Source organism: Lactuca sativa, chromosome 3 (genome assembly GCF_002870075.4).
Source record: "Lactuca sativa cultivar Salinas chromosome 3, Lsat_Salinas_v11, whole genome shotgun sequence".
In the NCBI taxonomy this organism is placed as follows: domain Eukaryota; kingdom Viridiplantae; phylum Streptophyta; class Magnoliopsida; order Asterales; family Asteraceae; genus Lactuca; species Lactuca sativa.
In genome coordinates, this window is record NC_056625.2 from 107,781,242 (window position 1) to 107,853,330 (window position 72,089).

The 72,089-nt window shown below is 40.0% G+C and overlaps 4 protein-coding genes across 5 annotated transcripts; 3 read left to right on the top strand and 1 right to left on the bottom strand.

Moving 5' to 3' along the window:
* The first annotated feature begins 16,349 nt into the window (after positions 1-16,349).
* LOC111898035 (uncharacterized) lies at positions 16,350-17,324 on the top strand. The gene has a single exon (XM_023893980.1). The coding sequence runs from the start codon at positions 16,350-16,352 to the stop codon at positions 17,322-17,324; it is 975 nt and encodes a 324-aa protein (XP_023749748.1).
* Positions 17,325-20,499: 3,175 nt separating this feature from the next.
* Positions 20,500-29,345, top strand: LOC111897478 (zinc finger CCCH domain-containing protein 44). The gene is made up of 10 exons (XM_023893439.3): positions 20,500-21,085; positions 21,257-21,336; positions 22,903-23,090; positions 23,414-24,440; positions 24,519-24,646; positions 25,541-25,600; positions 25,693-25,743; positions 26,204-26,274; positions 26,385-26,536; positions 26,809-29,345. The coding sequence occupies exons 1-10, from the start codon at positions 20,784-20,786 to the stop codon at positions 29,082-29,084; spliced, it is 4,335 nt and encodes a 1,444-aa protein (XP_023749207.1). The 5' UTR covers positions 20,500-20,783; the 3' UTR covers positions 29,085-29,345.
* A 1,229-nt stretch (positions 29,346-30,574) lies between these two features.
* LOC111898015 (uncharacterized) lies at positions 30,575-33,179 on the bottom strand. The gene is made up of 3 exons (XM_023893966.2): positions 32,351-33,179; positions 32,038-32,211; positions 30,575-31,941 (listed from the first exon to the last, which is right to left on the bottom strand). Exons 1-3 carry the CDS (start codon positions 33,177-33,179, stop codon positions 30,575-30,577), a joined length of 2,370 nt encoding a protein of 789 aa, XP_023749734.2.
* Positions 33,180-34,768: 1,589 nt separating this feature from the next.
* Positions 34,769-41,765, top strand: LOC111897468 (uncharacterized). Of its 2 annotated transcripts, XM_023893431.2 has the most exons (15): positions 34,769-35,047; positions 35,485-35,566; positions 35,697-36,188; positions 37,548-37,713; positions 37,827-37,979; positions 38,120-38,217; positions 38,291-38,382; positions 38,942-39,012; positions 39,100-39,235; positions 39,497-39,556; positions 39,654-39,733; positions 40,426-40,502; positions 40,591-40,661; positions 41,359-41,416; positions 41,523-41,765. In XM_023893431.2, exons 1-15 carry the CDS (start codon positions 34,866-34,868, stop codon positions 41,652-41,654), a joined length of 1,950 nt encoding a protein of 649 aa, XP_023749199.1. In that variant the 5' UTR covers positions 34,769-34,865; the 3' UTR covers positions 41,655-41,765. The 2 variants fall into 2 exon arrangements, with proteins under 2 accessions (XP_023749199.1, XP_042756199.1); XM_042900265.1 differs by lacking the exons at positions 38,942-39,012; positions 39,100-39,235.
* Positions 41,766-72,089: the final 30,324 nt, after the last annotated feature.

Consider the following 72,089-nt stretch of genomic DNA (forward strand, 5'->3'; position numbering starts at 1 on the left):
TTCACCTTGCCATGATCTCCGGAAGTACCTGAAACAATAAACTGAAACCGTAAGCCCGAGGGCTTAGTGAGCTACCCAAAAATACCAATACCACACCGATAATACCATATCAATAACAGATAATCAACAACACGTATATTAGGCCTTCGGCCTGACTGGACCGCCCTGTAGAGCCTACAGTGTATCTGGATCTACCTCGAGCCTTCGGTACGTCTGGACCGCCATACATGCCTACAGTTTATCCGGACCGCTCATAGGGTATGTTGGCCTTCAGCACAAAGCAGGACCACCTCAACCCAAACATCAAACAAATAACCATGTGCGCATAACTAACATATACTGTCATAACATATATCAGTTATAACTATATCACATATCATCGATCATGGTAATTTCTCATAACCTGAGCACCGACCTAACCAGGTCACTAACATACCAATTCTAATGGATCATAATAGCATAACAACATACTGTCTATCCTGATACCGATCTAACTGATCATAACCACATGTAGCATACTATAACCAAAATAACAACTAAAAGGGTCGGCCTTGGTGCCGTAGACCCTATTGATATAGTGAGGATAACTCACCTTGCTAGTAGCTCGGAATGATACTGCTTACACCTCCAGATATAGCTCCACCCACCTCACCTGTACCCATAAGTGGTCCACTCAAATCACTTAAAATACCAAAATGCCATTGGGAGGTACATGACATCCCACAATCAAGTCAAGTCATTGGTCAATGGTCAACAGTCCATGTTGACCTATTTGCTGAATATATAACTCTCTCTGCCTGGAGTCCCTCCTGATTCCAGAATTTCTCAGCTCGACTTGTCGAGTCTCTAACAGACTCGCCGAGTCGATACGCGACCTAGTGCATGGAATCTAAACTGACTCGTCAGGTCATCTCCCAGACCTCGCCGAGTCCATGCAGGACTAATTTGGACAAAACCCTACTCGACTCTCCGAGTCATCTCCCAGACACGCCGAATCCATATGCATACTCTCATGATCACGCGATTCTGAACTACCCCTTTGCTCCAATTAGTAGATCTAGGTCCCTAGAGTGCATTAGCAATGTAAAGCTGCTACCTTTACGTATTTGCATGACTAAATTTCCACATCTAATCTTGAAATGGGACTTTACACATAAACAAGGGTTCCTTCATGACCCTATTAAGAACTTTATGAACTTAGGGCTCAAAAGAGATTCAGATCTGAAGTTTTAACTTTAGATCTAGCTCCCATACCATAATCCCTTCATGAATAGCTAAAGAAAGCCCCAAACTTCACATATGAAAGATTCTAGAAGAAAAAAGGTCAAGGTAACAGCTTGTTACCTCCAAAACGTGCCCAAACTGAAATAGACTCTGGATCCACACGAAAACCTTGATGCTAGCCTCTTGATCTACAAGTTTCCTTCACAAAAATCCCTTTCTAAAGCTCCAAAACACTCTCTAAGCTCACACTCACGAAAATTAGGGTTTCTGGCTCTCAAGGGGTGATAGAGGACAGTGGGAGGCGCTAATGGTCCAATATATAAGGTGCAAAAACCCTAAAATATAGGGTTTCCACTGCCAGCTCCTACTCATCAAGTCCCCCATGCCGACTCGTCGAGTCACTCATTAAATGATGTGTCCTGACCCGCTGCTACTCGACGAGTCACAACGTCAACTCGTCGAATAGGCCTTAAAACATGAAATCTAATGGAATAATAATGATACCTGACGGTTGGGATGTTACACCTTCGTGGGCCATTTGGGTCAGGATTATTAACTAAGGAGAATATTGGGTTTTAGTATAAGGTCCACTAGAAAGGTCTGGGCCTAATTTGGAAAACTGGGCCATTGATGGTTTATGGACATTATAATGTTGGGCATTTTGTTTTGTGTTTGGGCCTTTGTTTTGAATCATATTAGGGCAGGGGTAAAATGGTCATTTTTCCCGATGCATGGATTAAGGAATATGGTATGGGAACCAATTGCTAATTGGGTAGATTGATTGGTAGTGGCAGCTCGGGAGACTGGCGGGGCAGCAGCTAAGGAATTCTTCAGGAAGCTTCTGCATTCGAGGTGAGTCTCCACTGCCAGCTCTTACTCGTCGAGTCACTCATTAAATGACATGTCCTGACCCGCTGCTACTCGACAAGTCACAACGTCAACTCGTCGAATAGGCCTTAAAACATGAAATCTAATGGAATAATAATGATACCTGATGGTTGGGATGTTACATTCCCCCCCCCCCCCACTTAACTTAGACTTCGTCCTCGAAGTCTGTTGTAGTGAATAACTCCGAGTAATTCTACTGCATCTCAGCCTATGGCTCCCATGTCCACTCGGATCCCCTCCGGTGCTCCCATTGAACCTTCACCAACGGAACCTCTTTGTTGTGCATGACTTTAACTTTCCTCTCAAAAATGACAATCAGCCTATTAATATAGTTCAGGCGCTCATCAACCTGAGTGTCATCTAGTGGCACCATTGCCTCTGGGTCCATAATGCACTTCCGCAATTGTGAAACGTGAAAGGTGTTGTGAATCCGGCTGAGCTCATCCGACAATTCCAACCTGTACGCCACCTTACCAATCCTGGCGATGACCTTGAACGACCCAATATAGTGGGGACCTAACTTTCTCCTTTTTCTGAAGTGAATCATGCCCTTCCAGGGTGAGACCTTCAAGAGTACCGTGTCATCAACCTGAAACACCAAATTTGATCGGCGTTTATCAACGTAATTCTTTTGTCGACTCTGGGCGGTCTGAAGTCGCTGCCTGATCTGCTGAATCTGTTCGGTAGTCTGGAAAACTACCTTCGTCCAACCCATCACCCTATGTCCAACCTCTCCCCAACAGACTGGGGTTCTACATCTCCGACCATACAACAGCTCAAAAGGCGGGGTGCCAATACTGGAATGATAGTTGTTGTTGTAAGCAAACTCTGCAAGAAGCAGATGGGAATCCCAACTCCCTCCAAAGTCAATAGCACATGCCCTCAACATATCCTCGAGGGTATGAATGGTCCGCTCGCTCTGCCCGTCGGTCTGAGGATGAAACGTTGTACTAAAGTGCAGCTGCATACCCAGTTCCTCATGGAACTTCTTCCATAAACGGGAGGTAAACCTGATGTCCCGGTCAGAAACGATGGAGACCGAAACTCCATGGTGAGAGACAATCTCGCGGACGTATATGTCGGCCAATTTCTCGGCCAACAAACTCTCTCGAATAGCCAAGAAATGGGCACTCTTGGTCAACTGATCCATGATGACCTATATAGCATCAAACCCCTTCGCCGTCCTCGGCAGCTTCGTAATGAAGTCCATAGTGATTTGCTCCCATTTCCACATGGGAATTTCTAGAGGCTGCAGCTTACCATGCGGCCTTTGATGCTCTGCCTTGACCATCCTACAGGTTAAGCACCTCTCGACATACCAAGCGATTTCTTGCTTCATACATGGCCACCAGTAACTCAAACTCAGATCACAGTACATATTGGTGGCCCCCGAGTGTATAGAAAAATGAGACTTATGAGCCTCTTCCATTATGGTCTGCCTTACCCCACCAGTCATTGGAACCCAAACCCGACCGTATCGGGTCAATAATCCACGGCTATCCTGAACAAACCGGGCACTCTCACCCTTGACCCTTTCCAACTTCCAGTTCTCTGGCCGCATGCCCTCAACTTGCGCATCTCTAATCAAGCTCACAAGCGGGGAATCCACCGCTATCCTCATACACATTGTTGAGGTAGAAGACCCAGCTGACTTGCGACTCAAAGCGTCCGCAACCATATTCGCTTTACCGGGGTGGTAAAGGATCTCGCAGTCACAGTCCTTAACTACATCCAGCCACCTGCGCTGCCTCATATTCAGGTTCGACTCATCCATGATGAGCCTCAAACTCTTGTGATCTGTGTATATGGTACAACGAACCCCATATAGGTAATGTCTCCAAATCTTGAGAGTGAAAACCACCGCTCCCAACTCCAGATCGTGCGTAGGGTATCTCGCCTCATGCGGCTTCAGCTACCGCGATGCATAGGCTATCACTCATCCTCCCTGCACGAGGACTACCTCCAAACATTTGATGGATGCATCACAAAATACTACAAAATCCTTAACTCCCTCGGGGAGTGTCAACACTTGTGCCTCGCATAAACACTGCAGAAGGGTCTCAAACGCCCTCTGCTGCTCACGACCCCACCGGAAGTCCACCCCCTTCCTCGTTAGATGGGTGAGGGGTACTGCAATCTTGGAGAAATCCCGAATGAATCTCCGATAGTACCCTGCTAATCCCAAGAAACTCCTGATGTCGGAGGGAGATTTCGGAATCTCCTACGGCATAACCGCCTCAACTTTGGCCGGATCGACCAAAATCCCCTCCTGGTTAATGAGGTGCCCAAGGAATTGGACCTCTCGCAACCAAAACTCACACTTCGAGAACTTGTCATAAAGTCGTTTCACCTCAAAACTCCCAATAGCTCCCTGAGGTGCTCCTCATGCTGCTCTCGGATCTTGGAATACACCAAAACATCATCTATGAACACTATGACCGAGCGATCAAGCATCGGTCTGCAGACCCGATTCATCAAATCCATGAACACTTCCGGCGTGTTGGTGAGCCCAAACGGCATCACCACGAACTCGTAATGACCATAACGAGTCCGAAACGCGGTCTTCCTCTCTCACCCTGACCTGGTGATATCCGGATCTCAAATCGATCTTGGAAAACCAAGATGCACCCTACAACTGATCGAAGAGATCATCTATCCTCAGGAGTGGATAACGGTTCTTCACCGTTAACTTGTTCAACTCCCTATAACCAATGCACATCCGGTGCGAACCGTCCTTCTTCCTGACAAAAAGGATCGGTGCTCCCCATGGCGAACTACTCGGACGAATAAACTGCTTACCCAGCAGCTCCTGCAACTGAGATGACAACTCCTGCATCTCTGACGGCGCCAAATGGTACGACACCTTAGCGATAGGGGCAGCACCTGACACTAGATCAATCTTGAACTCCACCTGCCTCTCTAGAGGCACTCCATGTAACTCATCTGGAAACACGTCAGCAAACTCTCTAACCACCGGGACCTCTAAAACTGAAGTCTGATCCCTGAACCGCGTATCCACCACACAATCTAAATAACCGGCACATCCGTGCTGAATATACTATCGAGCCATGGCTGCCGAACAAAACCCTGATCCTACTCTGGTGCCCTCACCATATACCACCAGTTCTCCCCCACTTGGGGTTCGAAATACTACTCGTTGTCCCTCACAATCGATCATGGAGCTAAATCGACTGAGCCAATCCATCCCCATGATCACACACACTTCCCCCATGGGAATAGGAATCAAATCTATCAGGAAGGATACCCCGAAAATCTCCAACTCACATCCCCTGTATACCGAAGAAGCGGAAACTTCGTCTTCGTTGGCGATAGAAACTCACAACGGACATTCAAGCTAATCTGCCGGCACACTAAACCCCCTATTGAAAGTCTGAGATACAAACGACTTACTCGCCCCCGAGTCGAATAAAACCAATGCAGACAAAGAGTTCACTAAAAATGTACCTAAACATAGGTACATCAGATAAGCATAACACATATATGATAACTGAAATAGAGAATAGAAACATACCAGCGACCACATCCAGTGCTGCCTTGGCCTCCTCGGAAGTGAGCTGGAAGGCACGCCCCTGAGCCTTTGGAGGCTCCGCCTTGACTGGTCTCCCATCCGTAATCCTCAACGTAGCTGGTGTGGGAACCTGCACCGACTTGGCGGCGAGTTGCGGACAGTTGGTCTTGACATGACCAACCAGATGACAGTGATAACATATCCTCATATCTGTCGGAGGGGCGGACTGGCGACAGTCCCTGGCATAGTGCCCCTCTTTGCCACATTTGTGGCACCCACCACCTGCTCGACAAACTCCAGAATGTCCCCTACCACACTTTCCACAAGTGCGGATCTGCTGACCTCCGGTCCTAGTATCAACGGTCTTAGACCGCTTAGGTGTCGGCTGAGACTGTGCCGGAACCTGATGCTGCTCCTTCAGCTGCAGCTCTATCTCCAACTCACGCCGCCTCGCGGCTTCCTGAAGATCCAGAAGAGTATCACAACGTTGTGTAGAAACAAACTGACAGATATCGGTTTTGAGCATACTCAGATAACAGGTCATCTGAGACTACTCGGAAGCAAACTCCAGGCAAAACATAGCCCTCTCTGTGAACATGCAGGTGATCTCTATCACTGACTCCATCTTGCCTTAATGTCAAAAATTCCTGAGCAAGTCGCTCCCGCTCCACACGTAGAACGTAGCGGGTGCAGAACATATCCCTGAACTGCTCCCAAGAAATAACAGTTCTCTGATCATCGGTGTACGGCCCAGTCGTCAGTCTCCACCAGTCCTTGGCCCCAAGCCTCAACAGGTTCAGGGCACACCTGACTTTCTGTTCAGTAGGACATGAGCACATGAAGAAACAGACCTCTATGTCAGATAACCACCTCATAGCCCTAATCGCATCCTATGTACCATCAAATGTCAAGGGCTCCGTGTTATCGAAGTCCCGATACTGGAAAGCCCGGCTGGCTCCTCCTCCACCCCCTGTCGTTGTTACAGCCGATGTGGCTGCCACGGCACTCGTCTCTGCTAAGGCTGCATATCGCTCATCGAAGTACTCGACCATAGCGGTCTTGATCGACCCAAACATCTCTGGTAATTGCGCTCAAAACGCATCAGCAATCTCATCCTGCAAGATCTCCCGAATCCTGGCATCCAACTCCTATGTCCCTATCTGCACCACGGGCTTAGGTGCAATAGGCACATCCGGCCCTCCGCCCCCTGATCTTGATCCTGATCCAGTCATAAAGCGTCTTGTCATCACCATACTAGAAATATACCCAAGACGTCATATAAACAACATAATATTGGGAGACCAATTTCCACAAACACTAGAGGTTGTGACTTCCTTGCTACGCGTATGGGTCATGTGCTTTCAGTAGTACGGGCCCATACTACCTTCCACACCTACCCATATTTGTCTTAAGTATCACCACAACACCCTAACAATAGACATTAGCATAGCAAGCGCTCAAACCTCACTCCTATAGGAAGGTGAAACTATCTCACAACTGGCCTTATGGCTACTCACGACCCATCCACCCATGAAACTTCCACCAACCCTACAACATTAGCGTATGCTAGCCCCACATAACGCTGGACCCGATAGACATTTGAATATCCAATCCAACCCTAAGTTCGAATCAAACCTTCTCAGGCTATAAGATCTTGATTATGCACAGCCGCGATGCATACACTAAACAACTACAGTAATGATGTCAATTCCATATAAAAAGAAACTCTAGGCTAGTAAGCATCATATAATCATGCAAGTCTATCATGCAATTCCTGAAGATCCCTAGCCTAGCACTAGCATGTTGTTCTAACATATCATAATATCAAATAACTGTATGGTATTTTGGGGTCTACTTACTGGCTCGACTGATTGTACACTCTGCATCCTCCATCCCTTATTTTGGAAACCACTTTAAAATTTATTCTAAAATTTTCCCTTTGATTTAAGACAGGATTCACACGAGTGTTTTTCCAATTCACTCAAACCAAGGCTCTGATACCAACTTGTAACATACAAAAAAATTTTAAGCCAAATTTAAACTTTTTCAACCATGAAACCAAATAGTGTTTTACAAAAATGTTTTCAAAATATTATTCATCAGAGTGTCCCAGAAATATAGTCACATGGATGAGGAGCGGTACGGTCAAGCCTTCGCCTTGCCATGATCTCCGGAAGTACCTGAAACAATAAACTGAAACCGTAAGCCCGAGGGCTTAGTGAGCTACCCAAAAATACCAATACCACACCGATAATACCATATCAATAACAGATAATCAACAACACGTATATTAGGCCTTCGGCCTGACTGGACCGCCCTGTAGAGCCTACAGTGTATCTGGATCTACCTCGAGCCTTCGGTACGTCTGGACCGCCATACATGCCTACAGTTTATCCGGACCGCTCATAGGGTATGTTGGCCTTCAGCACAAAGCAGGACCACCTCAACCCAAACATCAAACAAATAACCATGTGCGCATAACTAACATATACTGTCATAACATATATCAGTTATAACTATATCACATATCATCGATCATGGTAATTTCTCATAACCTGAGCACCGACCTAACCAGGTCACTAACATACCAATTCTAATGGATCATAATAGCATAACAACATACTGTCTATCCTGATACCGATCTAACTGATCATAACCACATGTAGCATACTATAACCAAAATAACAACTAAAAGGGTCGGCCTTGGTGCCGTAGACCCTATTGATATAGTGAGGATAACTCACCTTGCTAGTAGCTCGGAATGATACTGCTTACACCTCCAGATATAGCTCCACCCACCTCACCTGTACCCATAAGTGGTCCACTCAAATCACTTAAAATACCAAAATGCCATTGGGAGGTACATGACATCCCACAATCAAGTCAAGTCATTGGTCAATGGTCAACAGTCCATGTTGACCTATTTGCTGAATATATAACTCTCTCTGCCTGGAGTCCCTCCTGATTCCAGAATTTCTCAGCTCGACTTGTCGAGTCTCCAACAGACTCGTCGAGTCGATACACGACCTAGTGCATGGAATCCAAACTGACTCGTCAGGTCATCTCTTAGACCTCACCGAGTCCATGCATGACTAATTTGGACAAAACCCTACTCGACTCGCCGAGTCATCTCCCAGACACGCCGAGTCCATATGCATACTCTCATGATCACGCGATTCTGAACTACCCCTTTGCTCCAATCAGTAGATCTAGGTCCCTAGAGTGCATTAGCAATGTAAAGCTGCTACCTTTACGTATTTGCATGACTAAATTTCCACATCTAAGCTTGAAATGGGACTTTACACACAAACAAGGGTTCCTTCATGACCCTATTAAGAACTTTATGAGCTTAGGGCTCAAAAGAGATTCAGATCTGAAGTTTCAACTTTAGATCTAGCTCCCATACCATAATCCCTTCATGAATAGCTAAAGAAATCCCCAAACTTCACATATGGAAGATTCTAGAAGAAAAGAGGTCAAGGTAACAGCTTGTTACCTCCAAAACGTGCCCAAACTGAAATAGACTCTGGATCCACACGAAAACCTTGATGCTAGCCTCTTGATCTACAAGTTTCCTTCACAAAAATCCCTTTCTAAAGCTCCAAAACACTCTCTAAGCTCACACTCACAAAAATTAGGGTTTCTGGCTCTCAAGGGGTGATAGAGGACAGTGGGAGGCGCTAATGGTCCAATATATAAGGTGCAAAAACCCTAAAATTTAGGGTTTCCATTGCCAGCTCCTACTCGTCGAGTCCCCCATGCCGACTCGTCGAGCCACTCATTAAATGACGTGTCCTGACCCGCTGCTACTCGACGAGTCACAACGTCAACTCGTCGAATAGGCCTTAAAACATGAAATCTAATGGAATAATAATGATACCTGACGGTTGGGATGTTACACCTTCGTGGGCCATTTGGGTCAGGATTATTAACTAAGGCGAATATTGGGTTTTAGTATAAGGTCCACTAGAAATGTAACACCCAAAGTCTGGTAGGCCAAGAAAGGAAAGGAAACCCTAAATTTAAGGGACGACTCGGCGAGTCCAAGGAGGAACTCGGCGAGTCCGAGCGGGATCCGGGTCGAGGAGTAAGTGACCGCGTCGGCGAGTCGGCCAAGGAGACTCGGTGAGTCTGGTCTGTGCGAGGAAAACCCTAAATTCGGGACTTGGAGCCTATTTAAATGTCTCATTCTCTCCCCTAGGGTTCCTTTGCTGCCTCTTTCACCCAGAACTTCGAACCCTAAGCCCCATTGTTGCTCATTCAAGCTTCCAAGCCATTTTTGGGTGATTTGAAGGAAGAAGAAGAAGGGGAATCATTAAAGCTTCAAGGATTGGCCTTAGATCTGAAGATTGGGGAAACTTTCTGAGTTATTGAAGGTATTAAGTCATTTCCCTCCTTTATATCTATTATGGTTGTGAGTTTTGGGGGCTTTTTAGCCACGACTAGCTATCCATTTGAGTTAGAAGCCAGATCTGAAGTTGCTACTTCGGATCTAAGCATATTATGGTCTCGAGAAGCATAAAGTATCTATCCTTGAGTTGATTATGGAGCCTCTTTGCCTTAAACCCTAGTTTATGGTGTATTTTTCCTAGATCTCCTTCTCTACACGTAAAGCTTGCAACTTTACGTGAGAAATAGGCTTGGGAAGGGTAGATCTACAGTTTGGAGTCCATGTATGACTCAAAAGTCCTCTGCATGTATGAAGATCTGAATGGACTCAGCGAGTCCTTTGAGTGGACTCGGCGAGTAGCATGAAGATTTGGAGGAACTCGACGAGTGGGATGAACAACTCGTCGAGTCGAATGAAGTTGGGCAGGAACTCGGTGAGTTGGAAGAACAACTCGGCGAGTATGTTGAAGGTTGTCTTGGACTCGACGAGTCTGTTCTTGGACTCGGCGAGTCAGGTCGCGAAACCCCCTAACCCTTCGAGTTGAGACTCGAATCAGTGAATCGAGTGGAGACTCGGTGAGTTGGACAGGTCAGGACTCGGAAATCGGTAGACTCGGCGACTCATGGACTGACTCGGCGAGTCGAGTCGCGAATGGAAGGACTCTAAACATATGAACTCGACGAGTCAGTAGGGTGACTCAGCGAGTAGGGTTGACCTGGAAGGTTGACTTTGACCAAGACTTTGACTTTGACCAGAGTTGACTTGGTTGTCTTTCGAGGGTCAGTTAGACTCAGTGTTGCATTGATATTGGTAGCTCGGGGAGCGAGTGGAGCAGGAGTTCAGAGAGTTGCCGAGCATCGGCTAGTGGGATCATCAGCAAGTTCAGCTAGTGCAGGTGAGTTTCCCTTTGTGTGAATGGGTCTAAGGCCACAATGTCGGCCCATGTAGTTATGAGTAGAAGACCCGGGGGTTAGACCAAGGCACAATATGCTAGTATGATAGTCAGGACGAGGTCCAATGGTAGCGGGTGGGTGCCCAAGGAATGGTTTATGCGATAGTTTATACTTGTTGTCTGTGTGATACTTGTATGTGCCTGGTAGGGAGGTGAGTGTGGACAAGGTCCCGTAACTCACCAATAGCAGAGTGTGGATGGTGTTCCACATCTCATTAGAAGCATATCAAGGGCGAGGCCCGAGTTAGGAAAGGAGTGAGTGTGGGCTGGGCCTGTATCTCACAATCAGTAGGAGCATGGACGGGGTTCCATGACTTATCAGTAGAAGAACAAGGGCGATGCCCAGAATAGGCGAGGCCTTAGGACAGGATCAGTTCATATGTGTTTAGGTTATGTGGCGATATGTTTATGTGCTATTATTTGCTGGCGGGCGAGGCCCTGTGACAGGCGAGGCCTAAGTGAAACAGATCTGTATCCGAGCGGGGCTCGAAGCCAGGCGGGGCCGTTGTATAGGGCGAGGCCCAGGATAGCGGGCGTGGCCCAGTATGTGCAGTATGTGGTTATGCATGGTATGTGGTAGGGTGGGGAACTCACTAAGCTTCGTGCTTACGGTTTTTAGTTTTGGTTTCAGGTACTTCCGGTAGCGGAGGGAAGAGCTCGGGGTGATCGCATGGCACACACCATAGATTAGACAGCCTGGGAATGTTTTACTCTGATAACGAACATGTGTTTTTGGAAATTAATACTCTGATTATGTTTGGATTGATGATTTTGATGGGTTTTGAGCATTCTAACACTTCCTAAGTGTACATGCAACCCTAATAACCTTGGATCTATGTTTGTCTAATTATCATGCAAAGTTGAATTCCAAGGTTATATTCCTATCTAGCATACATGGGGAACAATTTTAACTTGAATCATAGATAGAATAACTTACCTTGTTGTTGCTTGTGTTCCTTGAAACCTTGTGAGCCTAGCACCCCAAGTGTGATGCCTCAAATGCTTCACACAACACCAAATGCTCTTGGAAAGACTCTTGAGATAACACACACTTCTCAAAATCGGCCAAGCCCTCTAGTTTCTTAGTCTGTCCGATTTTGGTGGAGAATATGTTTCTTATATAGTGTTGACACATCTAGGGTTACACCATGTAAACCCTAATGTGTCATGACTCTTCATTTCCATGACCCATGGGTTTGTAACTCCCATGGAGCATCCTATGGGCAGAACCCAACTTGATAATCCATGGAGCCTCTTAGCCCACTATACAAGATATGGATGATTTACATAATCAACCCATATATTTAATTAGTTATCCTTTGATCACTTAATTAATTCCAAATTAATTCTTTGATCAACTAATCAAATAATATTATTAATATATTAGAACTTATAATATATTAATAATCTCCAAGTGTTATTTCTCTCATTTAGTCTATCTAATTGCATGGTGCCATGCAACCCAAATGGACCATGCCGGGTCGGGTCAAGTACAAGCCCAAAATAGTTATGGACTTAGACACCTTATCCAACATATTTTACTTTAAGTAATGTTTTATTAAAAGAAAATTTTTAGTCTTGAATTTTGGGACGTTACAAGAAAGGTCTGGGCCTAATTTGGAAAATTGGGTCATTGATGGTTTATGGACATTATAATGTTGGGCTTTTTGTTTTGTGTTTGGGCCTTTGTTTTGAATCATATTGGGGCAGGGGTAAAATGGTCATTTTTCCCGATGCATGGATTAAGGATTATGGTATGGGACCCAATTGCTAATTGGGTAGATTGATTGGTAGTGGCAGCTCGGGAGACTGGCAGGGCAGCAACTAAGGAATTCTTCAGGAAGCTTCTGCATTCGAGGTGAGTCTCCTCACCATACCAATGGGTCTAAGGCACCAAGGCTGACCCATTTTATGTTATGTAGTATGCTAGCCATTATGTGTTATGTGTTATGCTAGATGTTTCTATGATATGTGGTATGCTAGTTGACTCTGTGTTACTTGCATGGAAGACCATGGGAGAGCCCATGGCAAATGGATGTAAGACCATGTGGAGAGCCCATGACTTTCCTATTAAATACCATGGGAGAGCCCATGACACTTAGGTGTAAGACCATGTGGGTAGCCCATGGCATCCTGGAGTAAGACCCTGGGGACGAGCCCACAACATCCTTATATGTTTATACATATGGCTTATGTGATTGATATGTGGTATGTGGTAGAGATAGCTTTTATAGGTAATATGATATTTGTTGTGTGGATTGTGTGTGGGGTATGCTCTGGGGAACACACTAAGCTTTGTGCTTACGGTTTACAGTTTTGGTTTCAGGTATCATCGATTTGGAAAAGAAGAGCTCGGATTGATCGCAGTGTACGCACCTATGATTTCTGTAATGAATGATTTTGGGATAAACTCTGATAAATGATTTACTTAACTATGATTGGTAATGTCTGAATTAAATGGTAACAATGTTTTAGTTATATTAAAAATAAAATTTTTACCATTGATTTTTGGGTCGTTACAAAAACCGTACTTTAAACCTGGGACCTGGACCGGTTCTAACAGTTCCAGTTCGATTCCGATTTTCCGATTCAAAATCTCATCCCTAATTAAAATGATCATAAGACGGGGATAACGCTTAGATGGCGATTTTTCTTCTTCAATGGAAAATTGAAGCTCTCATGGTATTTCCTTGAACATCTAGTGTTTACTTCTTCCATAAATCCTCATTTCATTAACTTGGGTCTGAAATGATGAAGCCAAAATCCAAAATCCATGATTCTTATAAATTAATTCAATTAAGCCAAATCCAGTTTCAAGCTTTTGAAACTCCTAAATGCATTTGAGATTTATTGTCTTTTAATGACATGTTAATCCAAATTGTGCTCATGTCCAGCGAAAGAAATCTGGCAATAACCACACCAAGATGATATCTTCTTTCTGCATTTCAAACATTACGGTAGGTACCAAAAGAGTCACCATCAACGACATCTTCAAGTCGTTTGGCAAAAATCGTTGATATCTATCTCACCGGAAGGAAAGACAGGGGTGGCATGTACTTTGGTTTCGTCAGGTTTATCGACGTCGCAGACGTATTGACACTTGAGAGGAAGATGCATGGGCTTAGATACTGACATTATATCATACAGGTGAACATATCATAGTATGAGAAACGAGCAACAAGTAAGCTGGTTACATGGAACGATGGTGATAAGAAGTTGGACGGTCGTCACCCCCACACAACTTCTGTTCCTGCTACTTAGAAGGAGCGTCAACACTTTAAGTCATATGATGAGATGGTGGGTAAAAGGCAATCTGATGTTAGTGACAATATCAATGCTGAGAAGGTCATTGAACTAAAACAAGTTCCGGCGATGGTGGGTTGGAATCATTTAACTGTGGTTGGTGAAGTACTAAGTCTCATGCATCGCAAGGAACTTCCAAAACTTCTCAAATCTGATCTTAATTGCTCAATGAACACCTTCTATGTGGGTGGTATGCGTGTGGTGCTTAGATTTGATATACCAGCGGATGCTAAGAACTTTCTCAGTAACTATAACAACTGGAACAAATGGGTTCGAATGGGGATATTCGATGAACCATCCTCAAAGAGAATCGCGTGGGTCAAAGTAACTGGAGTTCCAATATCACTACGTGCAGAAGAGAATTATAAAGCCATAACAAATCGGTTTGGGACAACCCTGCAAGTAGATGGGGATAACTGGGGTAATATGGCTCTTTCTTATGGCACAACATGCATACTCACATGTTGTCTCACTAGAATCAACGAAGTCGTTACTAGCTCCTTTAACAACAAATTATATAAGGCGGGCCTCATTGAATATGATTTCCATTGGCATCCCTTTTATCACACACCCGCGCCTCAAGACCAACACGATGATGAAGATGATAATGATGAACAAGACGACTACGATTCATCAGAATTAGGATCGGATGAGGGATCTGATGAGGATGGAGTGTCAGAAACATGGATAAATAATCAAGTGGAGGATTTAGAAGAAGGAGAAATAATGCAATCTGAAAAACGAACCAGCATGTGCAACATGGTCTGTATATAGGGATGAGCATAGGCGGGTACCCGCCTCATTTGGCGAGAACCGAAACTGGAACCGGAACCGGCGTTTCCTAGAAAGTTAGAACCGAAACTGGAACCGCTCTAGGCAGTTCTTAAATGTTTGGAACCAGTGCCGGAACCAGCGGTTCCGGTTCCAGGAGCGGGTAACCCAGTTACATTAATTTTGTTAACTTTTGTCGATAAAACCGTAATTTAGTTCGATTCAAATAAAGTCAATTCGGACCAAAGATGGACAAAACCAGACCAATATATATTCTAAACTGGTCTAAGTAACACATATATTTATATGAGATAATATATATATATATATATATATATATATATATATATATATATATATATATATATATATATATATATATATATATTAACCGATTCCGGCGGGTACCCAGCGGGTAGTGGTTCCGAAAAAACGAGAACCGGAACCGCTTAAGGCAGTTCCGGTTCCAAAACCGGTAGTTCCGAGGCGGTTCCGATTCCAAAAGTGGGTACCCGGTTCCGATGCTCATCCCTACTGTTGATGGAGAGACTATTATGGGTGATGACATCCAGGGTAACACCTGGATGATGGAGGATAATCCTGATGAAAAAATTGTAGAGGACAGGAACACCAATTCACACGCACCAATCAAGGTGAGCGACGCTCCTACGGATATGGCACTTGTTGCTTCTCCTAATCATGGGCCCCCACCGATAAGCAAAGTTTGGGACAACCCTTGCTCCACCCTGAAAAAAGACAATTCGCCCTACTCCGAAGCTGTACCAGACTTTGAAATTGGTGACTCGCTGGTTAAAAGAAGGAAAGTCGATCGTTCACTTTCATTCTCATCCTCAATCACTCCACGAAGAATATTCGAGCATTCTTCTCCGAGCAGGCCAGTTAGTAACGTGTCATACCGACCAAAATCCCAAGACAATTCTCCATCAATAGACTTGAATAAATCCCTGGAACCTTTAGATAATCACAACAACAACTCGAATGATGAATCATCAGTACTAAACGAGATTGATCACATGGTCAAAGTGGGGGAATGAAGTGGGTTTTCAACTTACAAAAGAAGATTCACAATTGGTTGATCTTCTTCAAGGTGTTGGTGCCAAGTCAAGTTCACAATGAATTTGATAACCTTAAATATCAGGGGAATCGAGGAATCCTGCAAAATTGAGTGGATTCGAGACCTAAGACACAGATACAAGGCTGATTTCATAGGCATTCAAGAAACAAAGGTCTCAGACTAAAAAACAATTGATCTTCCAGGTTGTTGGGGTTCAATGGATTTCGATCTTGAGGCTATCAATCCAACAACGGGCTCTGGGGGTATCCTAAGCATCTGGGATTCAACTATCTTTCGCAAGTCAGAATCTTTTCTGACTAGGAACTACATCGCCACCACAGGATCTTGGAAAGGCTTTCCGGGTACAACCACCATTGTGAATGTTTACGCCCCTCAATCTGTCACCGAGAAACGCTCACTCTGGGAAGATCTTACCTTACTTAAAAGCCAAACTCCTGGAACTTGGATCTTCTTAGGAGATTTCAATGTTGTTAGTCATCCAAAAGAAAGATTTAACTCCAGCTTCTGCAAGTACACAACTTCTGATTTTAACAAGTTCATCGTTGTCGCCGGTCTTTATGAGTTCAATCAAGGTGGGAAAAAGTTTACTTATCTTCGTGATGATGGTTTCAAGCAAAGCAAACTGGACAAATTTTTGGTGTGCCAAAAGTTTATCAAACAACAACCACTCACGACGGTGACAGTCCTTCCATGTAAACATTCCGATCACTCCCTGGTACTCCTTAAACCATCTTCTCTAAATTTCGGCCCTCCCCCGTTTCGTTTTTTCAATTCTTGGATGCTTCACAAGGATTTTGATACGATATTTGATAACGCTTGGAAGAATTTTTCTAGTTTCGGCGCGCCAGATCAATACTTTCTTGCTAAACTCAAATATTTAAAGGGCATTCTAAAAAATTGGAGATCTGATGTTTCCAAATTAGAACACGATGATCTAAAACAGCTCAGAGAAAAGGTGGATTGCTTTGAATTGGAGGCCGAATCTCGCATTCTTTATGATTCTGGAATCATTGACAGGCGAGAGTCACTTTTTAAAATAGGTGAACTAGAATATGCTGTCAAACTTGATATGAGACAAAAGGCGAAAGTCAGATGGATATGTGATGGTGACGAAAACACTAGGTTCTTTTATGGAATGCTAAAGAATAAGAATAGGAGAAATCAGATATAGGGTCTCAAAATTAATGGTCGTTGGACGTCGAATCCTACCGACATCAAGATGGAGATTTTCAATTTCTTCTCCTCCAAATTCAATGAACCATGGCCTGAGAGGCCAAAGATAATTAGCCCCTTATTCAAGAAACTAGCCCCGGAACATAGATCTCATCTCGAGTCTCCTATCTCGGTTGATGAAATCAAAAAGGCCATATGGGGATGTGGGTCCGAGAAAGCCCCTGGGCCAGATGGATTCACATTCAAAGTCATTAAGAACAAATGGGAATTGATGAAGAGGACGTTATCCGATGTGTTAGAAGATTCGAAGTAACAGGAACATTCTCTAGTGGATGCAATTCATCCTTCATTACCTTAATTCCAAAGGTAAAGGATCCTATCTACCTGGGCGATTACAGGCCTATCTGTCTGCTTGGATGTCTATATAAGATCATGGCGAAAATTTTAGCAAATCGAATCAAAGAAGTCATTCATCTAGTTGTTGATGAAGTCCAGTCAGCATATATCGAAGGCATAAACATCTTTGATGGTCCTCTCGTAGTCAATGAACTTCACTCTTGGGCTAAAAAGAACAAGAAATCCATGTATTGTTTCAAGGTAGATTTCGAAAAAGCCTTTGATTCTATTAATTGGGGTTACTTAGAATCAATAATGAAACAAATGGGATTCGGAGATAAGTGGTGCACATGGATTTTCGGTTGCCTCTCAAGCTCAAGGGCATCTGTTTTGATAAACGGTTCTGCAACAAACGAATTCCAAATTTCACGTGGAGTTAGACAAGGCGAACCTCTATCTCCATTTCTTTTCATACTCGCCATGGAAGGTTTACATGTCGCATTGCAAGGTGCTAAGATGAAAAACTTGATTAATGGTGTTAAGCCACCCCACAATGGCCCAAAGTTATCCCATTTATTCTACGCCGATGATGCCTTGCTTATGGGTGATTGGAATCAAGTTAGTATTAAAAATCTCTCTCGTATTCTCAAGTGTTTCCAAACATTATCCGGACTAAAGTCAACTTTCATAAATCTAGACTCTTTGGCACATGTGTTCCTGATTCTGAAATCCAATCCATGGCCATAACACTTGGATGTGTGAGAGGTTCATTCCCGTTTTCATATCTGGGTGTCCCAGTGGGAGCGAATATGACACTAAAGAAAAATTGGCAACCAATTTTGGACAAGTTTCAAAAAAGGTTGTCAAGTTGGAAAGCGAACACACTTTCATTTGGTGGTAGATTGACCCTAATCAAATCGGTCCTCAGTAGCCTCCCCACGTATTACCTCTCTCTTTTAAAGCACCTCAGGGAGTCCTTGAATCCTTGGAAAAACTTAAAAGGAGATTCTTATGGGGCGGGGACGAAGAAAAAATGAAAATTAATTGGGTGGATTGGTCAAAGGTTGTGACAAGCAGAAAAAAGGTGGCTTGGGAGTTTGCACATTATTAGCACAAAACATTGCACTTTTAACCAAATGGTGGTGGAGACTCAAAAATGAACAAGGGAAACTGTGGTCGGAAGTTATTGAGAGTACTCATAATTTGAAAGTACACCCCTCCACCTTTTTGTGCAGGAAGGATAGTTCTAGTGTTTGGTGTAATATCGACAAGGCTATTAAAAGTCTATCCAACCGTAACATCGAACCAGGTGGGATATTCTCTATAATTCCAAGCTTCAACCTACGAATTCTTTTTTGGAAAGATATCTGGTGTGGTGATATCCCATTACAAACTCGATTCCCTTATCTGTACAACATGAAGTCAGTTAAAAAGTGCACACTTTTGGGGACATGCTTAATGCGGATGGTTTTGTGTGGAGATGGAAATGCACCCCCCCCCCCCCCCCAACAACAATATGCTTATGGAATTACATGCGTTTTATCAATTCTTCGCCTCTCAGGAGTTTCAATTTTCTTCAAAAATTGGATTTCGATTTAACTTACACTAAGAGGGAACTTATCGGGTTAACATTATGAGGAGACTAATTGACGATTCTGGTAGCCATTTCACTGGGACACTAATATGCTGGTCGAAACTCATTCCCCTTAAAGTCAAATGTTTTATATGGAAGGCCAATCTTGACAGAATTCCGATAGCAGAAGCACTCGATAAAAGGGGTCTTTCGGTAATTAACTTGAATTGTCACTTATGCGAAAGTGCAATCGAATCAGCAAATCATCTTTTATTCGGGTGTAACTTTGCAAAGACGGTATGGTACTGGATTCTCAAATGGTGTGGTCTACAGGGCATTGAATTTGATAGTATCAAGGATTGTATCGAGTTTGGTAATTCTTGGGGGAACTGCTCAAACAAAAGGCAGGTACTCAACGCAATCTTATACTTGACAGTGTGGAACATTTGGTCAGCCCCTAATGAGAGAATCTTTCACAAAAAACATCCCTCTCCTACTAAAACGTCGAATTCAATTATATTACAGGCGTTTGCATGGTGCAAATACAGAGGTAATTCTGGAAAATGTTGGGTAGATTGGAGCTGCTTCCCATTTTGATATCTTGCTTATTTTTCTTGTTTGTACATTAGTTTATGTTTCTGCTTGTTGTTGCCTGACTAATTGCATAGCTTCTTGCTATTGTTTCATCTTTTCTAATATATGCTTCCTATTCGTCGTTTTCAAAAAAATAAAATAAATAAATGGTGAATCAATCAACCATACAAAACTGCTTGAACCTCAATATAAAATTATTCTTATATCAACGTGTCGATTAGCCACACAAACTCTATCATTAGAATAATTTCACGAGCGACTCATCATTTCAAATTATATTCTCGCAAATGACGTGGTGGTTAACAACACACGCTCCATCATAAGAATATAACTAAAATGTGTGTTTTCATGGGTAGCACAAGACTCTGTTTATATATAAAACGAGAAATTATTCCAATTAACATGGTTGATTTCATAAACGAAAGTTGATATGAAACATTGAAATACAGATTAAAATAAAAAAATTCCAATTTCTGAGTAAACATGGTAAAAACCACTTTATACAGGGACCATTTTTATAATTTACTAGTTATTCCAAGTGTATTTTATATAAATTTAAGAATACGGGGGTATTTTAAGTCTTGTTGAGAAAGACAAGGGGTTGTATTGTTAGAAGAGAAATGAAAACCGATCACGTGTTGGCAAGCATAAGAAAGAATCGACAGGGGCCGCGTTCAACGCTCTCACTTTCTCTCTCTCTTTCGTGTAAGATTAAGTCGTGTCGCCGAAAGGTAAAACCCCACCCAACACCCACAAACTCAGCCCCAGTCGGCGGACCATTTATCATCCTTCTCTCGGGGTTTCGTCTTAATCTCAACAACGTCGGTCAACTCAACATCATTCCAACAAGAATCTAGGGTTTGTTGACTTGTTTGGCGGTGATTGGGGTTGCTGTGTTTGTGATGATGATGATGAACTGACTTCTAATTTGGATCAATTTTGTACCTTTTTGAAATGATGGAGGGTCAAAATTTGGTAGCCGATAGTCAAATTTCCGATAGGGTTCAACCGATTGGCGATGGTTCAAAGGTGGTCGGTGGTATGTCGGATGTTATTGAGAGCGTCGCCGGTGGTGGAGCAAAGGTGGAGTTAGGTAGCGGCGGAGGGGGAGGGGCAGTGTTGAAGAAGAAGCGAGGGCGGCCGCCTAAGGGTATGGTGAAACCGCCTCCTGCTAAGAAGAATAAAGAAGTGGAGGAGGAAGAAGATGTTTGCTTTATTTGCTTCGATGGTGGGAGTCTCGTGCTTTGCGATCGCAGGTTTGGATTGATTTTTTGCGCTTTTTTTGAGGATAATTGTTGCTTTATTATGTGTAATTGATTCGAGGGTGATGGATTTAAGCTCAATTGCATGCGATTATCAGTTTCATTTAAGGAATTGAGTTTTATCTGTTGTTGATGATTTACACGTTTTTGCTTTATTTGGTGTAGGGGTTGTCCGAAGGCATATCATCCAGCTTGTATCAAACGGGATGAAGCATTTTTTGAGTCTGCAGCTAAATGGAATTGTGGTATGTTCTCTTTGTGATGTTGTTATTGTTTTCCTATTAGTTTTCTATCCTACTTCATGAAAATGGTGATGTTCTTCTAGACAAGAAACTATATATGTAACTTACAAAATCGAGGAAGTTTGATCAGCTATATTCTTCCCTTATGAAGCTAGGTTTTTGTTCTTAGGAAACTTTAGTAAGAAATGCAGGCCAAGTTTTCAAATTTAGGGATTATGGTGAAACTTAGAGTAGACACTTAGTAACTTTAAGACATTTGGACCCTTGAAACTGAGCACTTAAAGATAATGTATGAATTGAAAGGTTAAGGTTTTGTTTCCCTATAAAGAATTACTGATCATGCTTCCAAATTTAGTTTGCATGGGAAAGACTAGACACTTTATAAGTCGTGCTCGTACATTTAGGCTTTTGTAGTTGAAGTTAATCAAGAAAAGATCTTTGAACTCAGTATGGTAATGATTTGAGTTATTAATTTTTCACTAAAGAGAAAAATCTTATATATGCTCCTTTTTTTTATGTTACTGTAGACTTTTTAGATTCTGCCATCAATCGATCAACAAGTGTCGCATTTGAGCTTTTGCATTTTCCTCCATTTTATATATGTTTACCTAGTTTCGATGCATGGTTCTTTTTAGTGTTGCAACCTGTTTTCATATCCCATTTTCATTTTGATTTTCTGTGTCAAACTAACTTTACTAAGAATGCAAACATGAGTTTGTATGTATAGGTCACCCCAAAGTTGGTTGAAAGTTTATTCTGATGTAGAACAGTAGAAGTTGCTTGTTGTTAGTTACAACCTTTGTATGTTATCTTACATGGTGTATCATTTAATATGTGGCTTTTGACAAACAAGGGTTAATTGGGAACTTCTCAATCACTTGGTGTTTTGTGCCAATAATAGGAACAAAGGAGGTGGAGTTCAATGGCTATACGTTTACTAAGATAAGAAGAAAACTAATAACCTTAATGAAACCTAATGCATCATCATCAACAACACCATTTAAAAGCCCATAATCAATACAACAAAGTTGCGATAAGAACTGTGTCCATATATTAATTTGATTCTGTGTTGGGAAGATTAAAATTAAGGCCTTGTTTATGCGAAGTAGTGAAGAAAAATGCATTAATGGATAATGCCAAAAGGATCTGTATTTGAATACAAGACATGAAAGAAAGAATTGCTATTCACCTTGTTATGTTTATCTTTAGGTTTTACCATTTATGATCTACTTAGTAGTTTAGATGAAAGCTTATTTGTTATTATCTTTGTACACAAGTATTCGTCCTATAAAATCAGATACTTTTAACTAGGGAAAAACATATTAATCTCCGTAAATTCTTGCATTGTTATTTAATAAAATTCAAAAGAATCCACTGATTAATTCTAAATAATATCATGTATCAAAACCAGGTGACCACTTGATTATTGTTAATTTGTTACTGAATATGGTCTGTCTATTCCTCTATTATGTAATTCAAATGGGTAGAAATATTAACTGTAAATAATAGTAGTAGAGAATGCTTCCAAATTTTACTAATTATATTATATACTATTTTTATGAATTCCAGGCTGGCATATATGCAGTATATGTGAGAAGACAGCTCATCATATGTGCTACACTTGTACATATTCATTGTGCAGAAGTTGCATTCGGAAGTCTGATTATGTTTGTGTTAGAGGTGATAAAGGCTTCTGCACTATTTGCATGAAAACAATCATGTTGATTGAAAATAATGGTCAAGGAGAAGATGGAAAGGTATGCAAAATCATAATTTTTTATATTTAATAATTTCTCTCTTAGGTTATCAATTAGGTTACATAATCAAGATTTTTCTACATCTTTCACATGTTTATTTCATGTCTTCAAATTAAGATTTCAGTATTTACGCGTCATCGAAAAAGTGAATGTGACTATTTAACTTTATTTATTTCCACTTTACTAGATTAACATTCTTAGTTACAAATGGAAAATTATGATTTCAACATTAATCACATGTTGCTATTTTCGCGACACTCTTTAAATGTTTACTTTTTCTTTTTTTCTTTTCTCTTACATATTATTATCTGTAAGCTGTTCAGGTTCAAGCAGATTTTGATGATAAACTTAGTTGGGAATATCTTTTCAAGGTGTATTGGGTTTACTTAAAAGGGAAATTATCATTAACTCTAGACGAACTCACTCAAGCTAAAAACCCATGGAAAATATCCACTACAATTTCTACAACACCTTCACCTCTTCCATCAATCACCATTATTACACCACCACCCCCACTACTCCCACCACCACCACCACCACCAACTGCAGCAGCAGTAGCACCACCACCACCACCAACAGCAACACCACCACCACCACCACCACCAACAGCAACAACAACAACAACATCAACATCATTTGATAATCGTGAAGAAAACGAATCCAAAAGAAGAAAAATAGAAGATCATATTCATATCAATACAACACCACCCCATAAAGAATCTGTAATTACAGAAAAACCATTGATCAAGAAGGATGAATTAGGGTCAAAAGATTGGGCAACAAAAGAGCTGTTGGATTTTGTTTCATACATGAAAAACGGGAACACATCTGTATTATCCCGAATTGATGTCCAATCACTTTTAATGGAATATATAAAAAGAAATAATCTTCGTGACCCAAAAAAGAAAAACCAAATCATATGCGATTCAAGGCTAAAAAATCTTTTTGGGAAACCAAGAGTTGGACACATTGAAATGTTGACACATTTGGAGTACCATTTTTTCATTGAAGAGGATTTATGTAAAACCACAGTCAACAATTCGGTCAATACCACTGGAATATTAGATGATCCTGATTGGACCAATGAGAATGTGGTTGTGGTTAAAGAGAAGAAACGAAGGAGAAGAAGTAAAGGGGTAGAAATGGAACGTGGATCACAAAACAAATTGGATGAATTTGGAGCAATTGATGTTCATAATATGAATTTGATATACCTAAGAAGGGATTTAATGGTGAAGCTTCTAGAAGATAGTGGAAGTTTCCATGGGAAGGTGGTGGGGTCCATTGTGAGGATAAGAGTATCTGGTAGTGATCAGAAGAATGATATGTACAGGCTTGTGAAAGTTGTAGGTAATGTTTTTATTTCAGTTTTTTGGATTGTTTAAGGTTTTTATTTTATTTGCTAAAAGTTTATAATGTGATTTTTAGGTACAAGTAAGGTGGATGTAATGTATAAGATTGATGGAAAGTTAACAGATTTTATGCTTGAAGTATTGAATTTAGACAAGAAGGAGACTATATCGATTGATACAATTTCAGATCAAGAATTTTCTGAGGTAATTAATTAGGGTTTATAGAATAACTAACTACATGTATTTTTATTCATTTCCTTTTAAACTAAATTATAAAATTCAGCCATTATAGTAAACTTCTGATTGCTTAAATGAACTCATTGTAGGTGTACTTTTGTTGCTTCATTGAATTTATAGCAAATTGCATTTTGGTCCCTGAACATAGCTGATTTTTTCAATTTTAGTCCCAAAATATATTCTTTTACAGTTTTAGTTTGGTAATTAATTAGGGTTTTTAGAAAGTAGTAGCTAACTAACTACTACATGTATTTTTATTTATTTCCCTTAAAGCTAAATTATAAAATTCAGCCATATTAGACTATTAGTAAACCTCTGATTGCTTAAAAGAGCATGTGTATTATTGTCAAGTAGTATGTCTTTTATGTTCATCTGTGTTATGATATAATATAATTCAATAATTGGGAATCTTAATTTTCCCTTGATGGAAACTGTTATACCTTTTTATAGTCATATAAGCTTCTGCAATTATAACTCATTGTAGGTGTACTGTTGTTGCAATTTGGTCCCTGAATATAGCTGAATTTTTCACTTTTAGTCCCAAAATATGTTGTTTTACAGTTCTGGTTCTTATGTGAGGTTTGGTAATGTTTTTGGTCTGTGTTCCAAGTTTAATCATTTTTTGGGACTAAAATTGCAAACTCAGCTATATTCAGGGACCAAAAATAGTCATTTTACTTAAAATCAGGACAAAAACGTTGCAATAACCTCAAGTAAGGACCAAAATTGCAAGAGATAAAATTTTTTTGGGACCAAAATTGTAAAGTTGAGCTATACTACGGAACCAAAAATGTAATTTACTTTAGAGTTTATTTATCTGCTATTTTTAAACTAATAATAATATTTTCATGCTATTTTTAGGAAGAATGTAGACGCCTGCAACAAAGTATAAGATGTGGGCTTGTAAAACACTTTACTGTAGTAAGTCTCCATATCTATCACATCTTTATATTTATTTTTTTCCCCTTTTTTGATTTTTTCTATGTGTATTTCTAATTTCAATTTTTTTTCAGGGTGAAATACAAGATAAGGCAATCGCCCTGCAGTCAGTCAGGCTAGATGATGTGAGCCTTTCATAAAACACTTAAATTTGTCTTTTGAGTAAATTACGAAAATGGTCCTCCTGCTTTCTGATTATTTCCATCTTAAACAAAAAAATTGAAACTTTTTTAACTTTTGGTCCCTTTTCAAGGTTTCATATCGGTTTTACTCTCTGGAATCTTGAAATAACGACTGGAAGTAGAAAATGTTTCAATTAAGGACTAAACATGGTAAAAATAAAAAAACACAGGGACCATTCTTGTAATTTAGTTTTGTTTTTCTTATTTGATGTTTTGTAACTATGATAGAGTTCATACTTTACGGGCTGTTTCTTTTTAATAATGAGCTTAATTGGTTAAGCACTTAATCTGGACAACTATACATAGTTGTTTCTTTTTTTAATCCCTTGATAAAATATTAATATATATTTTAATTTTGCTTAAATTAATTATTTTCCTCTTTTGTTTTTTTAATGCAATTCAGTGGATGGAAAAGGAGATATTGCGGCTCAATCATCTTCGTGATGTAGCAAATGAAAAAGGGCATAGGAAGGGATATCCTTTGGCAACATTATTTTTTTTTTATATTTTCATTTTCTTTCATAATCAATAACTTTAAAATTAAAATAATTATTAAAATTTGGATTTTCTTGACCAATTCCCACATATAGAGAATGTGTAGAAAAACTTCAACTTCTAAAGACTCTAGATGAACGAGAACACAGACTACAAGAAATCCCAGAAGTCCATTCAGATCCAAAAATGAATCCAGATTATGAATCAGATGACACTGAAGAGTATTTCAACAAAGAACATGGTAATCTTCACTTATATATATATATATATATATATATATATATATATATATATATATATATATATATATATATATATATATATATATTAGAGTTAATTACAATTTTGGTCCCCCGAGTTTAGCCGACTTTTAGAAAATTACAAAATTGGTCCTTGTGGTATACTGGTTTTACAGTTTTGGACCAAAACTGCAATCCAATTCCTTCAGGGACCAAAATTGTAAATTACGATTTATTATAATATTTATACGAGTGTTGTGATTAAACTTTATAGGAGATGATATGGAGTCAAAGTATTGTGGGGTGAAGAGTTCACGATCTCCTAAAAAAAGAGCAGGAAGTTCCAATGATGCAAATGGGCGAACAAGGAAAAACGAGCAATTAAAAAACTTAAATGTTTCAAATGATGAAGAGGGAGGAAATACAAAAGAAGGAAATACCAAAGATACCCCTGGCCTTGGTAAAACAGAACATGAGATTGAGTGTAATGGTTCAACCATCACTAAATTAAGCTCATCAGTATCCAATAGTGTTCAAGAAACAACAACAATACCTTCTTCATCTGTCCCCATTAAGAACAACACGTTTTGTCTTAATGAGACATTGTGGCATTACCTCGATCCAAATGGAAAAGTTCAAGGCCCGTTTTCTATAATCCAGCTTCAAAAATGGAGTACAACCGGTTACTTTCCTGTTGACATGAGGGTATGGGCAAATAATGAGAACAAATCCGTCCTTTTGAATGATTTGTTAAAAGAACAGTTTGAAAACCATGATCATGAGAATGGGAATGGGAATGAGATTCCGGGGGATAAAGATTGTAACCAAACCGTGGCTAGTGAGATTCCGACTCCGGTTCCTATTCCGGTTCCGTCTCCGTCGTCTGATGTTTCTGTGATTCCTTCTTCTGCTCCGGTTTCTGTCAATCATGAGAAGTTTTCTGATGGGTCGTCTGGCCATGGGCAGAACTGGAATGGAAATAATAACTTGAAGTTTAACATGACGGGTGTTGTGTCTTTGACTATGTCTAATGAGTCAACCGGAAACCTCCATTCCGGTGATGCGCCAAGGGAAACAGAAACGGAAACGGAACAAGTTCCTACAGACTCTAAAGATCCAGAAACGGCTGTATTTGAAGTGCCTGGTTCGATTCCAGAGAAGGTGATCGATGAAGAGAAAAAGATAGAATCGGCTCCGGAATCGAAGATTCCGATTCCGGATTCGGGAAATCCGCCGAGCTGGAGCAGTGCTTCGAGTCTGGTAGTTGGTGGGGCAAAACTTGCGGCGGAAACCGATGGGTGGGGGGTCAAACGGGAGGAATGGGAATCAATGAAGCCGGTCGAGGTAGCGGGAGATCATGTTGCTACTCCGACTTCCAACATTGACCAAAACATTGACCAAAATATTGACCAAAACGCCCATCCATCACAGCCGGGTAATGATCTGCCAACATGGCATGGAATGGCGGAAATGATTGAATTCAGCACTTTGGCGGAGGAATCCGTTTCTGATCTTTTGGCGGAAGTTGATGCGATGGAATCACAATACGGATTACCATCACCTACTTCTAGAAGGAATAGTTTTGTTGATGATTTATTTAACGGGTCATTTGACGAATTTAGCCCTACCCCTGATCAAGGTACAAGAAGTGACGGGTTTAGTTCTAGTGGAGATATTCAATTACCATGTCATTCCACCACCCCAGATGAACATCAACATCAACATCAACAGCAACATCAACATCAACATCTAGTCGGATTTGATTTCATGAAAATGTCACAAAATCCCTTTATTGCTCCTCAGAGAAGTAGTAATCCAGGGAATATGGGTTTTAAGTGGCCGGAATCAGAGGGAGGAATGATTGACATAAACAGATCGGCTAAAGCTGAAGGTGATGACGTGGACATCGAAACAAAAATCAACGTGGGAAACGGGAATTACATTCCGTCCGTTGCTCCGGTTCACTCGGGAATCAGCTATGGTGGTGGCATTGTACACCCGTCGGAATTCAAATCCGGCGAACTTATGCAAGCACCAAAGATGGGTGGTTCAAGAATGATGACAAAAGCTTTTCCGGTGAGTGAGGAGGAGGAAGGTGAGTTTATCCAGCCGGAAGCACCACAACCACCACTTCTGCCGCCACCGTTGACTTTAGGGTTGGACCCGTTTGACCCACGAGAGCTGGATTCAGATAAATATAGTCATTCAGGAAGACAAGGGAATCGGAGCGGGAACATAGAATGGGAACAGAGCCAGAACCAGCGGAGATACGGCGGTGGTGCTGGCGGCAGTGGTGGAGAGAGATATAACAGTAGTGGTAGGGCTCATCATGATGAGGATACAGGGTATAGCAGGAGCAGTAGGAGTTCATGGAACAAGCAGTCTATATTGGGTAGTGGTGGTGGTAGCGGCGGCGGCGGCGGTGGTGGTGGTGGAGGCAGTGGTGGTGGTGGGTATTCGAGGCCGCAATCGAAAGGGCAGAGAGTGTGTAGATTTTATGAGAGTGGGAGGTGTAAGAAGGGGGCTTCATGCAAGTATCTGCACCCATGAGGGTGAGAGGGTTGGTGGTTTGACTGGTTTCCGGCGGGTTTGACCTTTTTTTTGTAAAATCAATTATATTATATTATATTATATATATATTATATATATAAGGCGTGTTAATGTCAGGTGGGATATGTGTAGTTTTAACGTAACTGGCCTTGATTAAATTAAGTCCTTGGGTGGGTCATAATGATCTCAAATTCTCAATACAATTGTCTTTTGTTTTCATCGATTCAATTGAATTTATCAAGTAAATCACCAAGTTTTATATTTACTTTAGCGATTAATAATATTATATTAAAATGGTTTGGTTATTTGATTGTATTTCTCTTGCTGTCTTTTTGATCAAGAAACCTTGAGGAAAAACTGTTACTGAATTGCCATTGAATAAATCATTACAAATTTGTTATGAAATGCTGAAAGCCTATAAAGGAATCTAGAAGAAATTTTTAGTAGAAAGATAGAAACAAGAATGAACAACGATTAATTTCTTGAGTATTTCTTGAAGGTGTAAAAAAGATGAGAATACGTAGGAGACAAAACAGAAAATTAAGAAAATATTTTTAGTATTTTATGTTCCAGTTATAATGAAAATATAACATTTTACATAAGAATAGTATATTTAAATTAAGGGTTAATATAATAAAATAGCAACCAATAGTAATACTAAATTTGATGTTTAGGTCACTTTTTTTTAATTGAACTCAATGAACTAATAAATATTGTTTTGGGTACTATTTGAGTGAGTTTCAACTGAATATACCGATAGTCGGTCATGTTTTGTGTCCATTACATGAGAGAACATGTTCACTTGTATTTATATGGTGGTGTTGACATGACGTTGTTCACTTGTATTTATATGGTGGTGTTGACATGACGTCTACTGTGACATCCAGTATGATAAATCTACATAGATAGTGAATAGATAGTGAGGAGAACTATATTTTTTTATTGAGATACCAAATACAGTTGCAAGATTACCAATTCAACAACAAACTATTACTTGTAATTTTACGACATTAACCCTTAAACTAATGACCCTAGATTTTAATTTTCTTTATCAAGTTTTCACGCGAGCATAATATCCATATATTGCTTTCATAGCATTAACTAGAGGAAACATTGTTATTACTAAGGTGATGTTTGTTTTTTGGCAAAATATTTTTTTGAATTCTTATGTCTGTAGACGGAAAGACATTCGAGAAAAAGATTGTTTTTTAGAAGACAAAACACATAAAAATGTCTTTTTGACATCTTTTTCGAAAGGACAAAAAATAGCTTATGGTTTTGGAAGATGTTTTATAAGTTATCAGGGTCGGTTCTGAGGATTCAAATGCCCAGGACGAAACGGATGAAAAAGGCCCTTAGACCTTAACGTGTAAAAATTTAAGGAATTAAATTACGTAAACTATTTTTTTTTATTAAAATGACGATAAACCTTATAGCAATAAATATAGCAAAATCATAGTATTCTAATGACTAATAACATATCCTAACAGCTAACCGACGACCCTTGAAGCTCTCCTAGCATTCTTGATTGCAAATTGGTTGATCAACCCTTCGTAGTCTATACTCTCTAAGATTTCGTTCTCGATAGATATCATCGCCAACCCGCTAAGTCTTTCTTGGGTCATTGTGGAGCGTAAGTAAGATTTCACAAATTTCAATTTGGAAAAACTCCTTTCTGCAGATGCGACCGTTACTGGAATAGTCAACAATATTCTATATGCAATGCTTGCATTTGGGAAATAATCAAGTTCTCTCAAAAACTTCAAAACATCTATAGGATTGCTAAATTCATTGGTTTCCAATGTCTCAAATAATTTCAATTCCGTATAAAGCTCCTCGGCATCAATATCTGATCTTTCTTCAAACTTGAGTGCTTTTTCAAGACGATAACAATATAACTTAAGATCTTTATCTTCAATTCCCCTCAAATTATGTGGAAATAAAAAAACCAAATACTTTATCATACTCTTTGAATTGTTCAAATCTTGTCTCAAGAGAAGAAATAGCTTGATCAACAATGAGAAATAATTGACTCTGAAATTCTCTTCAGGTGTAAATGAAACTTCTTCGCTACTTGAACTCTCATCAAACCTTTTTTTCCTTTCAATCAAACGCTTTTGTGGAAATATTGGATCAATACCCATTTCAATAGCAATCTCCTTAGCTTCAACAATCGCTTTTGAAAAACCAGTCTCTCTATAATCCTTGAAGTACCCAATCAATTTGTTTATTTCTGTAATGGCATTATCAAGATGCATATCCTTTGATTGTAACTTCTTACTCACAATATTCACACGGTTTAGTACTTCATACCAAACAACAGTTGATACCAAAAATTCAAAGTCACTAAGTTCTTTTTCTGCTAGTGAAGTTGCTTCACTTGCAATTGCAGCATCATTATCTTTTTCTCCAACTTGAAGTAAAGCTTCCCGTACATCCACAAGTTGCAGTTTAATAGCTTTTACACTCTCAACTCGACTTTCCCAATGAGTTTGACATAATGACTTAAGACTCCAAGCTTTAACATTATCTTTCAAAATTTCCCACCTCTTAGTAGAATTTGCAAAGATAGTATAAATACGTTGGATGAATCCAAAAAAGTTCTTTCCTTTAACACACTTGTTAGCCATATCACATAATGTTAGATTAAGAGAATGGCAACCACAAGGAGTGTAAAATGCTCTAGGATTTATATCTAAAAATCTCTTTTGCACTCCTTGGTGTTTTCCTTTCATGTTTGCTCCATTATCATAGCCTTGACCACGCATATCATCAATTTGAAGACCAAGAGACTTTAACTCCTCAAGTGTAATATCAAATAATCCTTTTCCGGAGGTATCATCAACATTCAAAAAACCTAAAAAGGATTCCTCAATAGTAACAAAATTATATGATAACTTTAAATACCTTACTATTATAGTCATCTGTTCTTTGTGACTTGAATCGGGAGTACAATCAAGTATGATTGAGTAGTACTTTGCTTCCTTTATCTTCTTGATAAGTTCTTTTTTAATTTCTTCAACTAGAAAAGATATTAGTTCGTTTTGGATTAGGTGGCCAAGATAATGCACATGAAGTCCTTCACTTGTGATGCGTTGCACATGCTCTTTGATAACAGGGTCAAACTCTTCCAATATTTCAATGACACCCAAAAAATTTCCATCCTGTTAAATACAATTAACAAATAAGAAGTGGAATCGGTCATCATAATTAAAAAAAAAGATTGTTGGTGGAACTGGAACAAATAAAATACAATTTATAGTTACCTTTTTGATACAACTTTTCATTGGATCTGCGAAATGCTAAATTATGTTTAGCAAGAAACTTCACAACTGCAATAATTCTTAAAAGCACTTGTTTCCAGTAATCTCTTTCTTTCTTGAACTGCTCATGTTGAACTTTATCAATTGTTTCGTTCAAGTTCAATCTTTTACGCATGTCAAACCACTTATTCCTATTTGTAAGATGATCCAATGAAATTTCGTGTTCTTTAACCCTAGTGGTAACATGGTGCCAATCTGCATAACCTTCACCATCCAATTTACCTTTCGAAATCCCTTTTCTAAACACTTTACAACAAAAACAAAATACCCTATCTAGCTCTTTCGAATATACTAACCATTCTCTATCACACTTCTCCAAATTTGATAAAGTTTTTGTATATAAAGCTGCAGAAAATCGTCTACCAAATTTATCATAGGGACCATACATAATACTATTATCTCTTTTAGGACCTTTTTCAACCAAAATTTTAATCTCATCAGAATTAAGTTTTTCCCACCTTCTTGGATCATATATATCAACAATCTCTTTAACAGGCTCATGCTTTTCTGTCTCTTCTACTTCTACATGCTCTTGATCTTCAATGTGCTCCTCAACATGCTCTTCAATGTGCTCTTCAACATGTTCTTCAATGTGCTCTTCAACATGTTCTTCAATGTGCTCTTCAACAGGTTGTCTATGGATAAACTTATCTAGAGCACCGACGTCAACCTTTCTCTTTTCTTCATCTAGTTTTCTCTTTTTACGTTTTTGATAACCGGATGGTTGTTTAGACTTCATCACTACAAGTTCATTATTTTCAACTTTTAACATTCAAGCAATTACAATAAACATAATTTGATAAACAATTTTACAATAAACATAAACTTATAATTTAAACTACTAAACTGATTTCTATGAATCTTATAAAGTATAAACTAATATATTCATTCACTATTCTATTAAACTGATTTCCATAGTAGATAAACCGATAATAAAATATTAAATTCATTCAATATTCAATTAAATAGATAATCTATGAAAATATGAATCATTCAAGTATGCAATTGACAACTATAAACTTGATATTCCTACCTGATTGGCTAATAATCCTTAATTTCTCAATTCTCATAAATCAATTTCTCATAAATCTTAGTATATTACCTGTTCGTCTAGACGTTTACCCTTGCTGAATCGTTGAGTTGCTGTCTAGTCGTCAACCCTTGGTGATCACTTTTTTTTTTTGTGAACAAACGAAACTGATGACTAAATTACACTGCCGGCTTCTGTTTCATACTTTCATGCCTTTGTTTTGTTCCATGCTTTTCTCCCAAATTACTGGGCTGCCGATGCAAATAGTATATACTAATTTTTTTTTTGGGTCCCTCACAAATTTGGGCTCTGTTCCTATGCACATGTTGCATTTGGGATATGTAAGTTATAACCCTAATGTCATAGTATTTCTTTTTCCACCACTACCACCACCCGTGCACAACCACAACCACCACCACCATCACCTCCAGTGCCACTGCCACCGTCACCGTCACCGCCATAAACAATATATTTTATTGAAGACCAAAGACATTAAATTTTTTTGGTCCATATCTTATTTCATAGACATGAAAAAAGACCGAAAACCAATGGCGGCCCTGGGGATGTGCGGAAGGTGCAGTCGTATGGGGCCTCCGATTTTAGGGGACCTTCAAATTTTAGGACAAATATATAATTATGATGTTGGTATATTTGTAAAATACATTTTTATGATTTATTATTAAATAAAATCGGCCGGTTTCTTATATGCACACTTTAACATTTGGATACAATCTTGGAGTCATTTGAATTATGAAAAAAATCGAAGAAAATAAAAAAGTTCAAATCTAATCATAAATTTTATAATCTACCCATTATTTAATGAAATTAGCTATATCCAAAGAAAAATATAAATATGTTTCAGGATTCAATATTTTATATACATATTTCATTAAGTTATTAGTTAATGGGAGTGAATGTTTAAATAACTCAAAGAATATAAAACAATTTTGGTTTTTTATTCATGAAAGAAAAATTGAAGTAACTAATATCAATAACATAATTGGACCTAATGTTTGTTTTCACCTTTAAGTTTTGAATTTAACAGTAACAAATTATTTAATAATATTTTACAATAAATTTGTTATCATGCCTCATTTTGATTTTGTACAAGACCTCCGGAATATCTGGGCTCTCGAAAACATTTTATCTCTTAAAAAACCACCAACTTAATGTAGGTAAAACAAAAAGTTTTAGATGCCCCATTTAAATCTTATTTATCTATATCTAATAATATAAAAGAATAAAAATATAATTCAAATTATGAAAAAACTCCATATAAATTTCTAAATTTACAAATACAACTTTTTCATTACAACGAATTACATCTTGACATAAAAGTAGTTACTTCATTTCATTTTTATTATTCGAGGGAATTGAAGGGAACTGAAACACATGCAGAGGTGGTAGTTATTTGGAGTTGCCGTGACAATGTCGTCAACGTTAATGCAGACGAAGAAACGTGCTGCCGGAGCACTGTTTGCCCTCGCCCTAAACCATGTCCAGATCCACCAGACTCGTCCTTTGGCCAACGCAATCGCCGCCGATTCCTTCTCCAATGAACGTCGCCTTTGGGTCCACGAGTCCTCCGGTCTCCTCCGCCCTATTTTCAGGTTTTCCTCTTCTCAATTAATCAACCCTAGCTACCTAACTCTGTAATTTACAAACGCTTCATCAATTTAGTGATTCACTTTCAATTTCTTCTTCTTATCGTAAACGCTAAATGATTGGGGATTATAAATTCGACAAATTGGAATTTAACTTATTCCAATTATAATAGTTTCATTTGTATTTCACTTATCAATGGTGTTATTATCATATTATGTATCTATCTGAGTGCCTTTTTTGTTTTATGTAATTTAAAATGCTTACCCTGTATGTAACTTGAACAAAATTGACCTATTTTGAGAACTATGTAACATTTTTCAACGATTCAGATATAAAACCACTACATCCAGACACTTTTTATTGTCTTTCTTAGTCATTTATACTCGTTGTTTTATATTTTCAACTCCTATTGCTAAGTTTTATGTATCTTTATCAAGAACAGGTTCCTAGAAATTGAAAGTGCAGCTTGGCCTGATCTGGAGACAACTGCTATCTCTTCTAATGTCAGGCGTAATGTTGGATCAGTATGTAACTTCATATACTTTCATGCTTGAATCAAATTAGTTGACATGATTATAGTATTATACTTGGTTTATTCCATATGAACTCTTCTATCTACTTCATAATCAACAGTTTTTATTGATAATTTTTCAGTTTTTACGAGTACTTGCGGAAGAAAATGATGGAAGTGCTTCTAAGGAAGTGTCAGAACAAGAACTTGCATTATCCAAAGCTGTAGACGCAATGGTATCAAATATAGAAACATCTCCAGAACATTTTGAGCATAAAAAAGAGAAGCATCGGTTATACGCACATGAATGGCGTGAAAAATTCTCAGTTAATGAATCAATGGCTGAAACAAAGGAGCACCTTCAAAAGAAGGAAGAGAAAGATTGTAAGTCACCAAGGCCTGAACAAGTGCCTGCTGCATCCAATAGTGAAGTGCAAGAAAAAAGGTTTGAAGAGGTGGGATTGATTGGGAATCAAAGGAAAGTTGCGGTTTTATATGAGCTTCTTTCAGCTTGTTTGGCTGATACACCCGAAGATGATAAAACAACTGAAAGACCTCCAAAAGGATATGATGCTCGTCATCGTGCTGCTTTGAGGTTGCTCACAACGTGGTTTGAACTCAAGTGGATTAAAATGGTTTGTTTTCTTGTATCCCCAAATCAATATGGTTTCACTTTCACTTTACACATTCCTTAAATCCATCAAATACTTTACCTGTTTGTGGTTTGCGTATAATATTTACATTCTTGTTCATGTCCTCTATTTACTTTTAGCTTTATTGCTGGTATCTGCTTCCTGCTTTATTGTCCCCTATTTTCTTTCAGCTTTAATGCTAATATCTGCTTTTTTCTTTAATGTCCCTTTATTACTTTCAATTTTAGTGCTAGGATCTTTTTTTGCTTTATTCTAGCCTCTTTACTAGTATTTTCTTTCTGCTTTATTGTCCCTTATTTTATTTTAGCTTTATTGCTAGTATCTGCTTATTGTCCCCGATGTTCTTTTAGCTTTAATGTTAATATTTGCTTTCCTTTTTAGGTTCCTTTATTGTTTTAGTGCTAGGATTCTTTTGCTTTATTCTATCTTTTTTATTTTAAGCTTTATTGTTAGTATCTGCTTTTTGCTTTATTGTTCCCTATTTTCTTTCAACTTTAATGCTAATATTTGCTTTCTTTTTTTAGATCCCTTTATTGCTTTCAACTTCAGTGTTAGGATCTTCTTTTGCTTTATTCTAGCCTCTTTACTTTAAGTTTTACTGCTAGTATCTGCTTTCTGCTTTATTGTTCCCTATTTTCTTTTAGCTTTACTGCTAGTATCTGCTTTCTGCTTTATTTTCCCTTATTTTCTTTCAACTTTAATGATAATATCTTCTTTCTTCTTTATTTCCCCTTTATTACTTTCAACTTTAGTGCTAGGATCTTCTTTTGCTTTAATTTAGCCTCTTTACTTTAAGCTTTAGTGCTAGCATCTGCTTTCTTCTAAATTGTCTTGTGTTTACTTTCAACTTTAGTGCTAGTATTTGCTTTATGCTTACACCATTGGGCCCTCACTCTTCAACTTGTGCATGTGTATATGCATAGTTTCACTTTCTTTCACTTTACACCTTCCCTAATTCCACCAATACTTTACCTGTTTGTGCTTTGCATATAGTATTTACATTCTTACTCATGTCGCCTCTTTACTTTCAACTTTAGTGCTAGTATCTGCTCTATGCTTACACCCTGGGTGGAGACAGGATTAACCCCCTTACCCAATTCTTATTGGATTCAGGGTTTTGTTGCTTTGTTAAATCACAGTCTTACCACTTTAGCATCCCTTCATATATCAAATAAATAGTTTTTATTTTTTTATGTTTTTGACATTGGTTTTGCACTAAAACATCTTGAAGTCTAATATAAAATATCATAGGATATTGTCTTTGACTCTTTTCTATTAATGTCTTTGTTTTCATCATTGCATACGATATCAATTTACCGAAGGGAGATTTCCTTTTTGTAGGAAGCAATTGAGGTGGTTATTTCATGTTCAGCAATGGCTGTTTTGAAACAAGATGATGGAGTCGAAAATGTACAAACTTCAGATGACTCATGGGAGAAGTGGAAACGTGGAGGTCTGATTGGAGCAGCTGCTGTAACTGGTGGAACCCTAATGGCAATCACTGGTGGTATGATGATATGATCATCTCATTTTCTCAAAAAAAAAAAAAAAAAAAACTTACACATTTCATTTTTTTTTATTTTTATAAATGTCATACACTATTTTTTACATTTTCAACAGGTTTAGCTGCTCCAGCAATTGCATCAGGAGTTGGTGCTTTAGCACCTACATTAGGCACCATTGTTCCAGTGATTGGAGCTGGTGGATTTGCTGCTGTTGCAAGTGCTGCAGGGAGTGTTGCAGGTTCTGTTGCAGTAGCTGCATCATTTGGAGGTTAGTTATGTACAAAGGAATAGGTGCTATCTGCTAATATGAAAGAATTTGTAAATTGTAGTTAAATATTAATGATATTATTCTAATGGGATGAGTTAATGTCATTAAACAAGGAATAATTAATACTTGAATTGATCCAGCTGCTGGGGCTGGACTTTCGGGGACTAAAATGGCTAGAAGGACAGGAAGTGTGGATGAATTTGAGTTCAAAGGCATAGGGGAAAACCACAATCAAGGCGTAAGTTTCTTTAAACATTTTTATTTTTTTAGTTTCTTGATGAAAGATTTCTCATTAAACCTTGTGTTCCCAGAGGTTGGCTGTTGGAATCATGGTGTCAGGATTTGTATTTGAGGAACAAGATTTTTTAAGGCCTTGGGAAGGACAAAATGATAATTTGGAAAGGTATTTAAATGTATATATATTTAAGATACCGCTATAACTGTTGGGAAAATGGTCTCAAAGATTCCTAACAAGCATCCCAATAGATTAATACACGTGGAAAACTCTAAAGTTCGGCTTCGGAGAGAGGAAAATCCACTATATGATAAATTGTTACAATCACATAGAATACAAAGATTCCCCTATAACTGTTTGGGAAAATTTTCTCAAAGATTCCGAACAAGCCTCCCTAAAAATTAATATACATGGAAAACTCCAAAGGTCGGAGAGAGAAAAATCCACTATATGATAAATTGTTACAATCACATAGAATACAAAGATTCCCCTATAACTGTTGGGAAAATGGTGTCAAAGATTCCCAACAAGCCTTCCAATAGATTAATATATGTGGAAAACTCCAAAGGTTTGAGAGAGAGAAAAATCCACTATATGATAAATTGTTACAATCACATAGTATACAAACATCTGCCTTACTTTGTTTTTGCTAGAAAAACAAATCTAGTTTTTCTACAATAAACTTAAATCTGCAAAACCAAGTGATAGTTTTAAGTCAAATTTTCAGGTATGTGTTACAATGGGAATCCGAGCATCTGATTGCTGTAAGCACTGCAATCCAAGATTGGCTTACATCAAGTAATAATCACTTTAACCCCAAAAATAAATAAAAATCATAAAAAAAAGTTGAACAACACTCTTATTGTAATTAAATCCATGATGCAGGAATTGCAATGGAATTAATGAAACAAGGTGCTATGATGACAGTTTTAAGTTCTCTTTTAGCCGCTTTAGCCTTGCCTGCAACTTTACTCACTCTTACTGACATCATCGATAGCAAATGGTCCATTGCTGTGGACAGGTTTTTCATTCTTTCCTTTTTTTTTTTTTTTTTTTTTTTTTTTTTTTTTTTTTTCATTTTTAAAATCAAACTCCACATGTTATACAATTCAAAATCCCACCAAAGTTGGACTTCTTACTTTGATTAGCCAAAAATCGAAAAAATACAAAATATAAGTATACCAATCAACTATAAATAAATAACAAAGTAGTCTCTCAACTATACATATAAACAGAAATAGTCCCTTGAGAATTGCCATATTGAATTTTGCTCCTCCCTCAGATCTGACAAGGCTGGCAAGCTTCTTGCTGAAGTGTTGGTCAACGGATTGCAAGGTAACAGGTACATTAACATCAGATTATTTCATATTTTCATGTACTAAAAAAGCTTAAGTAAAACATATAAAAATCATAAATTATTCTATAATTATAACTTTCAGGCCTGTAACACTAGTGGGATTTTCACTTGGAGCACGAGCGATTTTTAAGTGTCTTCAGAGTTTGGCTGAAACGGGTCATGGTAATTACATAAACCTGATTTTGATTTTTGATTTTTTTACTTTACTCCTTTTATATTATGTTGAGTAATTTACATTTTTGGTCCCTGACTGCGTTTAGCTGTTATCCAATTTTAGTCCCAAAGAGTTTTTTCTTGCAATTTTAGGTCTTCATTTGAGGTTTTTGTAACATTTTACTTGTTCCAAGTAAAATGACTACATTTTGGCCCTTGAGTAAACCTGATTTTTGAAAATTTGGTTCAAATAATATAGTCATTTTCCTTGGAATAAGGACCAAAAATGTTACAAAACCTCAAATATGGACCAAAATTACAAAAAATGGTTACTCAGGGACCAAAAGTGTAATTGACTCTATTATTTTTAATTTTCATTATTATATCCCTAACTTTTTTAAAGAATATTTTATGTCCTAATCACTATTCACTATATTAACTTAATTTATCAAAAATACATAACAAAATATGAAATAAATTACACCTTTAAATAAGACCAATATGAAATATTACCGACATTAATTATATTTTTAACTTAATTCTTTTTTAACTGTAATTGAAAATTAGTCCAGATAATTTTTTTTATAATTAAATATAAATAGCATAGGTAATCTATATCTATAAATTTTTTAAAAAGGAAACCAACAAGAAGAATAAATTATATAAGGTGCAAAGATTCATATATCTTATTTACTTTTCAGTTGGACTTGTGGAAAGAGTTGTTCTACTTGGAGCACCAGTTGCTATTAAAGATGAAAATTGGGAAGCTATTAGGAAGGTGAATGAATTCAAGCATCTTTTCTTATAGCTTAAAAAGTCTCTTATAATAATAATCTTAAAAATAAAATAATTAATATGTTTTGCAGGTTGTTTCTGGAAGATTAGTAAATGCTTATTCAACAACTGACTGGATGCTTGGAGTAGCTTTTCGTGCCAGGTATGCATTATATGGAATCATCATGCTTTCATGCATCTTGTTTATGTTGTATTTTGTTAAGACTTATTCTTGCAATTTCAACATTTTAATGATTTGGAAAATTCAAATGGAAATACACCCACTTAATATTAAAAAGATTGAAGAACAAAATCATTTGATCAATTCCCATACATGATATGATTAATTTTAATGGTGGAGAAGAGTGATCATGGAGCGAAAGGCTTAATTCTTTATATTCTACGAGATTGTCAACATGAAATAATTTGTAGTTTTTAAGAATTATGTATGGGTTATACTTATACATGTAAAGGTTATGTCATTATTGGGCTACTAAAATCAATTATTCAAGGTAAATCTAAATCCCTGTTTATGATAAGATCACATGTGGAAGTTCACTAAAAACCATTTGCATCAAACTACGCGTTACTTTATATTTTATGTTTCTAATAATTTAGAGAAGTTAAATAGTCTCCTACTTATTCTTTTTATCCATCCTCTTCCTATTTTTAGATGATGGCAAGTGTAATAAAAATTTATTAATTTTATTAAATATGACAAATGTCACAATCTTAAGTGTGTAGGAAGATGATAAGAGAAAAAAAGTAAAAAGGATATTTGATTTACACACTTTTGTACAATATTTTGTATTATTGGTCTATTTATATATCTCCAAGTGTTGACCATGTTAATTAAACAGTCTCCTTAGTCAAGGATTAGCTGGAATTCAACCGGTGGATGTTCCCGGAATCGAGAACGTAAGTTTTTATTTATTTATTTATTTATTTTTTTAAATACCCTTTTTTACACGGTATTCACAAGATTTAATCGATGAAAACAATGATTATTAATTTGTGGGTACAGGTTGATGTTACAGAAGTGATAGAGGGCCATTCTTCTTATTTGTGGGGTACTCGAGAGATACTAGATCGCCTTGATCTTGATGGATATTATCCTGTTTTTAAAGTTGCTCATAAGCATCAAGAAGCAAACTAATCTTTCTTAACTTTTTTCAAGTACATATAAAACCAATACTATTTTTAGGAGTCTTTTGTTATATAATATCGAATGTTTTATTTATTAAAATGATTTTATTTAGATATTTAAGTCATGAAGTGAATAGCTGGGTGGTTTTAAGCAAAAACGAAATGAATTGTTTGTAGAAAAAGACGTGGACTAGGAGTGTGCATAATGAAAGACTTTGTTTTTCTAAAATATGTATGTGGGTTATTGTTATTATTATTATTATTATTATTATTATTATTATTATTATTATTATATAAATAAAATAAAATTAGATGAAATCATCATCTGTCATCAATCATACCTGATTCCTTACCACCACCATTATTGTCCACACCGCTGTTATCATCTTCGAAAACCATTACGTTGTTCAAATTCAAAATAAAATCAACTAAGAACAAGAAACAATTAAAAAAAAACAAACACAAACATATAAAAATCGAAAAGAAAAACGAGATAGAAAAAACAAACAAAATAAAACCCAAATTGGAGAAAAAAAATTGAAAAAAACTATACTTTTTTTTTTGAAAAAGATACACGTCTGATCTTTCCCGTCGTTTTTCGAGGAGGTCCAAGTTTAACCTCAGGTACCAAGAGTTGGCCTTTTCCTCGGTATGGACCGTCCTCAATGTGCCTATTGTTACTTCCATTGGAAGCATCGCCTCCGCGCCATACGTCAGGCTGAACGGGGTCTCCCGTGTGCTTGTCTGTGGTGTTGTTCTATATGACCATAGAACCGCCGGTACCTCCTCAGCCCAATTTCCTTTGGCCTTTCCTAGCTGTTTTTTAATCCCAATTGTTCGGTTGGATACTTCTGTCTGCCCATTTGACTGTGGATGTGCTACCGACGTGAACCGTTGGTTAATTCCTTTGCTGGCGCACCATTCCCTAAATGGGTTCTCGGCGAATAGTAGGCCATTATTGCTACCAAGTGTTTTAGGTGTGCCAAACCTAGTCATGATGTTTTTCCATACAAATTTGATCATCTGTCTACCAGATATGCATGTAAATGGTTCTGCCTCGATCCATTTCGTGAAATAATTCACCACGAACACCATGCATTTTAACCTTCCTGGGGCCTCCGGGAATGGCCCCACAGTGTCTATTCCCCATTGATAGAACGGCCAGGGGCTAGATATGTTGGACAGGGGAGCCGGAAGGTTCGCTTGGACTGGGGAGTATGCTTGACATTTCTCGCACTTCTTTGTTAACTCTACTGCGTCTTGATATGTGGTGGGCCAATAGATTCCCATTCGAAGTACCTTTCCTGTTAGGGCCCACGCGCTTTCATGTGCGCCCACCTGGCCCGCATGCGCCTCCCGGAGCGCTTCTTTTCCTTTGGTCTCGTCCACGCACCTTAACCAGGGGGTCGTAAACACTTTCCGGTAAAGCTCCCCGTTTACCAACACGTAAGAGGGTGCCTTTATGCGCACCCTTATGGCCTCTTCATGATTATCTGGCAAAACACCTTGTTGTAGGTATTCAACCAGAGGGGTTATCCACATGGGTCCAACTGTTGTGAGAGTACTTACTTGTTGTTCGTCTATGCTTCTTTCCTTAAGCACTTCGACCAAGACTTTCTTTGACAAGTGGTCGAAGCATGTTGATGCTAGCTTACTCAGGGTGTCCGCCCTCCTATTTTCACTTCTTGGTATTTGTTTGACTGTGAACTCCTTGAAGGATTTGGTGAGCTGCTTTACTATCTTGACGTATCTCTCCATCCTCTTGTCTCTTGCCTCAAAGATCCTATTAATCTGATTGGCGGCCAACCTTGAATCCGTCAACGTCGTAACAACCTCCGCCCCCATCTGATTGGCCAGACGTAATCCGACGAGTAAAGCTTCATATTCTGCCTCGTTGTTTGAGGTGTGGAAATCGAAACGAAGAGCGTACGTGACCTCTTCCCCTTCTGGGTTGGTCAAGATTAGGCCTGTGATTGAGCCTTCCCTGCTAGTCGCCCCGTCGTTGTACAACGTCCACCTTCGACAGTCTGTCGGGATTTCTTTTACCGTCAGAATTCCTTCTTGAGCCATACCTCCCCCTCCGGGGATTTCAAGCAAAAAATATGCCAACACTTGCCCTTTGATACTTCTCGCGAGCGATAACTGATGTCGTGCTCGCCCAACTCAATTGCCTATTTCGCAAGTCGGCCTGACGTTTCTGGCTTGAGCAACATTTGCTTGATTGGGCATTTTGTCAGGACTTCAATTTGATGCGCTTGGAAGTATCGTCTCAACCGTCGTGCAACATAGATGAGTGCGAGTACCCGTTTTTCTAGTGCAGGGTAATTGAGCTCGGGGCCTTGCAACGCCCGACTGACAAAATACACTGGCTTTTGTTCCCCTTCCCTTTCTACAACTAACACGGATGATATGGATTCACGTGAGGTTGAAAGGTATACCTGCAATATCTCGCGTGGAATAGGACTAGCCAACGTGGGCAACTTATGTAGGGCTTCTTTGATCTTTATGAGGGCCACCTCTGCCGTTGCTGTCCATTGAAAATTGCTTTTTCTCAATACAGCCCTTCAATGTGTGAAAAAGCGACATGACTTTGTCAGCCGACTTTGAGATGAATCTACTAAGTGTGGTGATTTTCCCGTTCAGGCCCTGCGCATCTCTCAGAGTGTTTGGGGGTGGGGTTTCCATGAATTCATCTACCTTGACCGGGCTAGGCTGTATGCCTTGCCTGGTAACATAATATCCTAAGAATTCCCCTTCCTCTACCCCAAAGGTGCATTTACCTGGGTTCAGTTTCATCTTTACTTTTTCTAGTGTTCTGAAAGTTTCTTCGACATCTTGCAACATTCTTGCTTCGTCCGGGCTTTTGATGACCATGTCGTCAACATACACCTCGATGTTTCTTCTGATTTGGTTGGAGAATATTGAATCGACCAACCGTTGATACATTGCTCCCGCGTTCTTTAAACCACACGAAATTTTGGTGTAGCAGAAAGTGCCATGGTCAATGTAGAAAGCCGTTTTTTCCTCATCCTCCCTGTTCATCAGGATCTGATGGTAGCCTTTGTATGCGTCTAGGAAGCACTTCAGTCTAAAACCTTGTAACGATTCCACCTTCTGGTCGATCTCCAGAAGGGGGTAACAGTCTTTGGGGCATGCCTTGTTTAGATCGGAGTAGTCAATACACATGCGCCATGACTCGTCATGTTTCCGTACCATGACGGGGTTAGCAATCCAGGTTGGGAAGACTACTTCTCTCAGGATCCCCACCTTTGCTAGCTTAGCTACTTCCGCGTTAATTGCCCTGTTGCGATCCCCCCTTGAACTCTCTTCTTCTGTTTGACTTCCTTTGTGCCTAGCTTGATCATGAGTTTGTGCTCTATGATGCTCCTGTCCACACCAACCATGTATGTGGGAGTCCATGAAAACATGTGTTTGTATTGTCTGAGTAGGTCGATGAGCGCTTGTCTGGTGCGTCCTGGGAGGTTGCAGCCAATGTTGAATGGCTGGTCAGGGTATTCTTTATTAATCACTTCCTTTCCGTTTGCTATTTCAACTCGTACCTTGTTGGTTTCCCTTGTTATCTTCGCTGGTTGCAAGACCGTAAAGCACTGTAATTCTTTTGGTGGTGTGGCGAGGATTGTCGCTGGGCCCTCAGTGGCGTTGAACTTGATGATCCCATGCATTGTTGATGGGATCGCGCCCAACTTGAGTAGAGCTGTCCTCCTTAGGATGATGTCGTGCTCTGCTGAGTGCTGTATTACAATGAAGTCGATCAAGATCGTTTTCCTTCGTTGTTTGTCATGGCTGGTTAGTGTGAGAGGTAAGTGGATCGTACCCATTGGCCATACACTGTGTCCCGTGAAGCCTACTAACCTTCCTATCGTGGGTCTCAGGTTATCCTTCCACCCATCAGGGAGGAGACGGAAACAATGCTCGTAGATTATGTCTGCCGAGCTGCCCATATCGATGTATACCCTGTGTATGGTTACGTTTTTGATAGAGGCTTGGATGATGAGTGGATTATCGCCTCTCCATCCCTCCGTTCTGGAGTCTCTTGCTGAGAATGTAAGCCCTTGTAGTGTAGCTATGAGGTTTCTTGGTTCGGCTTGTTCTTCTTGCCTGTCTCTCTTGCTCCGTATCATGAGTATCTCTTTGGGTTGAACGTTTTCTCTCGATTCACCCTTAGAACTCTCAGCATCGAACTTAGCATGTAGGCTCCGCGCTACTTCTACAAGGTCTCCCTTTAGTTGTTTCTCCTCCATTTCCTTCTTAAGGACTGAGCAGTTGATGCTGTCATGAGTTTTACTCTTGTGGTATTCACAATACCGTCCTTTTAGCATTTTCATCGTCTGTGGCTTGGCTGCGACCACATAGACGTCTGGTCGGCGGTCCCGTCTGTCATCCCTGGAAAATGGTCTGAAGCGGCCTTGCAGTCGTTTCCTTCGCCCAAAGTGTCTGCTTCCACCTGATACCTCCATGTGGGTTGGGCTATGACACTTAGTTGTCATGGCGTTTAGGTACGCCTGTTTTGTTGCTTCGCCCTCCTCTTGCCTCAAGTAACGCACCACCTTTTCCTTTAGTTCAGGTCTCGTCTGCGGTTTCTTGCCCATGATCTTTTGGGGCAGGGGGCTAGTAGGAGTCCCCACGTGAAGGCCCCATCTATCAGACCCTCGTCATGTCTTGGAACATCAAGTGTGGCGCTCGTTAACCTCGTGAAGTATTCTCTCACACTTTCACCCTCTTTCTGCTTGCATCCAATAATTAAGTGAGAGTCACCTTTATACTTTCGCAGTTGCATGAAATTCCTGAGGAACAAGTACTTGAGTTGGTTGAAATTGAATATGCTTCCTGGGCAGAGTGTGTTGAACCATGTGCCTGCGTTTCCATCGAGGGTTGTTGGGAAGTACGTGCACCGGAACCTCTCGTCTAGTTTGAGTGATGTCATTGTCCACTCATACGTATCTATGTGGATGTCTGGATCAGTGGTTCCGTTGTAGGTCTTAAGGTTGGGGAGTTTGGCTGTGTTTGGGGTTTCATAGTCTAGCAATTCCCTGGCGAACGAGATGTAACACTCCGGGACAAGCAGTCTTGGTTTGGGATGGCTAACGACATTTGCATGTTATATTGGATACGGGTGTTGTGTGTTTGCGTGGATGGAAGGCCATAAAATGCATGGTAGCCTGGATTTGGGCCGTAGAAAACATGTTGCTGGAATGGCAACTGGAGCGAGTGGTTGGGAGGCATAGGGGGGTTGTTTACTGGAGCTGGCTGCCGGCAGGTGTCGGTTGTAATGATGGGTTCGCCCCATGTGACCGTTGCAGAGTAGAAGACGAGTCGTGGGGTTACCATGGTTTGTGCGAGTGGCGGAAACGTGAACGTTGGTTGCGCGCTCATCAGTGACTGGCTCGCTAGAGGTATCCAGGGTGGTGGCTGAACGATTGGGGATTGGTTTACTGATAACGTCGTTTGAGGGGTTGGTAGCTGGTGTTGTGTTATCGGCGCAGAGAATGATGACATTTGGGATACTGTAGATTGTGTCGCCACCAGTTGGAGTAACGGTAGCGGTTGAAGGGGTGTGACTGGTAGTACCGCCATCTGTGTCGGCCTCAACTGTTGGGATTGGGTTTGTATGGTCGTGCTAACACTTGTCTCTTTCAATATGGGTGGTGGCGGTTGCAGTTGCTGGCTCTCTGGTTGTATTATTTTTACCATAGAACTTCCTTCGCCCACAGCTTCTCTACCGACCGTCATAGGTGGCGGCGTTTCGTCCAACGGTGCCATTGACCGGATGGGGCTAGTTGGGTTTCCTCCGGCTCCATCGTTGCCGTCGGACGCCATTTTTTTGTGTTAAACAATGCTTTTAGCTTCGTTCTTCGTCATATGAACGGATGGCGCTAAATGATGTGACCTCGTTTAAATCCTTCCTTTGGTTCCACTGATGGAATCTGAGCTGCTCCTACAAGATCACAGAAAAGAAGGGTCATCAGCCGTTTCCCGGGAGGAGGATCTCAGAAAGATGCTCCAACGGTCAAGTTAGTTGGGATTTTATGATTTATGTGTGTATATTTCTTGTAGAGGATTGCTTACCTTCCAAGATCGTGTGTGTGCCCTTTTATACCTAGCGACCCTGCTTGTCCGTACGAGATAGGATCGCTTTGGGGGGACAAGGTCAGAGGCGCTGATTAGAGGATTGTGCGCCTCTTTTTGTCAGAGTGCTGCCATTGGCTCCGGCGGTAATGCCCTGACCATTTACCTTGTCGCCTGATCGTATCTGTTGTCTTATCGTTGGGAACGTCCTCGGCGGGCGCGAACCTTTCGCCTGAGCGCCCAGCTCTTTAGGGGCGCTAGCGGGCGTTGGCGGGCGCTGAGCCAAATCATGGTCTTACATAGTCTTACTTGAATGTTATGGGTCACCCATAGTCTTACTGTCATTATCATCCATAAGCCAAATCATGGTCCTTTCTTACCACACTAGGAGCCAAATCATGGTCTTACACACAAGTGTCAAGAGCAACCTCCTAGTCTTCCATGCAAGCATCACAAAGACAATTAGCATCCTATATATAACTGTCAGTTCCAGAATCTGGTCTTGCATACAATTGCCATGAGCCACCATCTAGTCTTTCATATATATGATAGAGGCCACCACTTGGTATTCCATGCAGCTATCACAAAGACAACTAGTGTGACATCCCCAATTTAACGGCCAGAAAAGACCGATTTGTTTATGCTTTGTTTTAAAAATCAAATCTTTCAAAGAAAACGGTTGCGGAATTTGTTCCGAAAACAAAATATGATAAGAATTTATCAAAGCATTTCTTAAAGAAATGTATTTTCGTTATATAACAAAATCTCGGGATGTCATGTTCCGATACAGACACATAAGCATAAACAAAACATACATTCATTTACACTAGTGATTTACATCTCCTTTAATCTCTCAGTGAAATATGTCTTCATATTGATACCTGTGATACAAAGAAAACTGAGTGGGTCAGAGCTGGGAGCCTGGTGAGCATATAGGGTTTTCAACCCACAATGTTATATCATATATATATATTAGAACTCACAAACATATATAATTTCACTATATAAAGGCAACTCTTATCCCACCCCATCGATCCTCACAACAACACGATCTAAACTCTCGTATCTAAAATTTTCCTCTTTACCTGATCCCTACTCACGGATCTAAAACTATCCTCTTCACCCGATCCATACTCACGGATCTAGAACTAACCTTTTCACCTAATCCTTACTCATGGATCTAAAACTAACCTCCTGATCTGATCCATACTCCCGGATCAATAATTGTACCCAATCCATACTCCCGAAATAGGGACAATTAACTATACCTTAATCCTGATATGATCCATACTCCCGGATCAATAACTGTGCCCAATCCATACTCCCGGACTAGGGACAATTAACTTAGTCTTAATCCATACTCTCGAACTAATAACAAGTTTTTATCTCTTTACCTGATCCATACTCTCGGATCTAAAACTAACCTCTTGGTCTAATCCATACTCACGGATCTAAAACTAGCCTCTTGATCTGATCCATACTCACGGATCTCATCTACCCATGTACTACCCAACATATTTGTAGTTACAAAATACATATACAATTTAAATCATTAAAACCTATATAGTTCATCCATTCCACCAACATCTCAAATAAACAACAATATATAAACACATAACATGTATTTCATAGCAAATACTTCATACTTATGTGTTAGAAGAAAGTAACTATACACTCACTTGATCAGAAGATGATTGGACAACACTACGGCTTGTAGAAGTAGTATTCTTCAGTAGATCTGGAAGATCTTCACAAAAATTGGCTCTCACGGGCAGAGCTTCGGCTCGGGAATTTCACTTCTCGGGATCTTCGGGGCTTCGGGACTTGCTTCGGGGCTCGGGATTAATACCGGGGCTTCGGGATATTTCTTGCACAAAAAACGAGGTAAAACGGGAGAGAGAAGAGAAAATGAGCAAGAAGGCTGGCTGCCCTCGCAAGGTATTCATAGGGCTGAACCCTCGCATTATGCTGGGCGTATTGCTTAGCTACGCGGGGCGTAGTGCCAAAAAACGTCATCGCTTACGTATGCGAGGCACTCGAGTCCGAGGGGTTCATGCACCAGGGTACGCTGGGCGTACGCCAGTATGCTGGGCGTACTTCGGATAAGATCAATGTCTCCTTCGGATATACATCCGAATTAAAGATTAAATATATATTTTAATTATTTGATAAACTTCAAAAATTCATATCTTTCTTATACGAACTCTGTTTTCGACGTTCTTTATATCCACGCGTAGGTGAGACTACACTCTACAACTTTCGTTTAGACTTCGTCGGCTAATTTCGAATTTATTTTTATTATATTATTTTTAGTAGGCCGGTACAGGAAAACTCCGTTATAAATTCATAACTTCTTCATCCGGCGTCCGTTTTCGTCTGTCTTTTCACCATTGCAATAATAATAATAAGATCTTCGATTCTCGTTTAGATTGTTTCGACCAAAAATCACTCGATCTCAAATTCGGGTTTCGGGCTGCATACTACTAAGCTGAAAATTAGAAAAATCATAACTTCCTCATATGAAGTCAGATTTGGGCATTCTTTTTATGCATGCTCTCATTTTAACGAACTCTATGACTTTCGTTTAGATCACTAAGGCCAAATATCTCTCTAACGTAAATTCATTATTTACGTCGCGCTGTGTCGTGCCGGTTCTGTCGCAAAACTTCGACATGTCATAACTTCTTTGTTATAACTCGGATTTCGGCGTTCTTTATATGTAAGGAATCCTTGTAACATATACTAAAACTTAGTTAAGATTATTCATCCTAAATAATCTTTTATCAAAAAGTCATTGTTGACGCTTATCGTTTCTAAATTGACTAGCCCGGATCTACGGGCGTTACAACTAGCATCTTACATAGTATAGTGAGAAGACACATTTGTCGACATAATCAATAGCTAACAACTCTCAGAGCCAACGAAAGGGTTTTATACACCTCCTAATAATACACACAAAGTAAACCTTAAGTCTACCATATAAAACTAGAATTTGAACAAAAGTCAACCCGTGCCAAAATTCAAAGGGAAAGTCAAAGTCAACAACCAAAGTCAACAATCAACATCACCGACAACTGATACTCAAGTCGTGACCATCCCATGGTCATGTCGTGAATAACACTCAATCCCGATCCAAAAATCCAGATTCGAACAACTCAGCCATGATCAAAACCTTTGTCACGTCGTGATGGCCATGCCCTCACATCATGATAAAGTCCGTTCAAAACAATTAGGAAAGCTCATCATCATGTCGTGACCTCCATTTGGTCACGTCGTGACTACATAAATTTGGGATAACTTTGTGCATTCAACCCTTAATCCTTTAAGCCACCCATTCCAACTTTCCAAAGGGACTTCTTACTCTAAACTCACTCTAAAAATCGATGTCTTATAGGCATGCACGTCCAATGCATGCCTTGATCTCATATTAGGTCAAAATGATGAAAAACGGAACCAAAATCACAAGAATGTCTTCAAAACTTAGCCAAACTTCATATCCAACATAAATAACACTCAAGGGACCTAAAGGACCCATAAAGTTTCCAACTTTATGTAAACCTTCCATCCAAACTTCCACAACATGAAAGGAAAGGGACAAGAAGCCTATATCTAGAAGCTAACAACATAAAGTTTGGATCTTGAGCACTTACAATGGTCCATAAATGGCTCAAATACAAACTCCAAGCTTGCAAAGAGGTTCTCTTTCGTCTTCCTTTCAAGAGCACCAAAACACCAAGGATAAGATCAAAAAATGAGGAGGGGGTATTAGGGTTTGCTTCAAGGTTCTATAGGGTGATGGAGGCTGGAAATGAAGCCCTAAATCCGAGATTATGGTAGTTTAAATACGAAGGAAACCCCAAAAGATCATGGGCTTGGGCTGCAGCTATAGTCACATCATGACTATACTTATGTCACTTCCTGGCATCCTTCCGGATATGCATTCTCATTTTGGCACGTCACGTCGTGACCTCCCTATGTTCACGTCGTGACACATGGTTTTTTTCTAAAAACCATGTCTTTGACTCCTTTATGTCCTACACTGATCCAATCTGGAAGACGGGTGTTACAATACGGACAATGTGCTTTCGATAGTACAGAACCATACTACATTCAACACTTATCCGTATTTTTCCTAGGAATCATCCTAAAGTTCTATGTCACTACATTCGACCACAGTTAGGTGCACTAACACGCAAAAAAATGCTCAAAAAAGCGATAAGCTACACCTCCTAGATTCTCACTCTAGGATTCTCCTTGACCACACTCCTACATTACCAAAAGTCTCTACTAACACTGTTGGTTACCTCATATATGCAAACCGTACATAATACAAAATCAAATAGACATTCGAATAAATGATTCAACCCTAAGCCCACAACCAAACAAGTAACAAGAAGTAAGACTAAAGCAAGCATTCTAAGACTATACAATCCTAATCATGTACAATTGTAAAGCATACACTTAGTAATTAACATTATCTGTCTAAACTTCTAGTAACACCTAACAAGCAAATCCCTAGGATACAAGAAACCATACATATCAGGAAATTCTAACATGCAATTCCTTAAGAGATCGTTAGCCTATCCACTATCATTCATTTCTAATAGTCTACATATTAGCAGATATATGCAATAAACATGGATATTTTGTGAATCAGTTTCCTTTTCAAGCTTCGGTTGACTGTATACATTACATCTTCTCTGTTAAAACTAAAGTCGAGTCAGAGATCCATGTTCATGGTCACATGCCAACAATCAGATAAGAACATGACAACAAACCAAGTCCATGTCTTTAACCCAACTATTTTCCTAAAATTCTTTTTGAAAATGTTTATGAAAATTATTAGATCCTAGTTTCAGTTTGGAATCAGACAAATATTTATCCAAATCCCTCAAACTATGGCTCTAATACCAACTTGTAATGTCCCAATTTTCATAATAAATTTTCATTTTTAAACTACAATAAACACATATTTTCCAGTGTTGTAAAAATCGGCCTAAGTGCTAGGTGGCATCATACTGTCTACGACTAATACTAGTCGGTTCAGTTAGGAGAAGTCGGTCCTAAGCGGATGTAGGTGGCTATAGGCAGTCCTAAGCGGTCTAAGCCAGTAAAAAAGTCAAATAGTCAAAATTTTCAAAAAAAAATCCTTGATTAGTCAAATTTATGACATTGGGTGTCTAAATGATGATGATTGATTACTAAAACTGTTAAAAAGATCCCCAATTAATCTAAAAAAATTATATATGATGATTTAAATATTTAGACGACTGAATATGTAAAAATTGTATGGTTATTTAATTATTTTGTTAGGATATAGATAATATTTATATTTTAAAAAAGAAATTTATTTACAATTAAGGGTCTCCGCCTAGGCACCGATTAATCTCCGCCTAGACCGATTAATCCTTTAACCCCCATTGTCTGTACAACCACCGCCTAACGACTTTTACAACCTTGATATTTTCTTAAGATATGTTGTCACACCCCCGAACCAGATGGCGGAAACGTCCGAGGGCTAGTGTGACTATCAATTGAAATATCATCACAATGAATATACATGAACAACACATACATCACCAACATTACATAGTACAACTGTCATTGTTCACATCAAGTACATTGCTTAAATATTACATATCCATAGCATAAATTATTTGAGAGTCACAAAACATAACATCCTAATACACTTGGTAACTTTCTCCAGCTTATCTATTACCCGAGAATACAAGTTGTTTTGAAAACGGTCAACATATATAATGTTGATGAGTTCATAAGCATGTTTGACATAAAATGGTTTGTATTGTTTGTAAAACCCAGAAAATCTGATATTTTCTGTAACCAAAGTTGTTTACAAAAAAGATATGATGATCCCATAAGTATATATGTATGTGATTTCAAAACATGTAAGAATGAATGAATTTCATAATTGTTCGTTGTATTGTAGTTATTGTATGTAGAAGTGAGTAATGTCGTTCCCCGGAAAACCCGATGTTTTCCAATTTAAATAGTATGATAGTTTTGTATTATTGTATAAATCACTTTGCATCGTCACAGTGTATGAATATGATTTCCCATGAATGATAATATGGTAATGGATCTCTATATGAGTCGTTATAACCATGCATAATAATGACTATTTCGCCTGTCTTGGCATTTCTACAAACGCCGGGTTTGAATTAAGATTTTGTCACCCTAGACTGGCCGAGTCTAACTGTAGCGAATAGCTCAGGTGTGTGGGAGTCACCCCCGTATAGATCTATACTCAAACTCTCTCCTCCTTCCAGGAGACTCTGGTTATAACTACAGGCTACGACCGACACTTATTGGTGCCAATCGATAATTCTCATTAAATCCCTATTATTACCCCATGAATTTGAATAACATTGATTACAACCCGTTTGATGTTTACATGAATATGAATAAAGCCTAACAAACACGAAAAAGGACAACTATGGCCCACTAATCATGTATGTTATTACAGACTGACAAATATGCGACGGACACGTTAGCCCGTTAAGCATATAATTGATTTGGACCATACTAGCAATGCCAATGGGCCACTAAGGCCCAATTCCATTTAAAGCCATTGAGGGTCCATTAGACATGTAATTGGGCCATCGGAAGCCCAATAAACATGTATCATTTATGTTGGGCTCAATAGTCATGTTAATGGGTCACGAAGGCCCAATAAGCATGATTAGAAGTATTAAAGCCCAACCGGTATAATGTTTAATTTTTTTGTATAGTATTAATGTCGCAAGGTTTGTTTCACACGGATTGTTAAAATTGAAATGTCATCACATTCGCCAAATTATTTTATAACGATATTTAGATTTATAAAAAAAATATAAATATTTTTGTATTTAAATCCATAAGTTATTAAAATTATGTATTTTTGACCCAGTTATTTTAATATTAACATAATTGACCCAGAAATAATTGTTTGACCAATTCGGCCCTTTTCTAGTAAAAAGGACAAATTTTTACCCCTTTTTATGAAAAATGACATTTTAGGTCCTTAGATTATGTTTCTTGACATTTTCGGCCCAAACACTCATTTAAATCATGTTTTCAGCCCAAAATAAGGTTTTAGACAATTTCAGCCCTTTAATTAAAAAGATTTACACTTGTAGTCCAAATTTTCACAATTTTTACAATTTAAGCCCAAAATCCAAAAAAAACTTTGCAATTTTAGTCCTATTTGGTAAGAAAGACATTTTCAACCCCTGAACGTTTTTTATTTATGTTTTTAACTCATATTTTGATATACTTGCAATTTCAGTCCCTTAAGTTTCATATTTTTCGCAAATTGGGCCTAAAAGCCGAAAAGTACAAACTTTAGCCCATCAGGCTAAAATTTACACTTTTAGTCCTTTAAAAACCGTGATTTTCATAATAACTCATATTTTAAGTGATTTGACCCTTTTGACCCTTATAAAAACCGTGAATGACATCATTTCCTCCATCTTTTGCATATTTGTCAAAATTGGTTCATAAATAGAATTTGTGTTTTATTTTACTTAGTTTGAACTTGTATAATACTTTTGCCTTGATAATAATATGTATAAGATATCTTAGGTCACATATTTCCTTAACAAGGTTATGAATCTCGAATAGATCAAGTTTCTAACACATATTCATCAAATAAATTCAAGAAATCACACATATCATACAAAAAGACATGGATCTACACATTTTACTTGTATTCTCCCCCATAAATCATGTAAAAACCAAAAATAAGGGGTGCGAACTCACCTTGCTTAGTTGTTCTCAGTTTGAAGAAGAATTGGAAGAGGTTGAGGTGATTCTCGGCCCTAGCTAGTTTCTTGAGAGGTCTTTGGGCTTAGATGGGTTCTAAGAAGCATGATCACGAATTTGCATGAGTTAAGATGAGATTTTTGATGAAATATAGAAGTTAAGACATGGATTCAAGTAAAGAATTACCAAGATTGATGATATTAATTGAAAAACGCCTTGAAAACACACACCAATGCTCGAAAATTTAGAGAAAAGGGAAGAGTTCTTGAGAGTTTTCTTGTAATAGTTTGATCAAAATGAAAATGGTGGCGGTGTGTGGTGCTCTCGGTCGTAGATAAGGAGAGAGAGGGGGGGGATGAGCTTGCCTTGATACATGAACTTGGCATTGATATCCAAGATGTAATAATTAGGTGTCTAATTCTCCTTAATTAATATCTTTCTCTTATATATATATATATATATATATATATATATATATATATATATATATATATATATATATATATATATATATATGGCCGAGAATGGGTTTAAGGAAAAGAGTATTGAATTAGTTTGGCCCATTCTTGTTCTTGTTTTGAAAACATGAAGCCCATTAAGAAGGTTTTCGGCCCATTGGGCCTTTAAGATAGTTTACGAACCAAAAAGAATAAAAGAATGGGTTTATGGTCCATTAGGGCTAATTAGATTTGTTATGGCCCAACGAGGCCCATTGAATGTAAGCTAATCCATTTTAAGCCCATTATGGCCCAAAATGTTAAGTTTCATGAAAATGGGTCCAATTAGAGACCATTTAAGAGTTCTAACCCAAAATAGTCAAATTGGAGGCTTATTGGTCCATTAGGCCCAATAAGAAAATCCTAGTCCAAAATGGACTTAAACCGGGATTTTTAGGGTTTCCAATCTTTTGTTGACAATTTGAAGTGTTTGCATAGAGTGTTTGATGGAATTTTGTTGTCATTGAATAAACATCATGCATCTTTTCAAGTTTTAGTCACAAATGTCATCATTGTTAATGTTTACAAAAACATTAGAATTCCTAGTTGTGACATCATCCCTCCGTTAGAGGGAATTTCGTCCCGAAATTCTTTTCAAACTAGGTATGAGAATGCGAGAATAGGTGAGGGTACTTTTGCTTCATCTGGTCTTCGCGTTCCCATGTGAATTCCGGCCCACATTTTGTGTTCCACCAAACTTTCACAATTGGAATGCGACTTTGCTTAGTACGCTTCACTTCTCTGCCCATGATTTCGACTGGTTCCTCTATGAACAGGAGATTCTTATTGATTTCGATTTCTTCCAAAGGAATGATGAGAGTTTCGTAAGATAAGCACTTCTTCAAATTGGAAACATGGAACACAGGGTGTACACTGCTGAGCTCGGCAGGTAGCTGCAGTCTATAAGCCACTGGACCGATTCGGGCAAGAATCTCGAATGATCCAATGTATTGTGGGTTTAGTTTTCCCCGTTTTCCGAAACGAATCACCCCTTTCCAGGAGAGACCTTTAACAAAATCCGATCCCCGACTTGAAATTCCAAGGGATTTCGCCGTTTATCAACGTAGCTCTTCTGTCGGTCTCGTGATGCTTGTAGTCGAGCTCTGATTTGAACTATCTTCTCTGTCGTTTCGCGTATGATTTCTGGTCCTGTTAATGCATTGTTTGGTGTCTGTCCTCTTGCTAGCTGAGTGTCACCTACCTCAACCCAACACAACGGTGATCTACATTTATGCCCATATAATGCTTCAAAAAGAGCAACTTTGATGCTTGAGTGATATCTGTTGTTATACGAAAACTCAATTAAATGCAAGTGGGTATCCCATGACCTTCCAAAGTCTATCACACATGCGCGAAGCATATCTTCAAGCGTTTGAATGGTTCGCTCACTTTGACCATCCGTTTGTTGGTGGTAGGCAGTGCTCATGTCGAGTTGTGTTCCCATAGCTTTCTGAAGCGATTTCCAGAAGCGTGAAGTGAATCTACTATCTCGATCTGAGATGATAGATATTGGTACTCCATGGAGTCTCACGATTTCCTTGATGTAGGTTCTCGTCAATCGTTCCATCTTGTATGATTCATTTAATGGCAGGAAATAAGCGGATTTTGTCAACCTGTCGACTATTACCCATATGGTATCCAATCCTTCTATAGTCTTGGGTAATTTGGTCACAAAGTCCATAGTAATCATTTCCCATTTCTACTCGGGTATTACCGTTTTTGTAATAGTCCCAAGGGCTTATGATATTCTACCTTCACTTTAGCGCAAGTAAGACACTTGCTAATGTAAGTGGTAATTTTTGCCTTCATGTTAGGCGACCAATAATGTTGCTTGATATCCAAGTACATTTTATCTGAACCCGGATGGATGGAGTATCATGTCTTATGGGTTTCATTCATGACTACCTCTATAACGACGTAAAAATTGAAAATAATTTTTCATTTAAAAAAAAAACAACCATAACTCATATAATAGTTCTCAAAGTCTCATAATGTCAAATGTCATAAAAATAAAAAAAAATCCTAGAATCTCAAACAACTCTTATTCTAGTGTGTACAGATCATGTCGGCGCCTTCCCGCGATCCTCGCTAGTACCTGAAACACATATCACATAACACGGTAAGCATAAATGCTTAGTGAGTTCCCCAAAATACCACATACAACACATACGACACTCAAGGCTATATCCCTGTACGACCCTCCGGTCAATGTGTCTCAGCGGGACACTCCAGTCCCGTAGCTCGTTGGACCCTCTGGTCCGGTCATAGTTCGTTGGACCCTCCGGTCCGGTCTGATTGAGGACACTCTGGCCTCCTGAGTCGTTGGACCCTCTGGTCAAGTCTATATAACACATAACATACATATATCATAATGCACACAATCTCAATCATACACATAACATATAAGACCCTCCGTTCTGCACATAACTACCACTATAGGTAATGTATAGTGAGAAGACTCACCTCGTATGAAGTTGGATAAACTCTCGTGTTCGAATATCCCGACCTAACCTCCTCCTATCAACATGATAACATCTCTAATCAAAATCCTCTCATGTCCTCATCTCTAATAATGGGTAGAAGACCATTCTACCCTTCTCTGACCTCTCTTGAATCATTTTGACCAAAACCCCATGGTCAACTCTAGTCAATGGTCAAACTTTAACTAGACTCATCGAGTGCACATGGGTGACTCGGCAAGTCCAAGAGTGTCCTCTAAATCCTTCTAAGGCCTCACTCGACTCGTCGAGTGAACCTTCCACTCGACGAGTTACCACTGGTCATGAATCGCGGGGCAACCTCGACTCGACTCGTCGAGTTCTCTTATGGACTCGGCGAGTTTCTACCATAGCCATGCTTAAATGACCTTCAAAGGTCAAATCTGTTTCTCTAACCTATAGATCCGACTTCCCAATGCTCAATAATCACGTAAAGGTCCAATCTTGGCACTCATGCAACGTCCATAATGCTTCTTTTGGTGAAATAGCTTCTAAATGGCACCCTAGGTTCATATCTCCAAAGGAATAGCATAAAGGAGGATGGTTGGGACTCTCTGGACCTCTTAAGGTCCAGATCTAAGAGTTATTCCACCTTGGGACCTCAAAAGCTTCGAATCCAAGCTAATGAAGGGGAAAGAAAACCCTAGATTCAAGTAGATCACCATAAACACAAGATTGAGCATAGATCCATACCTCTAGTAGCCTCCTTTGATAAAATGGTAGCAAATCTGAGCTCCTTAATCTATTTAGCTTGCCTTCCTTCCTTCTTCCTTGAAAAATCACACTAGAGATGATGAAAATGGCTTCCTCTCTCTCTCTCTCTCTCTCTCTCTATCTACGCTCTCTGGTTCTCTAGTGCTCTCAAGGGTGAAGGTGGTCGCAAATGAGGGCCATTAGATCCCTTAAATAGGGCACAGGCTCGAGGATTTAGGGTTTCTTCCCACAATGCGGACTCGTCGAGTCGACTCCCCGACTCGTCGAGTCCCTTCATTAAGTCCAGTCATCAAATCACGATCCTACTCAACGAGTCTAGGAGTTAACTCGTCGAGTCCCCCTTTGAGAAAAATAATTAATTAAAATATGATACCTGGAATTCCAGATGTTACAATTCTCCCCCACTAGAATCAGACTTCGCCCTCGAAGTCTCGCTCTACAAACAACTCTGGATGCTGCTCCCGCATCTCCAACTCCGGCTCCCAAGTCAGCTTGAACCCTCTTCGATGTTGCCACTGGACCTGAACCAGGGGCACCTCCTTGTTCCTCAGAACCTTGATCCTCTGATCCAGGATCGCGATCGCCCTCTCAACATAATTCAGGCTCCCATCCTCCTGAATATCCTCTAGTGGCAACTCTGAGCTGTCAGCAACCTTTTTCTGACCTGCTGTATCTGCTCAGTCGTCTGAAGCACTATCTCAGTGCTACCCATCACTCGCTTCCCTACCTCTCCCTAGCAGATGGGAGTCCGACACCCCCTCCCATATAACAACTCGAAGGGAGGCATACCAATACTCGAATGGTGGCTGTTGTTATAGGAAAACTAAGCCAATGGTAGGTACGTGTCCCAACTTCCTTCGAAGTCCAACACATATTCTCGAAGCATGTCCTCGAGCATCTAAATCGTCTGTTCACTCTGTCCATCCGTCTGTGGGTGGTAAGCGGTGCTGAAATGCAACCTCGTACCCAACTCCTCATGGAATTTCTTCCAGAATCTGGAAGTGAAATGTACATCTCGATCTGACACAATCGAGATCGGTACTCCATGCCGCGATACCACCTCTCTCACATACATCTCTGCCAGTCTCTCTACGGAAGAGCTCTCACTGATAGCAAGGAAGTCAGCGCTCGTCGTCAGCCGGTCAACAATCACCCAAATTGCATCGACACCCCTCGCGGTCCTCGACAATTTGGTGATGAAATCCATAGAAATATGTTCCCACTTCCACTGTGGAACCTCAAGTGGCTGCATCTTTCCATGCGGACGATGGTGCTCGGCCTTAACCCTGCGATAGGTCAAACACCTCTCAACAAACCACGCCACATCCCTCTTCATACAGGGCCACCAATACTCTCTCTTCAGGTCCAAATACATCTTAGTGGCCCCAGGATGGATCTAGAACCTTGATCTATGCGCCTCCTCCATCAGGATGGTACGTGACCCGCCTGCAAACGACACCCAAATCTGACCCTGAAAGGACGTAAGCCCTCGGCTATCGGTAATAAACTTAGATACCTGCCTAATCACCCGCTCTCTCTTGCGGTTCTCTGGTCTCACAGCCTCTGCCTGGGCCTCTCAGATGGTATCCAGCACCAGAGTCATCATCGTTATCCTCATACAAATATCTCATATCGGGACACTCTCCGCTTTACGGCTCACAACATCGGCTACAACGTTAGCCTTGCCCGGGTGGTACAGGATCTCGCAGTCATAATCCTTTACCACATCCAACCATCTCCTCTGGCGCATGTTCAGGTTGGGCTGATCCATCAAGTACTTCAAACTCTTGTGGTCCGTGTATATGATACACCGAACCCCATACAAATAATGACGCCATATCTTGAGGGCGAACACCACGGCCCCCAACTCCAAATCGTGGGTGGGATACCTTACCTCGTGAGGCTTCAGCTGCTTCAATGCGTACGCTATCACGTGCCCTCTCTGCATAAGCACCGCACCCAACCCCGATATCGATGCGTCACAATACACAGTGAAATCCTCCATTCCTTCTGGAAGGGCTAACACCGGGGCTTCACACAGTCTCTGGTGAAGAGTCTTAAACGAGGTCTGCTGCTCTGGACCCCACGTAAAAGCAACGCCCTTCCGGGTCAACCTGGTGAGTGGCACGACAATCTTGGAGAAATTCTTGATAAATCTCCGATAGTAGCCAGCCAACCCCAGAAAACTCCTGATCTCGGTGGGGGATGTCGGCACCTCCCAACTCATCACCACCTCAATCTTGGCCGGATCGACCAATATCCCATTCTGATTAATGAGATGCCCCAGGAACTGGACCTCTCGTAACCAAAAATCACACTTGGAGAATTTGCGTAAAACCTCTCCGATCTCAGTACCCTAAGAATCTCCCTCAGATGCTCCTCATGCTGCTCTCTAGATCTCGAATACACCTGAATATCGTCGATGAACATGATCACCGATCTATCCAACATCGACCTGCATGCTCTATTCATGAGATCCATGAACGCTGCTGGCGCATTGGTGAGACCGAAAGGCATCACCACAAACTCGTAATGCCCATAACGAGTCCTAAATGCCGTTTTCTGGATATCCTCATCACTTACTCTCATTTGATGATATCCAGACCTCAAGTCTATCTTGGAGAACCAAGATGCTCCCTGCAACTGATCGAACAGGTCGTCGATCCTCGGTAGTGGATAACGGTTCTTGACCGTCAACTTGTTTAACTCCCGGTAATCAATGCATATCCTGTGTGAACCATCCATTTTTTTTTTGACAAAAAGCATCACGCTCCCCATGGTGAGCTACTCGGCCTGAAAGATTCTTTCCCCAACAGCTCCTAAAGCTGTGAGGATAACTCCTGCATCTCTGGTGGCGCAAGGCGATAGGCGCTGCCCCCAGAACCAAATCAATGCGGAACTCCACCTGCCTCTTGGGAGGCACTCCCGACAACTCCTCGGGGAAAACATATGGGAACTCATGCACTATCGGTACATCATCGACCGAGCTCGGCCTCTCTGCGACCACCTGTGTATCCATCACATAGGTTATGAATCTTTTACATCCCTGCTGTAAACTCTGTATCTCTCTGGCAGTTGAACAGAAAGCTGACCCCGATCGGGTACCCTCACCATACACTGTAAGTACTCCCTTACTAGGGTCTCGTATCGTCACCAATTGGCGCTTGCAGTCTATAACAGCTTCAAATCGGCTCAACCAATCCGTGCCCATAATGACACAAACGTCCCCCATCGTAATCGGGACCAGATCTATCGGAAACTCAACACCGAAGATCTCAAGTATACACCCTCGGATCATATCCGTAGCATAAACCGCTCACTCGTCAGCTATTGAAACTCGAAGAGGTCGACTCAACGCCTCTCGACGAATACTGATGTGCTGGCTAAAAGCTAAAGACACGAAAGATCGACTCGCACCCGAGGCAAATAACACCAAAGCCGGTACATAACTCACAAGAAAAGTACCTACGCATATCATAATATAAGCACAATATCTCAAACTCAGAGTAAATAATGAAAGGATGCATACCTGCCACGACATCGGGCGCAACACGGACCTCCTCCGCTGTCAACTGGAAGGCTCTCCCGCGAGCCTTCGCTGCCTCGGCCTTCACTGGCCGACCCTCAGTAGCTCGTGCAGCAGGTGCAGATCCCTGTGCCGATCCCTGCAACAGCTGTGGGAACTCGGCCTTCCGATAGCCGGTCTAGTTGCAATGAAAGCAAACCGAGAATCCCTTGGGGAAATCCCTCGCAAAATGCCCCTCCTTCCCACACTTATAACACACCCCAACTCTGCACACTCTCTCATGACTCTTGCCGCACTTCCCACAAGTGTGGCCCTTCAGACCTCCAGATCTCTAATCAGCGGGCTTTGCTCGCTTGGCGGCAGCTGAGCCTGCGCCTGTCATCTGTCCCTCCTCTGAGACTCGGCCTCCTCCCTGACCTGAGTCTCCAGCTCAATCTCCCTCTTCTGGGCATTTTCCTGGAGCTCAGCAAATGTCCGATATGACGAGTTCGCCATGAACTCACGAATGTCCCTCCTCAGTATTCTTAAGTATCGGCTCGTGCGTGCCTGCTCAGACGACACGTGCTCAGGGCAAAACAACGCCCTCTCATGAAACATCCGTGTGATCATCGTCACGGACTCCGTCCCCTTCTTGAGGGAAAAGAACTCCTGAGCGAACCGTCCCCTCTCCACCGGGGGAACATACTCATCCCTAAACATGGTGGTGAACCTTTCCCAGGTTACCGCCGAAATCTCTGTAGTAGAGAAATCCAGCGTCACAAACTTCCACCAGTCCTTCGCTCCCAAGCGAAGCTGGTTCAGTGCAAACCGAACCCTTAGATGCTCGGGACACGAACATGTGTAAAAGCATCCCTCGATATCAGAAATCCATCTCATCGCAGCAATCAGATCTTGCGTCTCATGAAACTCCAGTGGCTTCGTGTTGCTGAAATCCTGGAACAGCAACGAGTCACCCCCCTGAGGTCTAGCAGCAGCCACAACTGTAGTAGCTGCAGCAGCCACAACCACAGTAACCGCTGCGTATCTCTCGTTAAATGTCTCAATTAGGGTGGTCTTGATAGACCCAAACATCTCTGGTATCTCTACGCGGATAGCCGCAACCACCTCATCGTAGATCATCTGACGAAGCTCCTCGTCACTCACGCTGCTGGTCTCTGGTCTGTGGCGTGTCCCAACCATGATGTCTATGAAATACAACATAAAATATCAGAGACTTGCTCGAGTATACTCACACTTAACAACTCAACCCTACTTGCTCCTTAGTACCCTAAGGATTCGTACTTGGACTGTGCACTGATCCGGTGTTTTCAGTAGTATGGACCCTCTACTACCTTCCACACCGCATCAACATTCATTCCAAGTCCTTCTCCTAGGATCCAAGATCACAAGTACTCTACATCTCGCTAAGCCTAGGCTACCCTTCGGTAGACTTCTCATAAGCTCCTCACTGCTACCTACTCACTCTCAAAGCATCTCATAGCAGCAGTAATCTCCTAGGCTAAGGCATCACAAATCAGGACACTTTATTCCTAATAGGAATACCTAACCTACTCTAGCATGCATAACGTATCATATCATATCTCATAACACATAATGTAAGGGTATTTTGGGAAATCACCGTTCGGGCGCTGGCTGATCGTACACACTGCCTCTTTCCGCTTTCCTCATATTCATTTACTTTTTAGAAAAATTGTTTCTTTTATGGAAAACTTTCTCAAATCCTCAGTTTGAGTTCAAATACACCCTAAGGTGCATCCGAATCCCTCAAATTAAGGCTCTGATACCAATTTGTAACGACGTAAAAATTTAAAACAAATTTTCATTAAAAAAAACAACCATAACTCATATAATATTTCTCAAAATCTCATAATGTCAAATGTCATAATAATAACAAATCCCAGAATCTCAAACAACTCTTCTTCCAGTGTGTACAGATCATGCCGGCGCCTTCCCGCGATCCTCGCTAGTACCTGAAACACATATCACATAACACGGTAAGCATAAATGCTTAGTGAGTTCCCCAAAATACCATATACAACACATACACCACTCAAGGCTATATCCCAGTATGACCCTCCGGTCGATGTGTCTCAGCGGGACCCTCCAATCCCGTAGCTCGTCGGACCCTCTGGTCTGGTCATAGCTCGTTAGACCCTCCAATCCGGTCTGATTGAGGACCCTCTGGCCTCCTGAGTCGTTGGACCCTCTGGTCCTGTGTATATAACACATAACATATATATATATATATATATATATATATATATATATATATATATATATATATATATATAGCACAATGCACATAATCTCAATCATACACATAACACATAAGACCCTCTGATCTGCACATAGCTACCACTCTAGGTAATGTATAGTGAGAAGACTCACCTCGTATGAGGTTGGATAAACTCTCATGCTCAAATATCTCGACCTAGCCTCCTCCTATCAATAGGATAACATCTCTAATCAAAATCCTCTCATGTCCTCATCTCTAATAATGGGTAGAAGACCATTCTACCCTTCTCTGACCTCTCTTGAATCATTTTGACCAAAACCCCATGGTCAACTCTAGTCAACGGTCAAACTTTGACCAGACTCGTCGAGTGCACATGGGTGACTCGGTGAGTCCAAGAGTGTCCTTTGAATCCTTCTAAGGCCTCACTCGACTCGTCGAGTGAACCTTTCACTCGACGGGTTACCACTGGTCATGAATCACGGGGCAACCCCGACTCGACTCGTCGAGTTCTCTTATGGACTCGGCGAGTTTCTACCATAGCCATGCTCAAATGACCTTCAGAGGTCAAATATGTTTCTCTAACCTATAGATCCGACTTCCCAATGCTCAATAATCATGTAAAGGTCCAATCTTGGCACTCATGAAACGTCCATAATGCTTCTTTTGGTGAAATAGCTTCTAAAATAGCACCCTAGGTTCATATCTCCAAAGGAATAGCATAAAGCAGGATGGTTTGGACTCTCTGGACCTCTTAAGGTCCAGATCTAAGAGTTATTCCACCTTGGGACCTCAAAAGCTTCAAATCCAAGCTAAAGAAGGGGAAAGAAAACCCTAGATTCAAGTAGATCACCATAAACACAAGATTGAGCATAGATCCATACCTCTAGTAGCCTCCTCTGATAAAATGGTAGCAGATCTGAGCTCCTTAATCCGTTTAGCTTGCCTTCCTTCCTTCTTCCTTGCAAAATCACACTAGAGATGATGAAAATGGCTTCCCCCCTCTCTCTCTCTCTTTCTACACTCTCTGGTTCTCTAGTGCTCTCAAGGGTGAAGGTGGCTGCAAATAAGGGCCATAAGATCCCTTAAATAGGGCACAGGACCGAGGATTTAGGGTTTCTGCCCACAACGCGGACTCGTCGAGTCGACTCCCCGACTCGTCGAGTCCCTTCATTAAGTCCAGTCAGCAAACTGCGATCCTACTCTACGAGTCTAGGCATCAACTCGCCGAGTCCCCCATTGACAAAAATAATTAATTAAAATATGATACATGGAATTCCGGATGTTACAATTTCTCCGAATCCCGCAAGTTCAGGGATCCAAATTCGGTTCATGAAATAATATGCTCCGTCCTCCTTGACTTCGAAGTTCTTTTCCATTCCACGTAACGCTTCGCTTGTTCTGTTCTCTTTTTTCATGGCATCGAACTGAGCTGCTTTGATTTGTGAGGACATATGGGATTGGATGTTTATTGAAAGAGTCTTCACACGACGATTTAAGTATTCTTTCCAACTCAAGGCATCATCTACCACGTTAGCCTTGCTTGGGTGATACTTGATTTCACACTCATAATCGTTTAGCAGCTCAACCCATATTTGCTGCCTCATGTTTAACTCCTTTTGATTTAAAATGTGTTGGAGGCTTTTATGGTCGGTGAAAAGGTGCAATTTGTACCATAAAGGTAGTGCCTCCAAATCTTCAAGGCAAAAAACACAGCTCCTAATTTGAGATCATGGGTGGTATAATTCACCTCATGTGTCTTTAGTTGTCGGGATGCATAAGCTATCACCTTCCCACACTGCATGAGTACACAACCTAAACCCTGATTCGAAGCATCGCAGTAAACTACGAAGTCCTCAATTCCCTCTGGTAATGATCGTACTGGTGCACTATAGAGAGCTCGTTTCAGAGTTTGGAAGGCAACCTCCTGCTTTTCCGTCCATTCAAATGGTACGTCCTTTTATGTAAACATGGTAAGTGGCTTGACTGTTTTGGATAAATTCTGAATGAATCTTCTATAATATCTTGCGAGACCCAAAAAATTGACGAATTTCCATGGGTGTCGTTGGGACTACCCATCCTTCAATGGCTTTGATCTTAGAAGGGTCTACGTGTATCCCTTCTTGACTAACAACATGACCCAAAAAGTTTACGCTACGGAGCCAGAACTCACACTTAGAGAGTTTTGCGTATAACTTTTCGGTTCGTAGGGTTTCCAAGACTTGCCTGAGATGTCGGCTATGCTCCTCTTTTCTTCGAGAATAGACTAGGATATTGTTGATGAAAACAATGACAAAGTTGTCGAGGAATGGTCGACAGACTCGATTCATCAGGTCTATGAATGCGGTAGGGGCATTCGTTAGACTTAAGGGCATTACAACAAATTCATAATGTCCATAGCGAGTTCGGAAAACAGTCTTGGGGATATCCTCTTCCCAAACCTTGAGTTGGTGGTATCCGGATCGTAGATCGAATTAGTTTGCTCCTTGAAGCTAGTCGAATAGATCGTCGATTCGCGGAAGTGGGTAGCGATTTTTGATAGTGAGCTTATTTAGTTCTCTATAATCGATGCACGTCCTAAAGGATCCGTCCTTTTACTTAACAAAGAGGACTGGAGCTCCCCAGGGTGAGAAGCTAGGTAAGATGAATCCTTTGCTCAAGAGTTTGCTAAGTTGGCTTGACAGTTTTTGCATCTCCGCAGGAGCCAACCTATAGGGTGATTTGGCAATGGGTGTAGCTCCTGGCACAAGGTCAATTCAGAACTCGACTTGTCTTTCTGGGGGTATCCCCGGAAGATCTTCAGGAAAGACATCCGGGAACTTGCAAGCCATTGGGATGTCTCGAATATTGACCTCTTCCTTGGACTTATCCACTATGTGATCCAGAAACGCCAAGTCCTTCTTTTGTAGATACTTCTGTGCCTTAATACACGAGATAAGACGAAGGTTCGTATTGGGTTTGTCTCCGTATATAATTTGGGTTTCGTGGTTAGGGAGATGAAGGCGAACGACCTTCTCGCGACACATAATTTCGGCATGATGGGGGCTCAACCAATCCATGCCGATAATCACATCAAAACTCCTAATAGTTACAGGCATCAAGTTTATTTGAAAGGCGTGGTGATTTAAGGTCAGGGTACATCCTATGTAGATTTACCCATTTGATTCTGTTTTCCATTAGCCATTTCCACCATAAAGGTTTCATTAAGCTTATGGGGTTGTTGTTTTAGCAAGTGTTTGAATTTATTACTCACAAAGCTTCGCTCTGCCCCGGTATCGAACAGGATGCATGCATATGTGTGGTTTAGGAGAAACGTACTAGTGATAACAGCGGGATCCTGAACCGCTTCTCCTTGAACCATGGTTAGCACGCTCCCTGCTCCTCCATTCCCTTGGTTGTTGACATTAGGGTAGTTTCGACAGAAATGCCCAGTCCTTCCACATCCGTAACAGGTGTGGCTTGCCCCAGTGTTGTTTCCGTTGTTGTTGTTGTTGTTGTTGTTGTTGTTTCGTGGTTGTTGGTTATGAGGAGGATAGGTTCTACAATATTTTGCTGTGTGACCCTTTCGGTTGCAACCGATACAATGCATCTCCCTGCATTCACCATTGTGATGAAAATTGCACTTGTTGCACTTTGGGAGATTTCCGGAATACTGCTTAGGAGCACTTGGGATAGATGAGGTTGGAACATGTGGTGTGGAGGGAACTTGGGTGGTTGCAGCATGAACTGTCATTGTTTGTTGTTTCTTTGACGACTCCGAGCCTTGTCGTCCCTTCCTCTTGTTATTCTTTCCTTTCTTGTGTTGCTCTCCTTCTTGCCTTCATTTTCCTTCTCGCCCTTCTTGTTGTTGTAGTCGTACAACTTCGCCAACCTCTTGGAACTGTCAAAGGTTTTAGGATTTGCAGCTATCACATTTCCTTGAATTGGGGAGGTTAATACCCAGATGAATCGTTCGATTTTCTTCCCTTCCGAAGTAATCATTCCAGGGCATAAAAGAGACAGTTCGCTAAACCTTGATATGTAAGAATCGATTTCGGAGTTTCGGACTGTGAGGTTCCATAACTCTTGTTCCATTTTCTGAATTTCGCCACTGCGGCTCGCATCTGATTCAGTTGCTCGGCAGTACCCTGGGCTAGGTCGCCAGTGTTCCGCAACCGCCTCACCATAACAAGAAGTGCCCGGTCAGCTGGTCCTCCGTCTCTCAGATCATAGAACTCCCTGGCCATCCCATATGGGGGTCGCTGCCCCTGCTGTCTGCTTCATTTCAATATATCAACACCCCATGGAGGCGTGGGGCCAGTCGGGCCCATCCGATGAGCGGGAACCCTAATCGGGTAGGGTGGGTTGATGACTTCAAACTCCACGTCCGAATCACCATCGTTGTCGTCACCGGGTTCTTCCTCGGACTCCCCCTTGGGGTCTTCTTCAGCTTCTTCTTCTTCTTCCAAGTCTACCACTGGCTCGGCAGGTCTGCACTCAACTTCCACTTCAGGTTCTTCTTCGGACTCCTCCTCGGGGTCTTCTTCAGGCTCTTCTTCAGACTCCTCCTCCAGCCATCCGTTATTCCCCTGGTTAGGGAAATACGGATTTCCAGGATGATGGAAGCCGGCCATACTGTCTGCAGGAGTGTGTACAAACTACTATTACTCCTAAGATGTTTTAGTTGTTATATAAATTGAGTTTGATGTTCTCTTCTTGGTTAATAAAAGGGTATGTTTTAGGTTTACCGACCGTCACGGTCACCCCAGGGCATGTGATAGTTGTATTATGGAGGAAATGTAGTTGATCAGGCTACATTCACCCCTTAATACAACTTTGAACAGTCCTGGTTTAACCGAGATGTTAGGATCATCTTATTTGATTTGGTGTTATGTTCATTTTCCTAAGACGCACAAGTAAGAGTGTTTATTATTATATTATATTTGTTTTGTTCAGAGTTATTTAGTCCCTCTTTGGGTCTATAATTTCATATCAATGTGTGGTTAGATATGCCAGTTCACTATAAACAGAGCTCTGATACCAACCTGTCACACCCCTGAACCAGACGGAGGAAACGTCCAAGGGCTAGTGTGACTATCAATTGAAATATCATCACAATGGATATACATGAACAAAACATACATCACCAACATTACATAGTATAACCGTCATTGTTCACATCAAGTACATTGTTTAAATATTACATATCCATAGCATAAATTGTTTGAGAGTCACAAAACATAACATCCTAACACACTTGGTAACTTTCTCCAGCTTATCTGTTACCCGAGAATACAAGTTGTTTTGAAAACGGTCAACATATATAACGTTGATGAGTTCATAAGCATGTTTGACATAAAATGGTTTGTATTGTTTGTAAAACCCAGAAAATCTGATATTTTCTGTAACCAAAGCTGTTTATGAAAAAGATGTGATGATCCCATAAGTATATATGTATGTGATTTCAAAACATGTAAGAATGAATGAATTTCATAATTGTTCATTGTATTGTAGTTGTTGTATGTAGAAGTGAGTAATGTCGTTCCCCGGAAAACTTGATGTTTTCCAATTTAAATAGTATGATAGTTTTGTATTATTGTATAAATCACTTTGCATCGTCACAGTGTATGAATATGATTTCCCATGAATGATGATATGGTAATGGATCTCTATGTGAGTCGTTATAACCATGCATAATAATGACAATTTCGCTTGTCTTGGCATTTCTACAAACACCGGTTTTGAATTAAGATTTTGTCACCCTAGACAGGCCGAGTCTAACTGTAGCGAACTGCTCAGGTGTGTGGGAGTCACCCCTGTATAGATTTATACTCAAACTCTCTCCCTCCCTCCAGGAGACTCTGGTTATAACTACAGGCTATGACCGACACTTATTGGTGCCAACCGATAATTCTCACTAAATCCCTATTATTACCCTATGAATTTGAATAACATTGATTACATCCCGTTTGATGTTTACATGAATATGAATAAAGCCTAACAAACACAAAAAAGGACAACTATGGCCCACTAATCATGTATGTTATTACAGACTGACGAATATGCGACGGACACGTTATAACCGTGGTTCCCACGGGTTATAAACTAGTTAGGTATAAAGTAGTAAATGATTGGGATTAATACGTAAGTATTTGAATTAAGCTCTTGTTTTGTAATCCAAACAGTTTAATATTATAAAGCTAATCTTATGGGATAAATATGTCCTTATTCTAATGAAAGAATAATTTTATTCTCTTTTTGATATGTGTCATTATATTAGACCTCATAATTAATGCATATTTCATTTTTCTTTTGCCATGTATCACCCTATTATGTCTCTTAATTAATACATGCCACTTGTCAACCTATTGATTATCCATTTCAAATTTCAAATTTTAAATTTCTCACTCTAAGTACATTAAATTAACAACATTATAATAAAAATTAAAATAAAATTAATACAAATTATAAAGTGATATAATTTTACATATTTAGTTAAATCAATAATTATAATTTTATATAACTAAAAAAATCTATTAATTAATAATTTATTTAAAATAAGTGATTAATAATTTTAAGATTTTACTATTAAAGTTTAATTAATTTTATAACCATGATTTCCACGAATTATAAACCGGTTGGTTTTGAATAAAAACAATGTTTTATCCGATTTTGACGAGGCTTAAGAAATAGCCGGCTTCATGATCTCAATTACCTAGGCTGCCAAGTGAAAAGGAAAAACATTAACCTCCATTTGCTTCCTTTTTGCTAGCGTAGAGAAATAGAGAAGGATTTTTCTTGTCTCTCTTGTATGTTGTTGCTAGCCAAGCCAGGATTAAGAAAACCACACTCAAGGGCCGATTCTTGTTGACTAAATGTTTAGGTGGGCTAACATCCACAACTTGTTTGGATTAAAGCTAGGGTGCAACTGGAGTTATATGGACTCTCATTTTTAAGAGATTATGGTTGTTATTAGTTGCTTCTAATGCAAGTTTCATGATCATCTGTTCGATTTTGGTGATAGAATTGTATTGTTTCCGCTGTATTTTATTATTTTGAATTGTCACCGAGAGCCAACGTTAAAAAGCGTGTCACTAACTTATAACAACTTTTTCATGCTACACAAGCTATATCTAAGCTGATTAACGTC

Excerpts from the sequence above, each read along its gene's own strand:
- LOC111897478 (XM_023893439.3), top strand. The coding sequence starts at position 20,784 with ATGATGGAGGGTCAAAATTTGGTAGCCGATAGTCAAATTTCCGATAGG. Across the intron at positions 21,086-21,256 it reads CTCGTGCTTTGCGATCGCAG|GGGTTGTCCGAAGGCATATC; the intron begins GTTTGGATTGAT and ends TATTTGGTGTAG. Across the intron at positions 24,441-24,518 it reads CAGGCTTGTGAAAGTTGTAG|GTACAAGTAAGGTGGATGTA; the intron begins GTAATGTTTTTA and ends TGTGATTTTTAG.
- LOC111898015 (XM_023893966.2), bottom strand. The coding sequence starts at position 33,179 with ATGTTAAAAGTTGAAAATAATGAACTTGTAGTGATGAAGTCTAAACAA. Across the intron at positions 32,212-32,350 it reads TGAAAAGTTGTATCAAAAAG|AGTTTGACCCTGTTATCAAA; the intron begins GTAACTATAAAT and ends AAATATTGGAAG. Across the intron at positions 31,942-32,037 it reads CTACTCAATCATACTTGATT|GTTTTTTGAATGTTGATGAT; the intron begins GTACTCCCGATT and ends AATCCTTTTTAG.
- LOC111898035 (XM_023893980.1), top strand. The coding sequence starts at position 16,350 with ATGGATTTCGATCTTGAGGCTATCAATCCAACAACGGGCTCTGGGGGT.
- LOC111897468 (XM_023893431.2), top strand. The coding sequence starts at position 34,866 with ATGTCGTCAACGTTAATGCAGACGAAGAAACGTGCTGCCGGAGCACTG. Across the intron at positions 36,189-37,547 it reads AACTCAAGTGGATTAAAATG|GAAGCAATTGAGGTGGTTAT; the intron begins GTTTGTTTTCTT and ends TCCTTTTTGTAG. Across the intron at positions 38,218-38,290 it reads GGGAAAACCACAATCAAGGC|AGGTTGGCTGTTGGAATCAT; the intron begins GTAAGTTTCTTT and ends TTGTGTTCCCAG.